Source organism: Lycium barbarum, chromosome 6 (genome assembly GCF_019175385.1).
Source record: "Lycium barbarum isolate Lr01 chromosome 6, ASM1917538v2, whole genome shotgun sequence".
Classification (NCBI taxonomy): domain Eukaryota; kingdom Viridiplantae; phylum Streptophyta; class Magnoliopsida; order Solanales; family Solanaceae; genus Lycium; species Lycium barbarum.
The window spans coordinates 100,680,361-100,752,449 of NC_083342.1; the positions used below are offsets into that span (position 1 = coordinate 100,680,361).

The 72,089-nt window shown below is 35.9% G+C and overlaps 1 protein-coding gene, 1 long non-coding RNA gene and 1 pseudogene across 5 annotated transcripts; 1 reads left to right on the forward strand and 2 right to left on the reverse strand.

Moving 5' to 3' along the window:
• Nucleotides 1-2,669: 2,669 nt before the first annotated feature.
• On the reverse strand, nt 2,670-10,730 carry LOC132599865 (nucleoside hydrolase 3-like; annotated as a pseudogene).
• A 5,949-nt stretch (nt 10,731-16,679) lies between these two features.
• Nucleotides 16,680-30,963, reverse strand: LOC132645046 (LEC14B homolog). Of its 4 annotated transcripts, none has more exons than XM_060361790.1 (10): nt 30,805-30,960; nt 29,744-30,116; nt 29,518-29,637; nt 29,043-29,120; nt 27,600-27,782; nt 26,691-26,768; nt 26,119-26,294; nt 25,637-25,795; nt 25,073-25,133; nt 23,987-24,504 (listed from the first exon to the last, which is right to left on the reverse strand). In XM_060361790.1, exons 1-10 carry the CDS (start codon nt 30,942-30,944, stop codon nt 24,316-24,318), a joined length of 1,557 nt encoding a protein of 518 aa, XP_060217773.1. In that variant the 5' UTR covers nt 30,945-30,960; the 3' UTR covers nt 23,987-24,315. The 4 variants fall into 4 exon arrangements, with proteins under 4 accessions (XP_060217777.1, XP_060217775.1, XP_060217773.1 ...); XM_060361791.1 differs by having other exon boundaries at nt 29,744-30,165; nt 30,805-30,942; XM_060361794.1 differs by lacking the exons at nt 23,987-24,504; nt 25,073-25,133; nt 25,637-25,795 and adding exons at nt 16,680-16,856; nt 17,372-17,530 and having other exon boundaries at nt 30,805-30,963.
• Nucleotides 30,964-44,811: 13,848 nt separating this feature from the next.
• On the forward strand, nt 44,812-46,673 carry LOC132599867 (uncharacterized). Its single transcript, XR_009567050.1, has 3 exons — nt 44,812-45,043; nt 45,554-45,601; nt 46,347-46,673. It is a non-coding gene; the product is annotated as an uncharacterized LOC132599867 (long non-coding RNA).
• The last annotated feature ends 25,416 nt before the right edge of the window (nt 46,674-72,089 follow it).

Below are 72,089 nucleotides of genomic sequence, written 5' to 3' on the forward strand. Positions count from 1 at the left end.
GGCAATTAGGTCTTTCTTTACTACTTTTAGCCCTTTGTATAAATAGTAGAATATTAGGTTTTATGACTAGTTTTTGACATATTATGAATTGTGCCTCTTGTGAGAGCTTTGGAAACCCTTTGTTGAATTTCAACATTTGTCCTAGAGTTTGCAAGTAAAGTTACTACCTTCTTGTGGCTTCTAATAGATTAGGCGCTCTTGATTCCCAATTAAGTAGTGTTTTGGTTAGTTTCTCCATTACATTTTTTAATTATTTGAATTTAGTTGTCTCTATCTTTCTTTAATTTCTACCTTTCCATTTTTATCTTGTTCTTATTTTCTTGTTTCACATCAATAACAAAAAGTTATCTTTCAACATATACATCTTTCCAAAAAAAGTCACAATTTTTATGAAAGAACACAACATATATTGGAAGACTTATATCCTAACCATCAAATTGGTAGTTTCATCAACTAATCATCACCAAAATTATCAAGTTGTAAATTCACTACCAAATCAAGGATATATTTTGTGGGAGTTGAAGAAATAATTTTATATCTTAAACTTCTTCAAATATTATTGGCTATCAATCATAAGCCAAGCACCCCCATACTTTAAGCATTTTAAGTGTCATTTCCAAATAATACTAAATACGTGAAATCTTATTATGAAAGTCACAAACTCTCAAATGACATCTTTACACGAGAGAACATAACATTTCAAGTAATACCCTTTCACGAATGAACATAATATTTCTGAAACGGCATATGACCAATCATTAGATTAGTAATTCAATTAACTAGTTGTCACCAAAACCGAACCAATTATGAATTCATTCATTGTCATGTCAATATGCACAAAGGATTTGTGGGAGTTGAAGAACTACACAACTTAAATTAATTTATATCTCAAGTTTCTTCAAAATTGCAACATACACTAAGTCCAATATTAACTTGTATTTTATATGCTAAACACCCCACACTTTTAATAGCTCAAATGTCTTTTTTAAAACTCATATGGACCATCTAAGATCAACATGTCATTTTGTTCTAACATATATATATTTCGATAAAAGTACTTTTCTTTTATAAAAGTTTTCAACATTCCATAATCCACAGAAATTTACTAATAAAATTATCACTTTCTTGAGATCTTCTCGAAATTGTTAGAACAACTTTCAAGTATAAATATGATCCATTCATTCTTCATATATTAATCAACAAACTTGAAATCGTACTCTATATTCATGCATGTAACATAATTATTCCAATTTATGAGGGTATTAATTTGGCATGGAATAACAAATTATAATGAGCATATTGAATATATTATTCTCAAACTTATCATGCATTTTAAGATCATCACAAAGTGAGCCATTTACCCTAACATTTATGAAACCAATTTCACAAAAAGGTTGAAATTCATAAATAATAAGTAGTTAAGTACACTTAGAAAAGTAGAATCCTATTTTTGTCACTTTATGTATTTCTACTTTGACTTTGTCCCTTTGGTCATCGATCTCTTAAATTTGTCCGTGACACATCTTCTTAGTTAGTAACAATCGAATTTGTGATCACACATCTGGAATCACTTACATGATTTGAATTCTTCTGCACATCAAATTTGCCAAAATCCAACGTCTTGAATAGGCACTTCAGTGAGTAATTTTTCTTTTCCATAAAATTCTTCCAAATGGTTGCTATAAAATCCATATTCACATATGCATCTGGACATCCAAACGCCACATATTTGTTTCGTATTCCTAATGTGGGATGTAATGAATACCTTCCTGATGAATTGTAAATGGTGGGTCCGTCATTTCCATTGACAGCATACTATAGCAAGCCGCCAACTTCAAGGGAATGCTCTGAATTCACGGGTTTAATTGCACAGTCTCTTCTTCGTAACACAAGATCTCTTTAAGATTGTTAGAAAAATAGTAACTATATCCAGCAGAGGAGTCCAACCCATGTTAGAGATAGTAATACTAAGAAGAAACTTAATAACAAAGATGCAACAACAAACTATGAAAGAAAGAGATTGAGTTTTGGATGTGAAACATCCATTTGTTCGACACGTGCTATGAAAAGCGTTGATTTCAGAGGTAATTTCTGTAGCAGCCCAGGTACAAATAGCAAAATAACTTCATATCTGCACGAAAAAGGAGCCAAAATGCCCCTATATTTGTGATTTTTCTTATTGCCCTTCGTCAACATATCAGCTCATAAAAGCCCCTAAAGTTATCTTTTGTCTCAAAAATATCCCTAAACAATTACAAAGGACCAAATATGCCCCTCACACTAACATGGAAGCCACTCCTAGGTATATTTGGACCTTTTTAATGATTTAGAGCCCGTTTGGATTGGCTTATAAGTTGGCTTATAAGCTGTTTTCAGCTTTTTTGAGTGTTTGGCTGGCCAGCTTAAAGTCATTTTATGCTTAAAATAAGCTCAAAAAAATAATTGGACTCATTTGACTTAGTTTATCTAAAGCAGCTTATAAGCTGAAAACAGCTTATAAGCCAAAAAAAATAAGTTGGACTACCCCAACTTATTTTTTTCAGCTTATAAGCTGCAAACAGCTTTAAGCTGTAAGCCAATCCAAACGGGCTTTTAGAGTTTATTTGGATCTTTTAAATGCTTTTTTGTGTTTGGTGGGGGGTGGGGGGGTGGGGTGGGGGGGGGGGGGGTTGTGTGCATTCTTCAAATTATTGCATTTGCTGCTAAATATTGGATAAATTACATGGTATAATCCAAATTCTTCTCTGCTCATTGAAGCTTCTAATTACAGCTGACTGCTTCTCATTTCCAAGTCGTTTTGCAAAAATATTGTAATAAACTGATGGATCCAGATTTTCCATTACTTTTACTGCTTTTCCCTGCTCTTTGTCAATAATAATTTCACCATCTTCAGATTCAACTCCAGTAGCACTGACTGTTAACTTCTTGACTTTAAAGGCAGGTTTTAGTGCTGAGATATCTCCAGCTATTACTGCTCCAAGGATCTCACCAATAAACACATCCTGGAATATTATGAATGCCATTAGTATCAAGAAGCTGAATATGTAAACTACACGGTGGTTGCAGACAATTATTACAGCGATATACCTCTGATATGAATATTCCCAAACAAGGAATATATAGCAAAAAACAGGTGGCAAGTAAACTACAATGAATAAAAAACGGCAGAGGATAAATTGAGATGAGAATTATACCACATGCTGGTATACAGGATGCATCTTTTGCAGGCGATATAACCTTGACATCAAGCGCCTCGTGAAGACTGCTTCAGGTGTCCTTTTCACGTGGAGTCTTTTTAGAATTTGAGGGAATGCACTGACTTTCCGCTGTATACCAAGTGGAATGAGAGTGATATTATGTTCAGAACTCAAAACTGTTTTTGCAGCCAAAGGGTCAAGAAACATATTCAGTTCAGCAAATTTGTTAGAAGGAACATTGATGACATTTCCCTTCTCTGACTTATCATGATTGACATGTCCCCCAACGATTAGTATTTCCTGCATCAAAATTCAGAAGATAATACCTTTCACATTAATGAAAATGTCTTGGTCTTGGTCACTACCCAGTGTAATCCCACAATAGTGGGGTCTGGGGAGGGTAAGATGTACGCAGCCTTATCCCTACCTGGGTTGGGAGGCTGTTTCCGATTGACCCTCGGCAACCCTCCTCCTTTATCCGGGCTTGGGACCGGCAATGTGAGCGAGCTCACACAGGCGGAGTTATTAATGAAAATGTCTATGATGGATATATCAAGTTCTCAACCATAAACAAAAACATAGTCATTGATATGACAAGGATTTACTTAGAGATCAACCACAACGGAAGAAAACAGCTGCCTAAGCTAACTTAATATGTTTATTTGTGAAATTTGAGGGAGTTGACTGACAAAGGAAGTTTACTTATGAGAAGACTAAAGCCTGGAGAAGGATCTGCAACTAAATTCTACTATCAGGTCAGGATGTATATATTACAATTGGTTCTAAACTGAAGAATATTGTCCTGCCTCTTTCCTCAAAGACCACAAGAATAGAGGAACCACTTGCCTGTATAGCCTTACTTGTATTCTTGCCTGCCAGAATGAGCTTTGCTACATTAGTCAATGGGCCATTCGTCAAAATAGTAATTTTCGATCCTGGATCGAGTGATTTCACCACTGACTCCAATACTTCCAATGCTAGAGACTGTCTGAGTTCCGGATGATCAGTATCTCGAGGAGCTCCAAATTTTGCAGAATTTTCTCCTGTGTATCTGGTATTATTATATGGCCGTTATATCAGGGAATTTTCAATGGTACACAATGCTATATCGGATGATAAACATGTGAAAGGTCTTATAGTGCCAATATTTGTCAAAAATCATGAATGCATGAAGGAATCTGTTCTTTCCCCTATCAGGGTAGAGAATATACCCTCTAGGACTTCGAGGTAAAGAACGAGCTAAACCATACAGAGTGTCTGAGTCTAGATATCCACCGCTACCTTGTGGGATGACCTTGCTGTATCTGCAGTTTCCAACGCCAGAGAAAGCACTATCAGACTGGTTCATTGCGAATCCATCTCCAAGGCCCACAGGGATGTCATCACGACCCATCATATGAAGCAAATCATACACAGAATCAATTGTTGCAGCATTAGCCCAGCCAGTTGGAGTCACTAATATAGCCTGAATGAAAGAAGCTATTTCACATTGAAAGGCATCACTTCCTAACTTAATCATGACAAAACTAAACCACACCTGACTCAACTGTGTTTCCGCAATAGGTTGCTCACAAAGTAACACAAAACATTTCTTATGAATGGCTAACAATTCATCAGTTTTATCCTAAAACTGAACAAAATGGCATGTAGTTTTGGATAAAAGTTACACACAAAGTGATATTTTCTGATTGAAGAAATTTATTGCAACTGATGTCTGATCAAGATAATTCTTAATATTTTTAGGTGAGGATCTCATTGGCAATAGAGGACTATGCATAAACAGATAGAACCGAACTTATGGAAGGCCAATTTACCTTGAGATTGATATCTTCTACAGGTAATTTGAGGAGATAAAAGAGAGCTAGAAAATCTCCAGCACTCATATCCATATCAAACACAAGATTCTTCCCGAAATGCTTTCCCCTAAGATCCGGTTTGTAAAATACTTCTCTGTAATAAGGAAATCGTGTTGTGAAATTGAATCTTCCAGACTGTTCTGCTTGGTTTAAGACCTGCAACCACGAGCAATATAGCATCGATTTCTGCGGTCTGCTGACTATGTTAAAACTGTAATGCGAAATGTCACAAGCAAACTTCAAATCGGTCTGATTCAGAAAGAGGCATGTACAACCAATTCAGACAGAGAAATTAGTTTTAAGGCTTAATACATAGGTAACCTCTTAAATTTGCCAGGATACTTCATTAGACACTCAAACTAAGATCTGTTCCAATTGAACACCTTAACTCCTAATAAAGTGTTCTAATTAGACACTTTCGGTTCAAATTTCGAAAAAAAAAGTTGCATGTGTTTTCATTCGTCTATTAGGTAGTTAAGTTAACCACATAAAATATGTTATCTCCTTTAATTATACGCATTCGCCTCAATAAGCCATAAATCCCCAGGCATTTTCCTTGAGGTTGATGCGTATAATTAAAGGAGATAACATGTTTTATGTGGTTAACTTAACAACCTAATAGACGAATGAAAACATACGCAAAAAAAATTCCAAATTTGAACCGAAAGTGCATTATTGGAACGCTTTACTAGGAGTTGTGGTGTTCAATTGGAACAGGGCTTAGTTTGGGTGTCTCAATGAAATATCGCGATAAGTTTAAGGGGATGGGTATGTATTAACCCTAGTTTTAAACTTACATCCAGAAAGCTGACAAAGAACTCCCTGTCTAACAAGCTGCTAGCATTTCGATTAGGTTTTGCTCTAACAGCAACAAGAACAGGAACTCCTCCTGGCTTGTCAACTTCTTTTGTATAACCATCCTGATAAATACCATCGATTTAGAACAAGTGTGAAGTACGGAAAGGTATAAGAAATGAATATTAATGCAAGAACATATAGAAAAAGAAGAACACCCTTATTTCATATCTCATACTAGTTGATAGAAAACATAAATTATCATGCTTATTTTGGTAACAGAAGAAAAATATTTCACATAATTTACAATGACATATTCCTATCTCTGAAGCGCAAGAAGGACCAACCTTTTCCCGCAGCTACAACATATTATCTGTTACTAAGATGAAAACAGGAAATCATATTTCAGATCGAAACAATCAATCACCTGGCACCTGCCTCTCCCGTTCTTGACTATGCAAAAAGGATCACGAAGTCTAGTCTGAACATGGCCGCTGTGAACTCCATTTCTTTCTAAGTTGAACCTTGGAGTTTTACTACCATCAAAAAATGGATTTGATCCATCAGATATACCATATGGCTTATTTGAAGTAACTACGGTAACATTGATATACTCCATTTCAGCAAATTCATTTTCTCCTTGGTGGTTATGTCGTTTACGCATGATTGAAGCAGCTATACCCAACATAAATGGGTCCCACATAAAGTAAGTCTGCGCATAGCACATTGTCCTTAGTAATCAAACTAGTGTTTTAAGTACGACAAAGAATTTTAAGTTCTGTAATCCTGGATCATTACCCTATTGAATTGGTCATCGAACCATGTATCACGAATCATTTTCATCGACTTGAAACAGTATTGTGCTTCGTAGGTGTGCTGATTCTTCTCAAAGGTCTCAAAAAAGTTTTTATTAACAAGAATGGTGTTTGTGGCATCCAATGGGACAATAGTAATTGGAATGCCCGAATGAATAACCTGCAAGATAATATAATGATGACAGCTTCTGATCAATAAGATTAGCAAGGAGTATGGCTACAAATATCAAAATAAAGGAGCACACAACTAAACGCATATGGATACATGTAATACCTGATATGCGGCAAAAGGATCCATAAATATGTTAAACTCTGCATAAGGATTGCTAGTGTAAGCTGTAAACAAGTTGCCACGGTCACCACATTGTTGAGGTTGGCAAGAGGAACTGACATTGTCTGGACAGCAGCCTTTAGGATTCTTTGACCTTATGCCACCCCCCATTATGTAAATGTGCTCAACATTTTTCTTTAAATGTGGATTACTTAAAAGAAATGAAGCAAAATTAGTATGTGATCCGAGAAGAAAAACTACTGTGGGGCCAGCTGAAACAGTTTTCAATCATTACTTGCTGAGCTGTTGGCTGTCGAAGAGGTGAATACATTCTCTTGCCCTGTTTACAAGTTCCATAAGAAAAAGATTGTTTAACCAGAAAGAAAATTAATAAAAAGGACAAAAGGTGTACAAGGAAAATAAGCAATGATGAGATTATGCTTCATCAAGTCAAGTTTATTTGTGAAGAACGGAACTAATCATGTGCTCAGCCATTATCAATATACAAGCAAGACTATAATTCTATCAAATCATCAAACAGCTCTGACGTTCTTTTTTTTTTCCTTTCCTGCTAAGCAATTAAATCCCATTTCTTTACCAACAGTTAATCCGAGCTAGCCGTGTTTGGGAATACTATACCCGGTATAGAATCCTCTATATCCATTTAGACCCGTCTCATTCTAATACTAATCAACCAGATCCCATTTCTTTACCAACAAAAAAAGTAGTAAACTAGTTCTATAGAACTCCTTAATAAATACCTTACCCCAAATTATCATGACACCAGACAGACACATATTGAGTGGGAAGTGATCCTTTTGCAATCAAAAAGTTTCTTCTCTAGCCCTTCCCCTAATCTCCAATGCACCTGCAGCAAGTGCTAAGTGTACTGTGGAAAGACTAGTCACAGGCACAACTTTGGTGTTTCAGTAAAGCAAGAAGAGGCCAAGGGTACTGAGGGAATGGAGGTGACTTAGTCATGAGGTAACCGAAATTTGGCGGTTCTTACTGAACTGAAGAAAGAAATCTTCTGGAAATGATAGAGATCTGTTTTTATAGGAAATGTAAAGGAAAGGGAAAGTAGACAGGAATATATGTGATGCATCATTTCTTGAATAGCCAGACAGGAAGAGAATGGAAACTCTAACCACAAAGAGTTGGAATCCAATTGCATATTGATAGGTCTAAAATGTTGCCAGTGTCCTAATTGTAGTGAAGACACATGCATAAGCGAATTGAACATATGTATCCCATGAACTAATTGGCGGGAGGAAGGAAACTGATTGTTTTACTATATCCTAGGTCAGCACTTTGATGGATATAATAAAGACAGATTTAGAAGTTATCCTCTATAAAAAGGATTTTATTTGCGTTCCAGCACGAATAGCTTGTCTATATCTACAGTGAGAAAAAATACCTGTGGAAGGAAGCTTTTCCGAAACCCATAATTTGAGTCAATGTCCAGACGTCCTCCACGACCCACAGGAATAGCTTGTCTATATCTACAATATCCAGCTGTACCATTTCCCTAAGGAAACAGTGAGATGTTAGAACTTAGAAGCACATTAATAAATAGAAAAAGAAAAAAGAAATTGGAGATGTATAACGAATAAGTTTGTTCTACATCATTATAAATTGTTTTTAACTCGCAGAATTGATTGAGAAGTCGAGAACACAAAAAACCGTTCTTCACCTGATCTATGATTGGCAGATATCCACCAACATTTGGCAGAATGGTACTATCAGGAAGTATTCCACCTTCACCTCCCATACCAACAGCAATATCATCGCGCCCCATCATGTAAAGAATGTCATACACTTGATTAATAGCATGCCCTGCATCACTCCATGCATTTGTGCTAATAGTTACTGCCTGCAGGGAAAAAAAATTCTCAACTTATTTTCTCTATGAGACCTTATCTTACAAAATAGTGATACATTTAGCCCAAACAGTCACAGAGGACTACTACCCACGAAGACTACTCCGAGTGCCTTAAGGCCCATAACATACTGTCATAAAATAAGTAAAGATACAAATCCAGAATCTTCGAACAATCTTTACATGTGTTTTATGAGTATCAGAAAGACAATGATAAATATCTTCAAAACGAATAGGATTACAACCTTAGCAGAGTAAATATTTCGGATCATGCCATGAAAGCCAAGATAAGTTACTCTCGTCACAAACTTACTGTTTCTGTGGTCCAATAAAATGATTACTTAACTTCTTAAAAATGACTAATATTGTTCAAAGAACAATTCTATTTAGAGAATGCGAACAATTTACTTCAGTCTCAACTAGAAGGAGCTCTTGATACATACACAACCTTTAACATGAGGTATCGTACAACAAACACCTTTTACACATACAGATTATGTAAAGTCAGAGGGATCAGCGTAGCTGATATCTCAATCTCAAGACAAAGAAACAAGAAAGAGAACCTCCAGCAAACATGAATTAATTTCCCAAATGGTCTCTCAACTTAATGAATTTATCTAGTAAAGTCACTTTTCTTGTTTTGTATCAAAAAAAGTCACTTACCTGTTCACTTTGTTTCTTCAAAAGTCATGCACGTTGATAAGGAGTATAAGAACCACCAAAAAAACCCCTCTTGTTATATAAAAAGACAATATTTTCCATTTTATACATCCGTCAAATATATTGTTCATAGGTTTTGTTTATACGTAAAGACTTCAGGCTCAACCACCCCCCTGCACCCCTTCCAGGTTCAAAGTAAAACCCTACCATTAAAAAAGAGTCATATTTTAAGATATAGTATTTACAGTGCAATAAGTTTTTAAATCATTCAATCTAATTTTGGTAGCCAAAAAAATCTCTTTGGGATTTAAATTAATATCAAAACTGTAAGTACTGTTCCTACCCATTACTCTAAACATTTGTCCAAATATTTGAGTTTTCGTTATTATTGAATGCAAAGTCAATATAGATTATAGAAGTTATTAGTACTTTATCATTGTATTTTTAAAAATGTTCAAAACTCTATACTAGTATACTTGCTAATAATTACGGAAACACAGTATCACTTAAATTACTTCAGAATAATAAGAACAAAAAATTGACATAAGAGTATACATCTTAATTTTGTTCGCTTAATATATATGTTCTAATCTATTTCTTTTCTAAGAAAAGAAATTTTCTTTTGGAATATAAATATTCAATCTGAAAGAACGAAATAATTCTCAAGTAATGGCATTTGAGGCATAATAGTGCTAGATATTAAATACAATTTGAGGGATGGTAAAACCGTCTCTCGCATAAAAAGTGACTTTTCAGTGATGCATGACTTTTGGAGAAAGAAATGAATAGTTGAATGACTATTTTAACACAAAATAAATACAAGTGACTTTGTTAGATAAATTCATTAAGTTGAATGATCTTTTGAGAAATCACTCCAATAAACAGACTACAAATCTTCTTCCTTTTTTTTTTTTTTTTTTTTTTTTTTTGTGGGGTGTGTGTGTTGGGGCCGGGGGGGGGGGGGGGGGGGGTTGACATACATTGTGAAATATAGAGTGAAGTGAGAATGAGAAAGCAAACCTGCAAGTTGATTTGGGATCTGTTAAGCTTCAAAAGGTACAACAAAGCAAAGATATCATCAGTGGCCATGTCTGTATCCAAAAGAATCCTACTTGGGCCATGACCCTTTACCCCATTCCACATGTTGGACCCAAATATTGAAATTATAATCATCATCAAAGCAACTCTACGTAACAATCCAAGAAACAGCATTGCTTCTTTCTCTTTCATAACTACAAAAGATTAAATCTTTTTGTGGGTTTGATGCAGAAAACTAAATTGATAAATGGGTAGCACTTCTCCACTTTCAAAACAAGTGTTTGTTAAGCTGACTCTAGAGTCAAGATTAATAATAAAAAATTACTCTAAATTTTATATTATGTATTTTAATATCTGAAAGATTCTTCTTACATTGTAACAATATTTTATTTTCAAGAGTATCTGTTGAAAATCATCTTCTCGAGTAAAAGAAAAACTGCAATAAAACATCAACATAAACGACAAGAAGAAAATTTCTCAGATTTACAACCCTTATCAAAAATTCTTTGGGAATTCTATGTGGAAACTAATTCGTTTTTTTCTTAATTTTTTTGTTTGTTTAACCCCTCCTCAAGAGCTCCCTTTTTTGCTACCTTAGTGGCTCAAACCCATAATTTAGGTTGGAGGTAGATGAGGCTTACTATCTAAGCAACCCCTCTTGTCAAATTAATTTGTTCAAGTCCTTTGAAGATAACTTTTTAGCTGTTTTTTCATAATTACTGAAAATCATTAGCCACTTTTCCACAACTTTCTTCTAACAAATTAAAAAAAAAAAAAACGACAAAATTGAACATTGTACTCTATGATCTGAAGTTACACAGGAAAGGAATATGGGGATGAGCAAAAAACAATATGAACAAGATCTAAAAATTTGTTAGAGCTTCTTTTTGAGTCATCTGCAACTTCAACTGTATGAACTCACTTGTATGATCTAATGAAAGATTCATATATCAATCAAATTGTCAAAATCAGAACTAGTTTTGAGAAGGAAATATAGATTGATTGAATGATTTAACCTCGTGTGCAGGAATATATTGCGAGTTTGCGACTAATTATGGTGAATAATAAAAGTTCATGCACAAAGAGTACTATATGACATACATTTGATTATTAGGTGAATGTAAATGTAATTTTTTACAGGAGTCTCTCACAAAATCTTTAACAACTCTTGTAATATTAACTCAGAAGAATCACAGTACAATACACCCTTTTCACATAATAGTACTAACAGTCTCCGTTGAGTATGCCCAACTAGGCAACCATTAAGATTTGAACTCGTGAAATTACAGTTCTGACCTATTGGCCATTGGACTATCCCGTTAGGGACAACGGAAGTATAGTGATGCAAATTTACACATGTACATGTGCGTAACATATCTATAGCAGAACATCTGCCAATGCAGAAAGGACATAGACATATTTGAGCTTTGCAAATTTCAATCAGTGTACTCCAAAAACATCTTTCTGCATGCAATTTAAGATCGCCTCCATCGTCTGGCCCGCGGCTTCACTGGCAATGGGCTTGTACCAGTACCAGGAAACTCCCAGTTAGCACTGATACCGTCCCATGCAGAGCTAACGAGCATAGGGTGGTAAGGGCGCCAGTTGCGATGGTAATCAAGTTTTGCAACCTGAGCTCCACTCACCTAGGCCTGTGCACAAATCGGTTGAATTCGAATTTCCGAACCGATTCGAAACAATTCGGATAATTCAATTTGGATAATACAATTCGATTTTGATTTTCAAATGCAATTATAAAATATTACGGTTTAACGGTTCGAATACGATTGACTTTAATTATCAACCGAACCGACTCGAACAAACCGAATTTATATGCCACTAGTGCTTAATATGACTAATACTCTAATAGTCTAACTATATATACGCTTAATAATTAATACTGAAGTAATATTTATTTAACTTCAGAAATGGTGCAAATGAATGTTTGCATGCACACTTTGCACCGGATATTCATGGCCTTCTTGTTGGCCTCAAGCTGACTTCCCTTTTGGTCTTTCATCTTTTCTGCGTTCTTCTCACGAGTCATCTTTGCCTTTTGGCCATTGCCTCCACCCCTAGTTTGTTTGTTCTTTGATCTTAGCCTGTACAAATTAGAGTTTTTTGTTTTTGTTTTTTTGAGGATGCAAATTATGCTTGTCTGCTTGCAAGTTGCAAGATGCTGGATTATTAATTTGGTACATGTAATGTGGTGTTGGCGGATTTGTATGCTTGCACAAGTTGTCAAGCTCTTGTTTTGTTATTTATATGCTATTATGCGTACAAGTTTATGAATTTTTCTTGGTTAATGTCTTGGTTATAAGGCTGCAAATTTAGAGTCTCATTATTTTTTGTTATGTTTACTCTAAAACTGAAATGAAATAGTCACTTGTTTAAATTTCGAATAAACCGAACAAATCGATTTGTGTAATCGAACCGAAATAATAAGAAACGAATCGAACTTAGAATGGATCAAGTTTGGTTGAGGATTTTAGAAAGTCGAAATTCAAAATTTCAACTCAATTATGGCCAAAACTGATTCGAACTGATTCGTGCACAGGCCTACACTCACCTACACATGGAATGAATGATGGTATCCAAGATTTTATTGAGTCCCTTGCTTCCAAAACAAAATTTAATGCTCCCAAAATACGATATGCACAAGCTAGCCCAGCCACCACACATTATCCAAAAAAAAGAAAATAGATCTATCACTGGAAGTGACTAGATATACGGCATAGTAGACATGCAATTCGTGGAAAGACTGATATTTTCTTCATGCTCAAAACTACCTAATCAAATGGGAAATTCCCTGAACCCTGACTAGCAAACTTTTTTCCTATCATTGGTCATCAAGTTAGAGAAAAGGGAGTTCAAGACCGTAGTTCCACCATTCTATCAGATTATCAAGCCATCAGTAATTGGCCTAAGAGATCCAATCACTCAAAGCTGCAGAAACCCCAAGCTACAAGCAGAATGTATTATCCAAGTCCTCAAAGCACTTAGCAGATTGAGACAAAAGATTCACTAGCTAATGAGCCTAATATATCAGCTTATAATCTATGAAGCAACAAAGTAGGATGTTGAAAAGAAAATGAGCAAAATCAAATAAGGGGATAAAACTCCAAGCATACCACATTTCTACCCTTTAGAAGAGCTAGTTTATGGGCACTTTTTCGTCGTCCGTTTGTGGGCCAAAAAAAAAATGTGGGTCCACATATTTTAAACAACTATTAATATTTAAAAACAACTACTAATATTTTAAAAAAAAATTGTGGCCCACATATTTTAAACAACTACTAATATTTAAAAAAAAAAATTGTGGGCCCCATATTAAACACCAACCAGTAATAAATAAAAAAAAAAGTGGATCTCATATTAACAAAATCAAGCAATATTAAAAAAAAGTGAATCCCATATTAAAAAAACAAACAATGTTAAAAAAAAGTGCTTAGAAAATCAAACAATTAAATCAATAATGATGGATTCATTGCCACATGCGTATCAACCCATTAGAGGGAGCAAATGAAATTATTATACAGCAACATACTTAAAATACAAAAATGCTTAGAAAATCAAACAATTAAATCAATAATGATGGATTTATTGCCACATGCGTATCAACCCATTAGTGGGAGTAAATGAAATTATTGTACAACAACATACTTAAAATACTTATATATATATATATATATATATATATCTGTTTTCCAATTTTTGAAAAAACAATTGTGGGCCCATATAGCCTAATGGATTCATTGCCACATGCGTATCAACCCATTAGAGGGAGCAAATGGAATTATTGTACAACAACATACTTAAAATACAAAAGTGCTTAGAATATCAAACAATTAAATCAATAATGATGGATTTATTGCCACATGCGTATCAATACCATCAGTGAGAGCAAATGAAATTATTGTACAACAACATACTTAAAATACTTTAAAAAAAAGTGTGGTCCCCATATTAAACACCAACCAATATTAAAAAAAACACCAACCAATTAAGCATTTAAAAAAAAAGTGTGGTCCCCATATTAAACACCAACCAATATTAAAAAAAAAAAAAACACCAACCAATATTTTTTTTTTAAAAAAAGAAGTAAATAAAGTGGAACCCACCATCTCCAAACTCACGGGAAAAAAAAAGGTGGACTCCATATTAACAAAATCAAGCAATATAAAAAAAAAGTGAATCCCATATTAAAAAAACAAACAATGTTAAAAAAAAGAGTGCAGACTTTGTATTCGTAGCAAACACTAATATAATAAAGTTTTAGATACGGAGCACAAACTACAATGTTATATTAATCGTGTTTTGAACATAGTATCCCATATTGCCAAAATCAAACAATATATATATAAAAAAAGTGAATCCCATATTAAAAAAACAAACAATGTCAAAAAAAAAGTGCAGACTTTGTATTCATAGCAAACACTAATATAATAAAGTTTTAGATACGGAGCACAAACTATAATGTTATATTAATCGTGTTTTGAACATAGTATATATATATATATATATATATATATATATATATGCATAAAAATAGTGCAAACTAATAATGTCCAAAAGGGTGGGCCCCATACTAAACAACACCAAGCAATATAAAAAAAATTATATAAAGCATGGGTTAAGACCCATGCTTCGCCGTCCGTTGTCCCTTAAAAAAAAAGGGGCGGGGGGGTGGGTCCCATACTAAATAACACCGAGCAATAAAAAAAGAAAGAAAAAAAAATGGAACTCACCATCTCCAAACTCATGGGAAAAAAAAAAGTGGACCCCATATTATCAAAATCAAGCAATATCAAAAAAAAAAAAAAAAATGAACCCCATATTAAAAAAAATATAATGTTAAAAAAAAGTGCAGACTTTATATTCGTAGCAAACACTAATATAATAAAGTTTTAGATACGGAGCACAAACTACAATGTTATAGTAACCGTGTTTTGAACATAGTATATGTATATATATTATATGCATAAAAATAGTACAAACTAATAATGTCCAAAAAAAAAAAAGTGCACCCCATACTAAACGACATCAAGCAATATAAAAAAAAAAGTGGATCCCACCATCTCCAAACTCACGGTAAAAAAAAGTGGACCCCATATTAACAAAATCAAGTAATATAAAAAAAAAAAAAAAGTGAACCCCATATTAAAAAAAAAATAATGTAAAAAAAAAAGTGCAGACTTTGTATTCGTAGTAAACACTAATATAATAAATTTTTAGATACGGAGTACAAACTACAATGTTATATTAATCGTGTTTTGAACATAACATATATATATATATATATATATATATATATATATATATAGTGCAAATTAATAATGTCCAAAAAAAAAAGTGCACCCCCTATTAAAAAATCAAACAATATTCATCTAATTTCCAATGTATCTCATTAAGTCAATAATGATGAATTCATTACCACGTGCGTGTCAATCCATGAAATTGCTTTTCTTCAAAAGGTTAAGTAGTCAAACCATACAATTTTTTTTTTATATTAGCATGAGATCTAATCTAGATATTAAACTGTTGTATTTGCTATTCCGTCATGTCATTTATTTATTATGTTTACTAAAATAAATATACTTAAAATATTTATATTTTAAAATAATATAGAATTTAATTACTTTTTTATTTTTATTCTTACTCTAATAAATGTGAAAATAAATTAATGTCGTAAAAAAAATATATATCAAATGCAGATCAAATAATGAATAAGATAAATTAGTCAAATTATAATTCTAATCGACGTTTTCTTAAAAAAACATGCAAAAGACAACATGACAAGTAAAATGAGCTAAACCGAGAATATTTATTAAAAATTAAAAAATAGTATTTCTTCGTTTGAATAAAAAATCAATTTCTACTTTGTTTCGTTTTAAACATGTAAAATTAATTTAATAATTTGAATTAGAATTGTCCAAATCAAAATTTGATAAAAAATAATAAGTATTTTACACCTTTAAATTAATCGAATTAAAATTGAAAGTATCAACTGATGCTTAAATATTGCTATTGTTTTATCTCAAAGAGAAGAAAATAGTTTCCTTTTAAACAAGTCTTCTCTTTTAAAAAATATTAATAAATTTGCCGATTTTGTGTTCATAGCAAACATTAATATAATAAAATTTTAGATACGGAGCACAAACTACAATGTTATATTAATCGTGTTTTGAACATAATATATATATATATATATATATTATCACTATTCAAAAACAACTACATACACATAAATGCACTATAATCTAAAGTGTTGGACCCGTGCTGCGGCCGTCTAGTCATAGATATAAACAGAAGAATCGCTTGATCCAGTGTAGATGAACTTTTGCCCTGTGCTGCAAATTAAAACTGTCGCAGATTAGACGACTGTCCTACAGAATACAGATAGCATCAAATAGCAGAATCAGCCATAAAAAAGAAACACTATTATAACACGACTCGCAGGTTTAATAATTCATGAATCATGATAAAGCTAGTCATACTTAAAACTGAAGTAGTTCCTCATATCAACTGTTGATTATACCAAAAAAATATTAGCTATTTGTCTTAGGTCAAGATGTCTCATGAAAAAACCATGAAGTTGAGAAAATCAACACAAGCAACAAAAGTGATTCCAATTACAGGACTACTAGACATCAATTGAACACCTCAAAAACTTGAGCATTCAAAATCTGGAAAATCTTGAGCCGCTGCAGAGAAACAATTATGATATGCAGCGGCACTTAAAAGTCCAAAGCTGACAAATTATACTTATAGAGGCAAGAAAGTTGGCTACAATTCTTATCGGGAACATGTTTTAGCAAAGAGAAACTTGACAGGTATTAAGAACACCATGAACCACCAACCTATGTGCAGGAGAGAAATAACAGCGTATAAGAGTGCGCAAGACTGAGTGGCCTTTATAAGTAGACAATGACAAGTCATGTGGGTGTCTCTTGTTTCTAACATGCTCCGGGTAGTCCATCCATCTGTAGTCCCAGTCATAACTTCTAGGCCTTGGGGAGCTACATAAAAGAAAGTAGCATTATTAGCAGTGCCAATGAGATCTTATAGAACAATTCCAGTGACAATCATTATAGAACAATTCCAAACAAGTTAAACCAATAAACCCACGCTCTGCACAACACTCTCAAATATTTCTATGTGATGAAGGGGAAAGCAAATTAATCATGGAAGGTATTCCCCCATGACTTAGGACCTGAGGTGTTTTTAGTAACGGAAAAGGGCCAAATATACCCCTGTCCTATTGGAAAATGGCCAAATATACCCTTCGTTATACTTTGGGTCCAAATATACCCCTATTGTTAAACTATTGGTTCAAATATACCCCTCCACCGTTAAAGTTGTCCAATGTGGACTTCTAATCCTACGTGTCACTAACATTTGATGATGTGGATTCCACGTAGCATGCCACATCATCACCACTAACCTTTTTTACGTGTCCAGACTGTAAATGTGCGGAGCGACTAATTCCAAGGAATTGGCATCAATGGTCTCCAAACAGTCACATAGCACTAGGGGCGGAGGCACGTGTTGGAAATAAACCTACCACAGAAATAATATTCAGGGTAATAAATGCGAAATAATAACGTAGCACCGAGATACGGTTAATCAACAAGAATAAAATGAGCGATAATAACACCAAGATTTTTACGTGTAAACCCAAAAGGAAAAAAACCATGGGCTGAGAAGAGCAACTGATATCAATATAATGAGGAATTTTACACTGGTGATCCCGAGTAAAATACTCCAAAGACCACTACATGACGCCAAGCGGTGTCACCCGACACAACTTGGCCGGAAATATTTTTTATTTATATATACATAAATAATTTGGCAAACAAATGTCACGCCCCAACCTTGGGGGTGTGGCCGGCACCCGAAGGGCCGAGCGAACCAACTGTGCTATCTAAACTCTGTAACGTGAATCATAGGCCGACGAGGCCGCTGAATAACAATAGTAAGAAGTATATCATAACAACCTGCAAGCAGAAAAGGCCCAGCAACACATATATGCATAACTAGGGCCGACAAGGCCACAACCAAAAAAGACAACTAGTCAGAAGGCCGGCAAGGCCAAACACAATACCTGTACACTGACTGATAGTCTGTAAGCCTCTAAGAGCACTAATATGCATCAACTGGTCGGGACAGTGGCCCCGACGTACCCATAGCCATACTCTCTCTATATATATGCATGCATCCTATTTAATGACTCTGACCAACAACTCCGGAGAATGGAGTGCGAACATCCCTGCTGAACTTTGGTATCCTATTAAGAAATGTACAACAATCTGTCTACCGTACCTGTGGGCATGATCACAGCGCACAAAATGCGTCAGTACGAAAGATGTACTGAGTATGTGAGGCAGTAAGCATAAACATAACATAAGCATAAAAGATACAGATAACTTGGGAAAAGATGTAGATACAACCTGAAACTCTGAACGAGGCCACTGAGGGCGACCATAATTATGACATAAATGTAAATGCATGCCTGTAAAATCATTCCTCACTGTGGAGGCATATATCATATCATATAACAATAATAAATCCCTCTGTGGGGTGAGCTCATCATCATAACATCATCTCTGCCCAACTGATCAGTGGCAATGCACAGCTACGTGCCTACCCGGCCGCCTACAACACGGCTCGGTAAAGAAAGAAATACATCTAGGTGCACATATAAGTGCCTACCCGGCCGACTATAGCGCGGCTCGGTAATGAAAATAAATACATATATATAAGTGCAATGAAAGACTGACCTCAGAAGAAATATCATGGAAAAAGTCGGAGTGACCTATCGTCGTTATCCTCCGACTATCATTATTGTCGCTACGTTTATCATTATTTGATCATTAGGCCAAAGAAGTAAAAGTACAAGGAAACATCTTGTTATGAATTATTCACGAAGCCAAAGTTAGCCAAACCTTTATGAAATATGATCGACACAACTTTTATCGGAAAGAGTGTGCCAACGAGAGGTTCGTCACCTTGGAGCGATAGAAAAGAAGATAAGGATTAACTCAATTAAAGGAAGTACAATCAACTCAACTTTGATGTGAAGAGTACCATAACTAATATCATTCTTCATTCAATAAACAAGAGGTATACGAAATGTGAAAGGTACTTCAATACAAGCTATTCATGAGAAAGGGTAAGCTTAACCATTTGGGGACATAATCAACACAAGTTGAACGGAAAGTCTTTTAATCGATGGCTAAAAGGAGATGTAGACCATAATTTGGTACAAGTCATAGATGAAGTATGTGTCAGCTCAATTATCATGGAACGTGATCGATCCAAGTTAACGGAACAAATTTTTCAATGAAAGGTCATTTGAAATCTAGTCATGCCACAAAGAGAATAGAAAGCCCTACATACCTCGTCGATGAAGTTATATATGTTTCCCGAGTCCTTGAGCGCCTTATGAACGATTTCCTACATAATACGGACTATTCAAGATCAAAACCAAGGTCATAGCTTATAGAAATCTTCATTTAGACATTAAATCGAGCAACTCATGGGCGTGAATTTATAGGCCTTTTTGTAGCGTAATTTCCTCGTAAAACGCTACCAAATTCTGCTTTTCTACTCCTCCTCGTCAATACGATCCAATCCATATCAACACATCTCCAAACAACACGTTAAAACCACATAAAACAGCCCAACTATCAAGCCAAGTCCATAAGAGTTCACAAGAATTGTCAAAGCTTATTCTATGGGGTTTTCACCAAATTTCTAGGTTTAATTACTTGTAGAAGTTCAAAGAGATCAAAAGAAAGTTAAAATATACCTTAGATGATCAAAATCACTCCAAACTCCAAGTTACTTCAAGGTGAAGTTCTTATCCGAGAAGCAAATTAGCGAAGAAATCACAATGTCATAATTGCCATGGTTTTCTCCATGTTGAAGTTGTTTGATTTGCTTTTAAGAGTGTTTGTGATTGATGGGAGAAGGTTTAAGAATATTGCTTAGGGTTTGCTGGTCCTTTTATGGTGAAGAAAATGAAGGAAATTTCGTCCAAGGTATGTATATATATAGGGGCATGATAAAGACACCGACTATGTTCACTGTTCACGCAGCAGTTTGCGTTCTCGGACGAAAACGCGAATATCTCTCTACTCCGATGTCGTATTGACGAACGGTAAAATGCGCTAGAAACTAGACTCGTAGACCTTCGATTTGGTAGGTGTATCACCCCGTAAATCCAAGTATATTGAGAGAAAATCTCCGAGACATCTGACCCAAATTTCAGTGAAATTTACAAACTTAACTTGCGACGCCCTTTGTCGACTTTCGTATTACTACTCGTTTGACTTCCAAACTTAACAAGAGACCATTATACAATTCAAATACTTTATATTATTATTTTCTTAGCATGTGAAGAGCTCATAATCTCACCCAAAAGTACAAGTTATCATATTCCCAACTTGCCGACTTTTGACGAAACTCACGCTTCTTTGATTCGTTCACCCTCCAAATCTTCCGCCACTTACTAATATTATTTATAGACTCTTGTAACCATTTATATTAATAAGTTCAATCCCTTTTATCCTCAACATAATTTCTTTTTGAACTTACGTCGACTAACTCGTGATGCGACTTTAACGTGCGAAATTCCGGGGTATAACAACCAAAACATATACTGGTTATGTAAAATAAAATGACACTGCTTGATAAAATTGCTTCTGTCCGCTCGCTGGTTTAGGCCTTTAGTTTTACTTTAAAAAAAAATTAGCATTGTTTAGAAAATTTACTGAAGTCGGGTCTTGATCATTTGACGCCTACCCAAAAATAAAGTTTCTAAACCAAGTAAATCAACATCGGTCAAATTCATATTGGTGCCAAAAATAAGTTATTGCCTTGATGAGCTTATGAGTGGTTGTTTTATGACTTGTATAAAAAAAATATTTAATAATATTTTCAATGAGTATATTATAGATACGTTTCAAAAATAGAAGTTCATCAAGGAGAGTTGTAATTTTATACTTGAATTGTGTTTTCTAAACTATGATGTCATTATAGTGATTTATAAGTTATTATCTTTGCTGAGCTTCTAAGTAGTTATTTTGTGACTTGTAAAAAAAAATATTTTGTAATATTTGTAATGAGTTTATTATGGATACGTTTCAAAAAATAGAAGCTCATCGAGGAGAGTTGTAGTTTAACACCTTAATTGTATTTTTCTAAATTATGTTGTCGTTATAGTGACTTATTCATTTGTTCATTTCAGAAGTGGCTCAAGGGGGGAACTAGTGAAGCCTTCGCTTTAGGCACCTAAAAATTTAAGGCTCCAATTTTTTTTAATGAAGTGTCAATTTCATGATTTGAGCTTCGCTTAAACAATATTGTAGTTTGTAGAAATATAAAAAAGTAAATAATAAAAAGAAAAACTGTCTACTTTTATTGTAAAAATATTTTAGAATTTTGCATTAGACTACTCATATCTTCATATTAGTAAATAAATTTTATACAACAATATCCTACAAATTGTATTGCTAACGCATGGTTAAAATCTTATTAACTTGAATTAATACTTACTAATATTAATGATAGCAATAATATTATTAAGTGAAATTAAAGACTTCATGTTGTTAAGGATATATACTATAAACAAAAGTATGAAAAAACGTATAGGCCTATTATTAAAAGTAATTTTTTTTATAATTAAAATTTTTTAAATATCGACATTGCTTTCAAAAAAATTTGCGCACTGCATAGCACTAATCTTTTCATACTTGTAGTTATAATATGGAGATTTTGGACGCCCCAAAAATCTTTTAGTCCCAAGAATTTCAAATTGGGACATCCACTTAAAATGTTTTCCATCACATTGTCATTTAAAAATACTTTTTCCATGGAAACGGATATCATATTTTGCCAATTAACCCTGGCAGAAAGGTTTACTTGGCAGGCCGATAAGACCATCTTCTTGAGTGAAGAGTTAAACCCGCATGGTGGGAAGTCATACCTTGATTGATTATGATTGTGATGGCATAAGACTAGTTTAAATGATTCGACCTTAGCATATTGAGTAGCAAATCAGACCCAACAGTCCACGTCATTCCAAAAATTGCCCGAGTAAGTACTGAAAATGATACCCAAAGTCTTGATCTTCTCGCATTTTCTCCAGTGCGGGAGTTCTCCATTGATACTGTCCAAGGAATCCCTCATTTCAATTTTTCGAAATGGAATGTGGGGTGAGCTAAAAAGAAGTGAGATGGGAACTGATTTCCAAACATTTTTCCATTCCCTTGAAAGTACACTGGTCCTAACCATCTCCTTCTTAGGAAGCAAAGAAAGAATATGATACGTAATAGCAATGGGTAAATCGCTCAGTCTGTCAATCTCCATTGGAAGCAAAATATTTCTCTGTTCTTTCTTGATTATATGGTAAAGAAGAGAGTTGATATTTTGTGTTTCTTGATTGTCGTTGGGAGGGAGAAGAGAGTTTATATTTTGCGTTTCTTGATTGTTCCTTGGGAGTGAGCGGGAGATAAGAAATACAGTAGGTATTGTGACCTTGGTCAATTGATGTTAAATGAACAACTTAAAATTGATCTGTTTAAATGTTTTCTTTTGCCTTTTTTTCTTATTTATTTATTTATTATTCCCGCGTGATTCTTCTTTTCCTTTTCCCCTCGTCATTCAATCATTTTGTTCATATATTTTTCTTCTTAGTTTAGAAAAATCATTAAAACTATTGTAGAATCGTCCTTTTTAGAAAGCAGTAACTAAATTGATAAATGGGTAGCACTTCAAAGCAAGTTTTTGTTAAGCTTACTCTAGAGTCAAGATTAAATAATAAAAAAATTACTCTAAATTTTAGATTATTCATTCTAATATTTAAAAGATTCTTATCGTTTATTATGAAACAACAATATTTTATTTTCAAGAATATATGTTGAAAATCATTTTCTCGAGAAGAAAAAACTGCCAGAAAACAACATAGACAACAAGAAGAAAAAAATTCACAGGTACAACCATTATCAAAATTCTTTGTGAGTTATATGTGGGAACTATTTTGTTGGCAAGTCCTTCGAAGATATGTTTTTAGCTGTTTTTGCTACTTTTTTCACAATTTTCTTCTAACAAATTACAAAAAATGCGAGAAAAATTGAACATTATCCCTTCTTATACTCTATGATCTGAAGGATACAGGAAAGGAATATGGGGAGGAGGAAAAAACAATAACAAAAAGAGCTACAAAATTGTTATTTAAGTCATCTACAACGTCAACTGTATGAACTCACACGTGTGATCTTAAGAAGGGTTCGTATGTCAATCCGAACTAGTTTTGCGAAGAAATTATAGTTTGATTGAATATTTAACGCCGTGCGCAGGAATATATTGTTACAAATTACTGTTGAATACGTTATAAAAGTTCATGCAAAAAAAAGTACATGACATACATTTTAATAATTGGGGGAATGTAAATGTAATTTTTCACAGGAATATTTCACAAAATCTTCAATAACACTCGTAATATCAACTCACTAGAATCACAGCACAATAATCTCTTTTCACATAATAGTAACAGTCTGTATTGAGAATGCCCAACTATGGAACTGTTAGGATTCGAACTCGTGACATTACAGTTCTGACCTATTGGCCATTGGACTATCCCGTTAGGGACAACGGGAATGCAAATTTATACATGTACATGTGTGTAACGTGTCGATAGAAGAACATTTCCCAATGCAGAAAGAACATGGACAGACTTAAGCATTGCACATTCCAATCAGTGTACTCCAAAAACATCTTTCTGCATGCAGCTAGAGGCAATTTAAGATCGCCTCCATCGTCTGGCCCGTGGCTTCACTGGCAATGGGCTTGTACCAGTACCAGGAAACTCCCAGTTAGCAATGATACCGTCCCATGCAGAGCTAACGAGCATAGGGTGGTAAGGGTGCCAGTTGCAATCTCTCACCGGTTCCTGATGGTAATCAAGTCTTGCAACCTGAGCTCCACTCACCTACACATGGAATGAATGATGGTATCCAAGATCTTATCAAGTCCCTTGCTTCCAAAACAAAATTTAATGCTCCCAAAATACGATATGCACAAGCTGGCCCAGCCACCACACATTATCCAAAAAAAGAGAAAAGAAAGCATATCTAGCACTGGCAGTGACTATATGAAAGGCATAGTAGACATGCAATTCGTGGAAAGACTGATATTTTCTTCATGCGCAAAACTACCTAATCAAATGCGAAATTTCCTGAACCTTGACTAGCAAACTTGTTTCCTATCATTGATCATCAAGTTAGAGAAAAGGGAGTTCAAGACCGTAGTTCCGCCATTCTATCAGATTATCAAGCCATCAGTAATTGGCCTAAGAGATCCAATCACTAAAAGCTGCAGAAACCCCAAGCTACAAGCAGAATGTATTATCCAAGTCCTCAAAGCACTTAGCAGACTGAGACAAAAGATTCACTAGCTAATGAGCCTAATATATCAGCTTATAATCTATGAAGCAATAAAGTAGGATGTTGAAAAGAAAATGAGCAAAATCAAATAAGGGGATAAAACTCCAAGCATACCACATCATAGATATAAACAGAAGAATCGCTTGATCCAGTGTAGATGAACTTTTGCCCTGTGCTGCAAATTAAAACTTTCACAGATTAGACGACTGTCCTACAGATAGTATCAAATACCAGAATCAACCATAAAAAAGAAACACTATTAAAACACGACTCGCAGGGTTAATAATTCATGAATCGTGATAAAGCTAGTCATACTTAAAAGTGAAGTAGTTCCTCATATCAACTGTCGATTATACCAAGAAAATATTGGCTATTCGTCTTAGGTCAAGATGTCTCACGAAAAAACCATGAAGTTGAGAAAATCAACACAAGCAACAAAAGTGATTCCAATTACATGACTACTACACATCAATTGAACACCTCAAAAACTTAAGCATTCAAAATCTGGAAAATCTTGAGCCGCTGCAGAGAAACAATTATGACATGCAGAGGCACTTAAAATTCCAAAGCTGACAAAGTATACTTATAGAAGCAAGAAAGTTGGCTACAATTCTTATCGGAAACATGTTTTAGCAAAGAGAAACTTGACAGGTATTAAGAATACCATGAACCACCAACCTATGAGCAGGAGAGAAATAACAGCGTATAAGAGTGCGCAAGACTGAGTGGCCTTTATAAGTAGACAATGACAGGTCATGTGGGTGTCTCTTGTTTCTAACATGCTCCGGGTAGTCCATCCATCTGTAGTCCCAGTCATAACTTCTAGGCCTTGGCGAGCTACACAAAAGAAAGTAACATTATTAGCAGTGCCAATGAGATCTTATAGAACAATTCCAGTGACAATCATTATAGAACAATTCCAGACAAGTTAAACCAATAAACCCACGCTCTGCACCACACTCTCAAATATTTCTATGTGATGAAGGGGAAAACAAATTAGTCATGGAAGGTATTCCCCCATGACTCAAATGCACTGATTAGTCATGCACTGAAGCACTATTGGGTAGGGAAGAAGCCACTTCAGGTACTAATTATGCCCATGGGGAGGGGAAGAGGAAGATGTGGTGAGGACAACGAAAAAAGGATCAAGTGAGACATACTAATTAATGTTGGACGACATTTTCCTTATATCCCAGAGTTTGATAGCCTGATCTTTCCCATTTGAGATAAGATACCGGCCATCTCCACGAGTGTCAATATATGTAATTCCTTCTAGATGTCCAATGAGAATCCCGGCTGCTTGTCCTCTAGTACCAAAGCAACGCCTGTCCCAAACCTGAATATGATCAAGAACCCTTTCTCAATGAAACAGATATACTTGCAAATTATAAGCAAAGAGACACCATCAATATTTTGGCAGTCCATGAGAATCCTAATGAATCCTCCAACGCTAGTTAAAACAAGCATATTTTAACAACTTCTTACCAGAATCATTAAGGGGTACGAAGCTGCTATTAATGATATCACAAAACACCATAAGTAAACAGAACTATAAAAGACAAAAGGTTCCATATGAACCATATATCTAAATATTAGCAGAGAACAGCATCATGAAATATACTTCACTAAACAGCCATTTTGCCAGCCTGGGGTTGGTTAAATAAGGGAAGTAGTAGTCCGGAAAATGGTCATAAGAAATACATAAGTCCACCAAAAAGTGGATAAAGCCTACCTTACACAAGCTATCATCGCTTCCAGAATATATGAGGTGTCCAGTTTCATCAGCAAAGCATACAGCATTAACATCAGACTGCAATGAAAAACGCCAACCGAGTTACAATATGCTAGCACATCTCTGTAGGAGGGAAAATCTAAGAACCTAAAAAGAGTAGATACAGACGTCTATTATAACACATGATACATATTGTATTAAGCATAAACACCCACTTCATGAAGTTCTCAACACCAGATGGCCAAGTTTAGTGGATATTTTGGTCAAACTTGTGAATTAAAGTTCTTGAGAAGATTAAGAACTTAAAAATAATTGAGAAATGTAGCACAGAAAGGTAAAATGTTGTGCCACCAAAATAAGTCTATTCTGATATTCTAGGAACTTCCTTGTTAAAGAAGCATTTACTCTGTGCGTGTGCTGAGCACATCGATCAACACTAAATCACGAGTCAGAAGTTCCATGATCATGCTAAATTACTAGTATCCTCTTTCAGGAAAGTGGTTGGGTGAAACTGCCCAGGTCGGCAAGAAAACAGAAAGAAAAGTGATTATTACTAAGCGGAAATGCAACAAAAAAGGAAATAGTCATAAAAATGTATACATTGGTTGAATCTAAGAACCAGTTCTCACTTAAGTGCAATTAGCTTTTGTAGGCTCAACTCTTTCCGTCACCAAAAGAAGAGGGAGAAATGCTAAACTAGATATAACACACATACTTGGGAAGCAAAGCCAGACTCAAGAAAGTATTGAATTAAAATCACCTGATGACGGTAGCATTAATTCAAGATACCTAATTCAGGACATACCCATTTTTTATAGATTTCAGGAGAAGATAAACTTGCCAAATACATCATATGAAGATGATACCAAAATGGTCGATCAACCATATCTGCTATTACTAGAAGAATACCTTATGAGCTGGAATTTGAAGACTTAGCCTTCTTGCTTCAAGATCATAAACATATATTGAATCGTCGCTGCTGCCAGCAACAAGTTCCCGCCCATCAGTAGAAAATTTCACAGAGAATATTCCAAATGTATAGTCGTCATAATCATCGGTAAGGGAAGAAAATTCCAAGCCTTCATGAACTTCCTGCAGAAAAAGAAGAAATGTACCAGCATAATTAACATACATACACCAAAGCTCACGAACTATTTGCTCAAAACTAATGCTTTCATGGTAATGACTTGAACCAGTCAAGATGGGTGCCCTCCTTAAATTGAGCTTTCAGACAAACGCAGGCAAAGCTCATCTACCAAATTACTAAACCCTTTTGTAAAGCAGCTACCCCTCTATAGGAGATCAAAGAAGGACTACCCAGGTCATACTTTTGTACAACAGCTTCCTATTAGAAGATCTAAAGAGGGGTCAGCTACCAACTAGAGCTTGAAAACTAATTTGCTTTTGATCACAGAATTGGAGAACTAGTAAAATTGTTTTTAAGGCGCTAGTCGAAAATTAACAAGAAATTGATCTGAAGTATTTCTGAACTGCAAGGTATTAGATACTCATCATGCGGTTGATGATCACTTTCAGCATAAAGCCTCTTTTAGAAATAGTGACAAGAATCGAAGTGCCAGATGAGGTATGGATATCCACGACACCATAACAAAACTAAGAACCTTTTGTTGTTTATCCTCCACCCCATCATTGATTTGCATTAGTGCATATAAAAAGTGAAAAAGAGAAGGGGTGATGTAAGAGGGTTCAAAAGTATGTATAACTGAAGTATGAGGTTGTAGAAATTAGTATTCTTGGTGTACTTTTCACTTTTTGGTCATGCAAATGCAAAAGAAAGCTTAAAATTAAGACTATCACACCTAAGAACACCTCTATTGTACTAGATGAAGCTTTTGATACGGCTATCAAAAACCTAAATGACACTGGAGGTCATTGATGGTAGAAGTCCGCTTCTCTTAAATAAGACCTAGAATTGCATGCGCAATGAAAATTATAGTGGTACTACTAATGCCCTAAAATAAGGCACAACATAACACCTCTTGCTGAACCAACTACTATAACAAGATGTACAACATACATTAAATTGTGATCATCACCCTAATTACCCTAAAAAGAAAGGGGAAGCAAATGATCTCTCCACAGTTCGTGTAGGAAAGATCAGAAATTATACACCAACACTTCAGATTCGTCATTTGAAAACCACAATACTGGTAAACTTATTTCCTCTGTATTTGAATACAATCATTTATTATCAAGAAAATCACAGGAGCACCCATTAATGACTTTTACTATGTTAAAACGTGATAGAATAGTGCGGCAAAGATGCAGGATATGTTGTCATATTATAGTCTTCTATATTTTACATGTTTCGACATAATGAGTAAAACATACCGTAACATTTGCAACAGACTGTTTCATACCAGATCCAACATCAACAATATGGACAATGGGTGAAATACTGGAATAAACCTGTAATCAACACGTAAAAACCAACTCAGAATTGTGACACAAGAAGTGACAGCGCAAAACCATGGTAGACTAGAAGGTTCTGTTAACCAAATTCAACAAGTTATAGCTGCATCACATATTAAGAGCTCACAATATGTCATACTGAAAATATCATTCGTGATGTAACAAAAAAAAAAACAAAGCTTATCCTCAACGTCACAGAATCTGTTGAAGCAAAAAGAAACGAAGAGGCCAGATTCATTGACTTAGGCAAGAAAACCACATTTACAGAGTCAAGAAATACTACAGTATCTTTTTAGCTGATTCCTGGAAGCATAAGAACCAACCAGATCCCAGTTATAACCACATGGACAAGGACTAATTATCCACAAAGTTGGGTTAGTCATCATGAACTTACAAGGAAACGCTGGTCAGGAGAAAGCGATGTATCAGTGATTGTCCATCTTAAACTTTTTGCTCGAATATCCTTCTGGATTTTCCATCCTTGATCAACATTATATATCCTAATATGACTTTCCTGTTTCCAAGAAGAACATATGATCATAACATTACAATGGACACAGAACATTGTTAAAATCTCACTATATCTCCAGAAATGGAAAATTCAGCTACATCGATCAAACCTGAAATCCCGCAACAAAAAGAGAACCATCGGCTGAAAACTGTGAAACGTAAGCACAGCTCCTCATTTGGTCAACTACAGAAGGACCCTTCGTTGGAAGATACCGGCTCAGGAGATGACAACAGTCAGATGATGAAAATCTTCCTCTGCCTGTATAATTCCCTTCCCTAGCAGCCAACATTTTAATAGGTGAAACTGGTCCTTTTGCCTTGCGAGGAAGCAGCTGTGTCATTCCGTCATGGGGTTGTGACCTAATCTTTGTGAGCTGGGAAATTTCATGATCAAGAGAACTTGTTCCCCCATCACCTCTTTGATCAATATGTTGTATCCCATCTCTCCTTGAACTTTCACAAGCATCCAAGAACCTCCTAGACCTGCTCATGGTCCACTTTTGTCACTTCCCACAGAAAAACTTCTTTTTTCCTGGTCAGGTCATTAAAGTCATGAAATTCTTCATTTTTGATCTTTTATAAAGAATACCAATACATGATTTTCATTTATTCTTTCTAGGATCGACTGTTAAAGGATCAACTGATATCAATCTAATCCAATAAGAAAGCTTGCTACTTCGAAGTTGTACATAAGCAAAGTATTGAAAATCGTATTTACTCAAAGCGCACAGAGTACCTAACCGTGCTACACCAAACTGAAAAATAAATTTTAAGTAACAGACCTTAAATGGGCAACTCAGACCAAAGAGACAAACCCTGAAAACATGTGAAGGAAATAACACTTGAGATACTGTACCAATTTCAAAAGACTAAGCCTAAGTTTATTCCAGCAAACATCAATGAAGTATCAATATTCAAATTACATGTCCTAGAGTAACTTCATAACAAGGAAATGGGGTTGGAATTGACACAAAATGATGATAGATCATAGATGAAGGCACCCACAAAAGCACCAGCTATCAAAATGAAGTGAGTAAGCTGAACAAAACTTTTTAGCTCCAAATTCCAAAAAGATTGAAACTTTATAATAAAACATACAGAAAGAATTTCTTAGGATCAAATTACACAACTCAAATAGGAAACGAAAAAAAAAAAATCAAGACTTTGATACCTTAGAATTGAGAAGAATCCAAGAAGTTCCTCAAGAATTAACTGAAAGTAAATTTGGATTTTGTTGGAGAGTATAGAAGAAATGTTTGAGAGAGAGTGGTGACGGTTTGTTAGAGCCTTGAGTGTTGCTGCCAAAGTCATTTTGTCCTTAAAAAATAATTGGAGGTATTTGACTTAGCTTATCTAAAGTAGCCTATAAACGAAAACAGCTTATAAGATATACACAGCGTATAAATCCATCCAAATATGCTATTATAGGATATACGTGGAAGTAGGAGGTCTACTCCTGGAAGTTGGAAAAGCCGCAACTCCTATTGGACCTGAGGTGTTTTTACTAATTGGATACTCTTCTATTTCAATTTACTAGTTTTCATGAGGAAACTCAAGATACAAAAATAATAACTTTAAATAAAGAAGTATAATTTTTATGGCACGTTAAATATGTCTGGTTAATAAGGCTTCATAATTATTAAAATTTTTAATTGCAATTGGATAATTTTAAATTAAGAAATTATTTATGATGAAGGAATTGTGGCTGAAGAATTTAAACAATACCAAAAGATCGCAAGTAATTCGATATTTTATAAAATAATATGATTTAAAATTTAACATTGGCATTTTTATGAATTTGTGAGCATGTAATTTCTTAGTTTTAGATAGAAATAAATCTATTTTGATATTTATTAAGTTTTAATTTCACTCATAATTTCATGTGTCGGGAGCTATTGGAAAACTCATTTTTTCATCCGATACAACAACAAATTTAAATGGCTTCAAGTTTATACGACAATATTTATAACCTTGGTTTAGGGACTTTACAAAACTTTACCTAGTAATGATATTATAAGGATATTAATTAATAATAATTAAAGTACATTAATAAAGTATCACTTCCAACTCATTTTACTTTTATGCTTATTTTACGTCGCATAAGAAAATACCTTCTCCATTCCATTTTATTTACTATTTTGGCTTTTTCATGTGCATTAAAAAAAATACAAAGTACTATTTATTGAGTTATGCTATTTATTAGATTCTTTTTTAGAATTGAGCAATATTACCTCCTTAACCAAAGGTTTCGGGTTCGAGCCTTGAGTATAGAGAAATACTTGATAGGGAACGCTTCAATCAGTATTGAGCCTTACCTAGCGTGAATCCTAATATGTTTGGACTCTAATGTGATACCGTACCAGGTTGAAAATCATTAAATAAAAACATTTATAAAGGCAAATTTCTTCATTGAACTTCTATCAATACTCAGACACAGTTCGTCATGATCTTGAGTCTTAGATTACCTTTAGTTAAACCATAATAATGGTTGTAATAGTAATTAGACTTTTTAGCAAGCGATTACCAAAAGAACAAATTAAAAATAAACAATCTTACCAAAATTGAATTAGAACCTAGAAGAATAGAAAAACTTTACGTCCGTAAATGTCAAAATTGACAACTTAAGATAAGATATGATAGTGGGACCCATATATTTTACTTTTCCAAACCAGCAAAATCCTTGGCAAAGCTCAGCTACAACACGTGTCCAACTTCAAAGCATCCAAAAGCAAAATTACCAAGTTGACCCTACGAGGGCTACAACACTTTGTGGTTCTCGTTTATATATACTAGTTGCGCTCATGCTAAGCCCGGGCCCAAACTCAAAATATAAATATAGTACGTAATTTTTATCAAATAAGTATAATTTGTGTCACATATGTTTACTACATAATTAATTTAATGTAATTGCAGGTTAAAAATATCTTTTCCATAAATTTTCATAATTATTAAAGTTTCTTCGTCATATAATTGGATAATTGTTAACAAAAAAAAAATTATGAGAAAGCAAGTTTGGTATGAAAATTAGCAAATATCAAAGGGTCGTACGTAATTTATTTTATGCTTAAAAGGATTACTTCTTAAGAATTAATTTAATTCTTCATATATACTTTATGCTTAAAAGGATTAGCTCCTAGTTAATCAAACATGATTATAAAGCTAATTCAATTTTGACTGATAATGCTACCTTCATCTTCAATATTATAAAACACCATTCAATAAATTTTACTTTTCGTATTGTAAGCATATGTGATATCACTAAAGAAGCAAAATTTTGGAAGTTAAAATTAATAGAGAGGAAATGTTGGTGAGGAATATATTATGTGAGATATGTTTAAATGTAAAGTAAGACCTAATAAATGCTTCAGCTGAAAAAAAAATTGGCGCCAAAGTTAACTAAATTATACCAATTTAAGAACAAATAATTTACAGGGTACTTCCCCAATTCATAGTATATGATGTTTTTAGTTTGGCCACAACCTTTGAAAAATCACTTGCCCCTAGACTTAAATATCTTTAATTAAATGCTATCAATTTAATATTTCTTACTTATGTAACAATTCACTTATCAGAAATAAGGGTAATTTTAAAAAAACAACAATAATACCTGCTTAGTTATATAAATAATTATTTATTTTAAACTAAGTATAAAAATTAAAATCACCATATAATATGGATTAGAAGAATAATCTAATAGCACCAAGAAGAGAATTTTAAAAAAATTACACAACACACCAATTATAAAAGCCCATATGGAAAGTGGCCTCTAGTAATGAATGAGACAAAAATGAAAATATACAAGGACAATTCACAACACCCACATGTAAGATTTCTATAGGGTGCTTTGGGAATGTGAGGACTACAAAAAACTCCTATTGACACTTATATATAGTAGTAATATACTAGATGGCTTATGTCCGTGCTGCGCACGGGCCCAACACTTTGAATTATAATGTATTTATGTATATGTAATTGTGTTTGGATAGTGATATATATATATATATATATATATATATATATATATATATATATATATATATATATATATATATATATATATATATATAAACAGTACAAACTTATGTATGTTTATTATCAATATTTATATTAAATTGACTAATTTACTTTATTCATTATTTGATCTCCAATTGATATTAATCTCTTTTCACATTTATTAGAGTAAATAAAAATGAAAAAATAATTAAATTCTATCTTATTTTAAAATATAAATATTTTAAGTATATTTATTTTAGTAAACATAACAAATAAATGACATGACGGAATAACAAATACAGCAATTAAATATCTAGATTAGATCTCAAGTTAATATATAAAAAAAAAAAAAAAGGAAATTGTATGTATTTGCCTACTTAAACTTTTGAAGAAAAGCAATAATAATAAATCCATTATTATTGACTTGATGGGGATACTTTGGGAATCACATGAATATTGTTTGAATTTTTAATATATGGGGTGCACATTTTTTTTTCGACATTGCTTGTTTTTTTAATATGGGGTCCATTTTTTTTTTCATGAATTTGGAGAGGGTGGCGTCCACTTTTTTTTTCATGAGTTTGGAGAGGGCAGGATCCTTTTTTTTTTTTTTTCTTTTTTTTAATATTTCTTGGCGTTTTTAGTATGGGGTCCACCTTTTTTTTAAGAGTGACTAACGACGAAGCATGGGTAAACCGATGCTTCTATATAGTAGAAAAATAGAAATACAATAAAGTATTTCTATCTACTTTAGAAGAGTTGGAAATATAAAGTATAAAATGTGATTTTTTTGCCCTTAAATAAAAAAGTGGGTGGGACCAAAAAGGATTTTTTTCCCCTTAAATTAAAAAGTGGGACCAAAGAACGGACGACAATCTTGCTTGTAAACCGACTCTTCTATAAGTAATATACATATATATATATATATATATATATATATATATTATGTTCAAAACACGATTAATATAACATTTTAGTTTGTTCTCCGTATCCAAAACTTTATTGTATTAGTGTTTGCTACGAATACAAAGTTGGCAAAAATTTATTAATACTTTTAAAAGAGAAGACTTATTTAAAAGAAAATAATAACAATATTTAAGCATCAGTTGATACTTTGAATTTTAATTCGATTAATTTAAAGGTGTAAGGTATTCTATCGTTAATGTATGTAGATTGGGCCTAAACAATACCTATTATTTTTTTTATCAAATTTTGATTTGGATAATTCTAATTCAAATTATTATATTAATTTTACATGTTTAAAATGAAACAAAGTAGAAATTTGAAATGAAGAACTACTATTTTTTAATTTTTGGTTTAACTCATTTTACTTGTCATGTTGTCTTTTGCACGATTTTTTAAGGCAATGTCAATTAGAATTATAATTTCACTAATTTACCTTATTAATTATTTGATCTCCATTTAATATTAATTTTTCTTTTATGATATTAATCTCTTTTCACATTTATTAGAGTAAGGAAAAAATGAAATAGTAATTAAATTCTATCTTATTTTAATATATAAGTATTTTAAGTATGTTGTTGTACAATAATTTCATTTGTTCTCACTAATGAGTTGATACGCATGTGACAATAAATCAATCATTATTGATTTAATGAGATACTTTGAAAATTACATGAATATTGTTTGATTTTTTAATATGGGATGCACTTTTTTTTTTATATATTGTTTGTTTTTTTACTATGAGATTCACTTTTTTTTTATATTGCTTGATTTTGTTAATATGGGGTCCACCTTTTTTTTCCCGTGAGTTTGGAGATGGTGGGTTCCACTTTTTTTTTTTTTGAATTAGTAGGTGTTTAGTATGGGGCCCACACTTTTTTTTTAAATGATGGACGGACGACGAAGCATGGGTGCAAACCCATGCTATAGTTTAATAATTGTAAAGTAATATTTGTCTACTTTCCTTCTTTTAATCTGTTTAAAAAAGAATATATTTTTTCTAGTTTGGTAATTCTTTAATTTCACATTCCCTTAACATGTTTTAGAGCACAAGATAAAGATCATTTTGATAACTTATAACTTATAAGTACATATTTTTATGTTAAGACTACAAATTCCAAAAATATTTTTTTACTTATTTAAATATTCGTGTCAAGTCAAATTAAGACAAATAAATTGAAATGGAAGGAGTATGTAGTAAGCCATGTTTTGGCTATCATATAGAGTATTCTTTCCCTTTTTTTTTTTTAATTTTTTTATTTCACATCCGATATATGATTTTCGCTTGGCTATCATCTGGAGCACTCTTTCCCTTTTTTTTTTTTTTTTTTTTTTTTAATTTTTTAATTTTTTATTTCATATTCCATGTCTGATTTTCGCTTTAAGGTCCTAATTAATTCGAATTCAGGTGCTGCATAAGGCCCACTTCTTAAAGAAGACTAGACTGGCCTATGCCCGTGCTGCGCACGGGCCCAACACTTTAGATTATAGTGCATTTATGTGTATGTAATTGTTTTTGAATAGTGACAATATATATATATATATATATAAAGTATATATTTTGTTCAAAACACGATTAATATAACATTGTAGTTTGTGTTCCGTATCTATAATTTTATTATATTAATGTTTGCTATGAACACAAAATAGGCAAATTTATTAATATTTCTTAAAAGAGAAGACTTGTTTAAAAGGAAACTATTTTCTTCTCTCTCTCTCTCTCTCTCTCTCTCTATATATATATATATATATATAAAGTATATATTATGTTCAAAACACGATTAATATAACATTGTAATTTGTGTTCCGTATCTATAATTTTATTATATTAATGTTTGCTATGAACACAAAATAGGCAAATTTATTAATATTTTTTAAAAGAGAAGACTTGTTTAAAAGGAAGCTATTTTCTTTTCTTTGAGATAAAACAATAGCAATACTTAAGTATCAGTTGATACTTTCAATTTTAATTCGATTAATTTAAAGGTGTAAAATACTTATTATTTTTTATCAAATTTTGATTTGGACAATTCTAATTCAAATTATTAAATTAATTTACATGTTTAAAACGAAACAAAGTAGAAATTGATTTTTTATTTAAACGAAGAAATACTATTTTTTAATTTTTAGTAAATATTCTCGGTTTAGCTCATTTTACTTGTCATGTTGTCTTTTGCATGGTTTTTTAAGAAAACGTCGATTAGAATTATAATTTGACTAATTTACCTTATTCATTATTTGATCTGCATTTGATATTTTTTTTACGACATTAATTTCTTTTCACATTTATTAGAGTAAGAATAAAAATAAAAAAGTTATTAAATTCTATCTTATTTTAAAATATAAATATTCTAAGTATATTTATTTTAGTAAACATAACAAATAAATGACATGGCGGAATAGCAAATACAACAGTTTAATATCTAGATTAGATCTCAGGCTAATTGTATGGTTTGACTACTTGACCTTTTGAAGAAAAGCAATTTCATGGATTGACACGCACGTGGTAATGAATTCATCATTATTGACTTAAGCGATACATTGGAAATTACATGAATATTGTTTGATTTTTTAATAGGGGGTGCACTTTTTTTTTTGGACATTATTAATTTGCACTATTTTTATGCACACACACACACACACACACACACACACACACACACACACATATATATATATATATATATATATATATATATATATATATATATATATATACTATGGTCAAAACACGATTAATATAATATTGTAATTTGTACTCCGTATCTAAAACTTTATTATATTAGTGTTTACTACGAATACAAAGTCTGCACTTTTTTTTTTGACATATTTTTTTTTAATATGGGGTTCACTTTTTTTTTTATATTACTTGATTTTATTAATATAGGGTCCACTTTTTTTTACCGTGAGTTTGGAGATGGTGGGATCCACTTTATTTTTTTATTTTTTATATTGCTTGATGTCGTTTAGTATGGGGTCCACCCTTTATGGGGTGCACTTTTTTTTTTTTTTGGACATTATTAGTTTGTACTATTTTTATGCATATAATATATATACATATACTATGTTCAAAACACGATTAATATAACATTATAGTTTGTGCTCCGTATCTAAAACTTTATTATATTAGTGTTTGCTACGAATATAAAGTCTGCACTTTTTGTTTTTAGCATTATATTTTTTTTAATATGGGGTTCACTTTTGTTTTTTTGATATTGCTTGATTTTGATAATATGGGGTCCACTTTTTTTTTCCCATGAGTTTGGAGATGATGAGTTTCATTTTTTTTCTTCTTTTTTTTTTATTTCTCGGTGTTATTTAGTATGGGGCCCACCCCCCCTTTTCTTTTTAAGGGACAACGGACGACGAAGCATGGGTCTTGTTATACCCCATTTTAACCGGGTTGAAGCGGAGTACAACATATTGGTGATTCCTATTTGTTTTATTTTAAGGAGTCGCCACCTAATTGATTTTAAGGTGAATTAGGGCACCTAATTATTAACTAATGTAAAGCTAACTAAACCTCCGTTAATAATCTGCTTAATCAGTGTGATTCTAGGTAAGGGTTCTATATTATCCTAAAGGGAAGGGGTTAGGCATCCTTTAGAATCCGTTTACTACGGTTATCCGGTCAATCTTAGGTTAATTAATTGAGGTTTAAAATTTAAGAAAATAGCTTTTGAGAAAAAAAAAGATAACTTATAGCTAACAAAGTTTAAAATATTATTATATGAATGATGCACTCTATATGGTGAAAATAAGTACTTAATGTTCAGAGCGGTAATCCTAAATGATAGAATCTACCCCTTTCTAATCCTACATGAATCATAGGTTCTCCACCTAATTTTAAGCCACACACAATCCAAAACGCAGACAAATTAGCAATCATAAAAATGAAAAAAAAAAAAAAGAATAAAATGTTACAGGCGGCCTCTAACGAGTTTCGCCTGCCCGATATGATCTAAGAATTGCGGAACGAGATGACTCTATGGATGGGTGTGCCGAGTCTCATCTTGAGACTCTGTTTTGATAAAGTCCCGAATTAAGACTCCGTTTGCTCCGATGTGTACATGTAAAAGAAAGGGGAAAAGAGATAAAGATTAGTATTCAACTGTGACAAAAGCTATTATTGTTCTAAGAAAAAGTAACAGATTAATTAGTTCATTCTTTACTTTAACCCAAGTATAGAAAACAACAAAAAGAAGCTAAAAAACATGAGCGACATTATTTTCGTTAAAACGGAAAGGAAACGGGTGAATAAAAGGGGTCAACATGGAAAAAGGAATGCTGAAAATACATACTTGGCACGCACATAACTAAAAGAGAAATTGCACATCAGACCATTAAATCACACTAAATTCCATCAAAGAAATAACTACAGTAAAGGCCTGAAGCATACTAACCATATTCAGACCAACTACTAACAATGACCATATACTAACTAGATACAAATGAAGCAAATAGCATCCAAAGCAAACAAGCAGAGATTAAATAGAACTAGACAGAAAAGGGGAAGAAGGTGTTTCCTAAAACTAAACTAAACTATCATACCTAAACATGCTTAAACACATAAATAGGCTAACACTGAAACATATCTAACTAAACATGAATCGAACTTAGCATATAAACATGAGAACACATCTTAACTGCTAAAACTGAAATCAGCTAAATAAAGAAGAGTTGCTCACATACTTAAATAGAACAAACCAAATCATTCTACTTAAAAATGCTTAAAACACCCAAACAGACTCGTCTATCGAACTAAAATAACTTAACTAAACTAACATACTCGAATCACGGAATAGTAAACCAAAAATACCACAGGGCAACCAAAGAATGAAAAACAAATAAATAAAGGGGATGGAGAATTACCTGCTTCGGGTGCAGCGAAGTGAGGCTTTGAGTCTCCGATCTACCTCGAAAGACTGCCAAATCAGAGCTTGCGAGGCACGGGTTCACAGCAACAACAGAGCAAACGAAAAGCAGGGAAATTGTCTTAGTATTTTTTGACTCGATATGCAGAAATAGAGCTGATGTACTAACATTGCTTAGGGGATTTTTGCCACTCGGAAAAACCTGTGGTTTTGTAAGGGATTTTTGCGATTCCAAGGCTTTCCCAAAAACTTCTCGGGGATTTAGGCTGTTGAAGAAACTTAATATTTTTTAGAAAATGACGACTGCAAACTCGTTTTTAGGGGATTTCTGGGATTCAAGCTCTGTCCCAAATGACTCAACTCGCCCAATATTTATAGGGTTTTGCTCTTTTTTCTTGAAGAAAAGCGAGAGGGAGGAGCGGGAGAGAAAGAGAAGCGGGAAAGGGAAGAGAGAGAGGAACGGGGGACAGAGGGAAGTGGGGGACAGAGGGAAGTGGGAGAGACAGGCGTGGGGGACAAACGACGGTGGTGGGGATGAGATGACGATGAAAGAGGGAGAGAAGAGAGCTGCGGGGAAGAGAAGGAGAGAAGAGAGAGGAGAAAGAGGAGCGGGTGGGGTGAGCGGCGCTGATGAGAACGAAAGGAACCCTAGTTCCTTTTGTTCAAATAGAATTGGGTCGGGTCAAATGATTTAATGGACTGGGTTGATTTTTCTTTTAGGCTGGGTATTAAAATGAATGGACTGGTAATTATTTTAAGTGATACTGAGGTAGTCCGAAAAATAATGTTGTCGATTGGGCTTTGATTTGGGCGAGATGAATTAAAAATATGGGCTGAGTGAAAGAAATAGTTTGACTTCTAAATTTAAATAAAAGACTCATTTTAATTAACTATATACTAAGTGTGCTAAAATATAAAATATGTAATTATTAGTGCTCAGGTAATAAAATCATATGACATTGTAATAGCCGTGCAATAATATTTTGAAAACAAATAAACGCTATCATTTAATTGTGCGAAATAAATGCGATGCGTATGCATAAGGTGGTAAAAATGCTGAAATGAAAATCATGATAATACTGGTAATAATAATAATAATAACAAATAATAATAATAATAATAATAATCATAATAATAATAATAATAGTAATAATAATAATAATGGTAGCAGTGACGGTAGTAAAAGATAATGACATGATAATGAAATGCCGGTATTAATAAAAGCTAATAATTATAGTAAAAAAATGCAAATAATTATTTTTTAAAGTTGCCAAAATATTGGAAGCGAAAGATAGGTATTTCGGAGGAAAGGTGGGACAAAATTGGGTGTCAACAACTTATCCCTCTTTGCCCGGTAATGATGAAAGAATTTTCAGGCAAAGACGTTGACTTAGTGGCCGAACTCCGGTCTCCGAGTTGCCTACATATCTCGGGCTGCATGAGAATCAGGTCGTGTGTAATTCTGAGATAGACTACGACACCTTATGAATAATGAATCCCGATTGATGCGAATCTTTGCAAAATATTGTCCCAGTGTCGAATTATAATGACACTGGGTATCATGATAGAACTCAAGAATTCTGAAAGTTGAGTGTGATATTTGGAGTTGGAGCCGAGTGTTCGAGGTAGATCTTTGACCCTTGTCGGGAAGTCTGCTTATCCTTCCCAACGTATTTGCCCCAGTTCGCTGCCGAAGAAATAGTTCCACGTTGCGTTAAAGCTCCTGCGAAACTTAAACTAGATAAGGCAGTCAGTGAAAAGTAAATATTGAAAGTAAAGTGATGCTGCAATGATTAAAATGATAGCCTTGCTGAGGCTGGTGCAAATGAGGCTCTAGGCCGATGATTCATGAGAATGATGCCTATTTGGCGATGATAATGAGGCTTTAAACCGGATGGGCTATTTAAGCCGAATGATTTATGATAAATGAGGCTTTCTGAGCCGGCATGATGCGTTTGCAGGGCATTTGAAAATAATAAAAGCAATGCATGTGCGGCGCGTTTGCGAGCAATGATGCAGTGCCTTTGCAGGGCATTTGAAAGTAATAGTGCAATGCATGTGCGGTGCGTTTGCGAGCCATGATACAGTGCCTTTGCAGGGCATTTGAAAGGAATAGTGCAACGCATGTGCGGTGCGTTTGCGAGCAATGATGCAGTGTGTTTGCAGGACCTTTGCAAGTAATAATGCAATGTATGTGCAGTGCGTTTGAAAGCATTTATGCAGTGCGTTTGCAGGGCATTTAAAAGTAATAACGCAATACATGTATAGTGCGTTTAAAAGCATTTAAGCAGGGCATTTGAAAGCAACAGTGTATGTGTGAGATTCGTACAAAATATTTGAGATAAAAGTTGTGCAGATGAGAGATTAGTGCAAAATATTTGAGATAAAAGTTGTGCAAGTGCGAGATCGGTACAAAATATTTGACATAAAAGTGGTGCTGGTGTGCGATTAGTGCGAAAGTTATTTAAGGTAAAAGTAGTGCAAATGCAAGTGCAACATCAGTGCGTTTCTGTAAAACTTAATATGTCCAATTTTAAGGCGGACATGTCTCAAATAAATTAGTCAAGTCCTATTATAAGGCTGACAAACCTAATAACATCGCGTCCCATTTAAAGGGGGGGGGGGGGGGGGGCAAATCCAAATAAATAATGAAGTCCTATTATAAGGTGGAAAAACCTAAATAAATAATGAAATCATATTATAAGGTGAACAAACCTAAATGAATGATGAAGTCCTATTGTAAGGTGGACGAACCTAAATGAATAATGAAGTCCTATTATAAGATGGACAAACCTAAATGAATGATGAAGTCCTGTTGTAAGTTGGACGAACCTAAATGAATAATGAAGTTCTATTATAAGGTGGAAAAACCTAAATGAATGATGAAAGGCGGACAAGCCTAATATGTTCAATTAAAGGCGAACAAGCCTAAAGATGTTCAATTAAAGGTGAACAAGCCTAAAATGTTCAATTAAAGGCGAACAAACCTAAAACGTCCTATTAAAGGCGGACGGCCTAAATGCGGTGCTTTTGCGAACAATGATGCTGTGTCTTTGCAGGGCATTTGAAAGTAATGATGTAATGCAGGTGCGGTTGCTTTTGCAGTGCGGGGCATTTGAAAACAGTAGTGCAGTGCGGGGTATTTAAAGCAATAGTTGTTATACCCCATTTAAACGGGTTAGATTAGAGTACAACATATTGGATATTCCTATTTTGGTATTTTTTAAGGAGTTGCCACCTAATTAGTTTAACGGTGAATTAGGACACCTAATTTATTAACTAAGGTAAAGTTAAACAAAACCTCCGTTAATGGTCTGCTCAATTTTCAATTCTAGGTAAGGGTTCTAATTATCCTAAAGGGAAGGTGTTAGACATCCTCTAGAATCCGTTAACTACGGTTTACCAGCCAAATTCAGGTTAATTAATTAAGGTTAAAAAATGGCTTACAAATATTGCTAAAGTTTTAAAGGAAAAATAATGTTGGTCAAAATAAGATTTACGAAAAATATAATAAAAGAAGACTTTAAAAGCTATTTTAAAACAAGATTTATAAAGTTGTTAAAGAAAGGGTATAATAGTGCTATTTAAAATAATACTTATAAATATTGCTAAGGCTAAAAAAAACGCAATTTAGAATAAAGCTTGTACCAAATATCATATTCTTACATAAAAGGAAACTTCAAATGCCATTTAAAATAAAACTTATAAATATTACTAAAGAAACTAAAAAAATGTTATTTAAAATAAGATTTGCATAAAATATATAGGTAGAAGAAAGTGAATTTATACAGCGTTTTAATAAATATTTGAGATAATTCAAGTGGCGAGGTATTAATTGGTTTTGCATTTTAGGAATATGAACAAAAAATACAAAAATAAATAATGTGAGTTTTCTTTATTTTTTATTAACTATATTTTAAAATATTGTAATTGACTTAAAACTTGAAGAATTATTTATAAAATATATTTGAGTTTATATTTGCGTATTAATGCTTTTTTTATTTATTTTTTTTATTTTCTAAGATAGTAAGAATAAATTATGATTCCTTTAACTCAAAATATGTGTTCATACTATTTTAAAAAAATCAATTATAATAAAAAAAATATTATAGATGCTATAAATATTTTTATCATAAATAGAAGAAAATGTAACTTGCGGAATTAACTGTTAATTTCCTTAGAGCAACTACCCATCATTCTAAAACCTATCATACTAATTCCCTATAATTCAACTAAGCTAAGAAAAACAAACAAAGTAAAGGATTAGTCAAATAATACAAATTAACTGCACAAGATATAAAATAGAGGCATAAAATAAATTAAATGGGCTCAGCCCATTTTGGACTGCTGCTGCATTCTGTTTGCTATTGGGCTTTTGGCCCAGTAAATTTCATTTGTGGCTGCTGCTGTTGGGCTCGGCCCAGGAACCCTTTTTTATTTTTTTTGCTACGGATTGGTTGACACGGAATGACTCGATAATATTACGTTAGGCTTTCAGCCCAACATCGAATGCGGAAGAGGAACGAGTCCCTCGGACTCGTATGCGAGGTTCATGCAAAGAAATGAAAGAAAGATTAGCATACAATCTGTTACATCCCGTATTCCCAGGCATTGGAAAGTGTGCGAGTTAAATGATATTAGTAAAGGGCACGAGGTTATCCCCCAAGCTTATAAGTGGTTAAAGTGATGGCACACACATGTATCGTAAGGATTTGAAGTTAAACCAATCGAAGGAAATAAGTTTTGTCGAGTTCAACATTTATTTGAGTAAAATACGATCCAAGCTGTAATATCCCGTATTCTGGGACTAGAATATTTAATCGTCCAACATGAGAAAATTTACATGAGCCCAGAGAATTTGATCATATTCAATGATGAAAAATCGAGCTCGGTGTACAAAGACGTTTGAGGTCCCGAAATAATTTAGGACTTTAAAAGTGTGACCACGGTGATTGAGAATAATATTTTGTGTGCACCAAAAAAGGCTATGGACTAGTGCTATGTCACATAATCATGGCAATGAGTATATAAAGTGTATTAAAAATAATTGTTATTAAAGTGAATTGAGATGAAGAAATTAATTATATGATTAGTTGGTATGTATTGTGGAATATTATATTTAAAACCTCTACTCTACATGTTTACCACTTCCACCGTCAAAGTAGTTCTTTAAAGCATTAAATAAGACTACTTCACATATACATAGCATTAGATTTGTATGTTAGTGCCTAGTTGCCTAACTTTAGATATACTAAAGTTTTTTTTTGCCGACATAAAATTTTCGGACCTCAATTCTCGTATACATTTGTATGATAACTTAGATTGCCTCTTGGAGAATTCTTTCTTGAAGAAGGAAGGTATATGCAGCACCTATTTTGTAGAAGCAACAACGTTATTTCTTTCCATAGCAGTAGCAACGTTTTCCTTCCAATTTCAACAAAGAGCAACAAGTGTTCTTCTCTTATTTCAAAGATTAAGTATAGCTATTTTTCTTCATCGATTTCATGGTTATGACATTGGTTTTATCCGGATCTTAGCAAGTTGGAAATATACCTTGTGGTGAATTATCCTAAGATTGAGGTAAGATTTAATTTTTTTTTTTTGTATACACATTTTGAAGGCAATTTTAACATGTATAAGTTTGTGGATATATAATGAAAATAAAAGTTGTGGATGTTGATGTTGAAAGATGAATTGAGCCGTGTAGGGGCTGTTCTAAATAGGCATGGAAAACTTATTTTAAGTTGCGTTATAGTTGTGATTATCATGGATTATATGGCGAAGGGATGGGAAAGTTAAAATTGAAGTTGTGTTGATATGAACATGTTATTGTTCTTGTTGAATTGAAGGAATTGGAAATATAATTGTACCCATATATTGTTGGTATTTCTGTGTCAACAGGAGAGCAATTGGAAATTTGGGATAGGCGAACATATAGGGAAAGTGCTGCCGAATTTTCGCTAAAATTTTAGATGATAGGAAACCTAAACGAGAATATATAAGCTGAAATATAGGTTCTATAAGGATTGGGCTATAGATTGTGAACTAGAAAATATGGTACTAACGATGACGTTACTTTTATATAAATAGGCGAAAAGAGCGACGAGGCAAAAAGGATTCACGAATAGTCGCCGACAGGTATGTAAAGTTAACCCTTCTTTCTTTTGGCATGATCTTTATGAAACAAACAGACGACGTATATGTATGATTTCAAAAACGCTCCTATTCTTAGAGCCACTAGGATGGCTAATGTTCTTGACTCCCAGAAGCTATTTCATTATATCTTGATACGTGTATATGATTCCAAAAGTTCTATTTTGATATAATCCATAGTGATATTCGAAAGGTACTTGATATGACTATTGCCTTGATTTTCAAATGATAGCTCGTTTTGATTATTCTATCGAGTCTCAGATGTGTTTTAACTTGCATATAGTTTCTCACTACTCTGCTCGTGCATGCCTCAATATATCTTTCACTGAGTCCCGGGTCAGGACACGTTTTCGTGCACAGTTTCACTGCATTGTTCACCGATTCCCTCACTAGAGGGCCGGGACACGTTATATATATGTATATGATGATATGATGATGTGATGATATGATGATATGATGATATGTTATGGCGGCCAGGAGGGCATATGATGACTTTATTCACCGAGTCCCTCACTAGAGGGTCGGGACACGTTATATATATGATATATGATATTGATATGCATGACGTTCATTTCACAAGGCAAGTGTATTGATGTTTTAAAAAGCCATACTTGTTTCTGGTAATCTTTGTTTCAGTATGATCCTCTTTACTGAATTTCATAATTTACATACTCAGTACATATTCCGTACTGACCCCCTTTCTTCGGGGGGCTGCGTTTCATGCCCGCAGGTACAGATAGTCGGTTTGGTGACCCTTCAGCATAGGACTTCTACTCAGCTATCTTGGAGAGCTCCGTTGTTCCGGAGTTTAGACTTTCAGTACAGATCTTGTGAGATATATGTATATGTTATCCAGGGGTATGGCGGGGCCCTGTCCCGTCATATGTTACTGTTGATACTCTTAGAGGTCTGTAGACATATATGTGGGTTGTGTACAGGTTTGATCAGCTGTGTCTTTGTTTATGGGTTCTGTTCAGCTGTGTCTATACGATGTGCTGTGGTATGATATTCGTCTATAGTGGCAGCCTTGTCGGCTTGCATGTGATATTGATATGTGATGGCAGCCTTGTTGGCTTGCGAATTATTTCATGATATGATCAGTTGTGACTCCTCAGGAGACAGTGTATCTGAATATACATATATGATGACGCTATGAACCTTCAGAGTTCTTTGTAAAGTTCCGTATTGTTCGTAGTTTCAGTTTGACTATATCAGATAAGTATGTATACAGGTGTCCAGGTTGGGCACCAGTCACGGCCTACGGGGTTGGGTCGTGACACAATCAACAATGTTAAATATATGCAATGTAAACTTAAACAAACAAATCAGCGACTTGTATACGTGCTATGTGTATTTGAGTATTACTTTAATATCATACTACTTTTGCAATGTGGAAATGACTGATGGTATAGGTACTATCAGATATCATAAAACACAAATTATGGCATTAGCAGGGAGACGTGAGTATATATTTATCAGCAGACATGACAACATATTCAAAGGCTAGTCCTGGACCATTTTTATCATAAAAGCCAACCTCAACAATCATTACCAGTATTTTTAAAGAGGAGAAATATCACATATCACAGACTTGTAGATACTCATATTAGCATATTATCCCTTATTAAGTCGAGACATATTCCATACTAAGTTCGAATCAGTTGAAAGCAAACAGAAAATGTTCATTAAAAGATCACGGCAGAGGCACTTCAACTCAATACGCTACAGTTTTTGGTCAAATATAAATGAAACCATGCCCAAAACTATATTTGATAGTTCTATGCCGCTTAAGTTCAATCCTAACAAATGGAGGATCTAGGCGATGAACTCAAACCCTATTCGAACACTGCCTGTACTAATACCATTAAGGAATCGTCAAATGATGGACAGTCTAAGAAAATCAGAGGTCAACTAGACCCTCAAACAAACCGAAAATAAAGTATAGGTTGACAATAGCATTGAATACTATAGTTCGAGAGTTAAATTCCTACATATTTATCTAAACCCCAACTGAATCTGAGTGTACAACCATATTGGACTGCTACTAATCACCAAAGGACCATGCTAAACGAGTTGAGTAAATATGCAGCCTATGAACCAATCTGAGCATATTAATCATTTTTTTTCTCATGGAACAGAACTGAAACCAAAGATGAAAGGACAGGAAATCTGAACTGGACATCAGGGAACAAAGAAGAATCATACTCATATCACATTTTACTACTTTGGTTCAGATTTTATTAGCCTTGCATTTAAACTTTCCAAGTTCCATTTTAACAGCTAAACACACATAGCTTTCCTTTTTATGCTTACTAAGGCTATGCAAACACTTAAACTTTCAAAACTCCTATTTTGTTAAGAGCAATGACATCCCCTCAGACAAACAGGTCAATACCCAACCATGAACAATTTTAAACATGAATATACAGAATATACAAGAAAATCTCATCAACATGTTCATCAGTTTCAAGCTAAACATCCTCAACTAGATTTTTGCCCATTTGAATCCAGAATAAGCAAGCAGCATACAAAGTATTCTCATCATGAGCATGGGAACCATATACATCAGATTATTTCACATAAGTCAAGCAAAAGGTATCATGCTATGTCCCTTCAATTTACACAATGTCCTTAAGGGTACAAAACAGGCTCAAGTTTGTCATGGATATGATCACAGAGCATGCTGCTAACAGTATTATCAGTATAGGACCCTAGGCAGCCATCGAAACTTCACAAATCACCAAACAGGTTTACCTATGCCATAAGATACATCTTTTGGAAGTCCTTTAACCCATCTGCATACATCCTAGGACTCAGAGTACAGTATCAACTAACTAAAATAAGCCTAAGGGCATGCTTGACTAAACAGGTTAGATTAATAACGAAGTTATGCTTAACTAGAAGGGATTAAGCCATGATAGCACACAAGATATATTTAACTAACAACAGAACTGATTGTGACATATAGAAACCAATAAGCCTAGCTATAACTTAACATACTAAGCAGGTTCAACTATTAAACAAACTAAGATGGAAAACATCATTTAATTAAATGAACTAACACATAAACACAAACAGTTAACTACACTAACACATAACAAACCAAGAGAAAAAAAAAGAGGAAAAAATGCAGAAAAATAAAGAGAGAAAGGGGAATTATGCTGACCTTCTTCGGGTGCAGCGAAGTGAGGCTCGAGCTTCCGATATACCTCGAAACCCTTTGAATTCTCCGAGTTCGTGTCCGCTCGGATCAGAACAAATACTCAAGGCAGAAAACAGAACAGATTTAGTGTTTTGAGACCTTATCAATAAAATTAAAAGCTAGTATTTTATAAGAGGAATTTGAGCGATTAAGGACTTGTATTTTCTAGGGATTTGATGGCTGCTCAAGCTTGTCCTGCAACGACTCCCGATAGGATTATTTATAGGGGGAAATCAGGGTTTGCTAGGGTTTTAAAAATTGGGAGGGATTTGGAAACAAGAAATTCAAATCCAGTCAAATTTCTGCTCAATCTGAACGTTGGAGAGTCCCCTTTTTCTGTCATCAATCAGGAAACTGAGGAAGAAGGGAAAAAACCCATTAAAAACGGGTACTTGCAAGACGAAAAGCAGCTGATAAGACAACAAAACTTACCTCACAAATCGATGAAAACCATTAAAAAGTTTTCAGATCGAAGCAGGGGAGAGAGGAAACCAACAAAAGCCTCAACTAGTCAACGGTTGAAAACACTGACGAGGGAGTACAGAGCATTAATATCTTTTCCTCAAATGGCCACGCATGACCTGTAGAAACAAAAGACGCTCTGCGATTTGCTATATGTGCTGAACGGGAAATAACGGGTCTGTTGGAGTTCGCAAATAGACGAGTTTTACACGGGAAAAGGGAGGTCAAAACTGTCCATCGTTAAAGGTATGGTGGATTTGGGCCGGAAATAGGAGGAAGGGGAAAGAGAGAGGGAGAGAGAGATAGAGGGAGAGAGAGAGAGAGAGAGAGAGAGAGAGAGAGAGAGACGGGGCGAGGTGCGGCGCAGTGAGGGTGAAGGAACCCTAGGGGCTCTTTTGCTTACTGACCCGGGTCGGGTCACTGGGCTGGACCGGGTCAGTTCAAAAATGGACTGGGTCAGATTAAAAGGAGTAATGGGCTGAAAGATGTGGGCTGGGTATTAAAATGGGCCTGATGAATAAAAATGTAGGCTGACTAGTGAATTAGAATGTGGGTTGGTTTCACGAATTAGGCTTTAGCCCAGATAGTCTTAGGATTTAATTATGGACTGAATTAATACGGACTAAAATATTACCTAATATAAAATATGTAATTATTAGCGCTCAGATAATAAAGTTATATGACATCGTAATGGTCGTGCGAAATATTTTAAAAATCAACAGTAAATAAATTCATTATTTAATTGTGCGCGAATAAAATGCCACGCCTGCGCATAAGATGGTAAAAATGCTGACATGATAAAAATGCGGATTATCATAATACCGGTAAGGATAATAGTGATAATGGTAATACAAATAATGACCGCTAGTGATTGTAATAGAACAATGAAACGCCGGTAAAATCTAATAAAAGTTAATAATTATAGTAAAATATAAATAATTATTTCATAAGTTGCTGAAAATACGAGAAGCGTAAATAGATATTTTGGGGAAAGACGGGACAAAATCGGGTGTCAACAACTTGTCCCTCTTTGCCTGGTAATGATGAAAGAATTTTCGGGCAAAGACGTTGACTCAGTAGCCTATTTTGTCGCGGCTAAAGGGATTTTGGAGAACGAAGGGTAAAGAAAATTTGAGGATTATGGCCGAACACCGGTCTCCAAGTTGCCTACATATCTCGGGTTGCACGAGAATCAGGCCGTGTGTAGTTCTGGAATAAACCACGACGCCTATGAATAACGAATCCAATTGACACGAATCTTTGCAAAATTGTCCCAATGTCGAATTATGATGACACTGGGTATTATGACAGAACTCGAGAATTCTGAAAATCGAATGCGCTGGAATACAAGCGGGATATTTGGAGTTGGAGACGAGTGTTCGAGGTAGATCTTTGACCCTCGTCGGGAAGTCTGATTATCCTTCCCAACAAATTGCCCCAGTTCGCTGCCGAAGAAATAGTTTCACGTTGCGCTAAGCTCCTGCAAAACTTAAGCTAGGTAAAATAGTCAGTAAAAATAAATACCGAAAGTAAAGCGACGTAAAATAAATCCGCGAAAAAGCTGCAATGATTAAAGTGTTAGCCTTGCTGAGGCTGATGCAAATGAGGTTTTAGGCCAATGATTCATGAGAATGATGCCTTTCGGCGATGATTAATGAGGTCGTAAACCAGATATGAAATGGGCTATTTAAGCCGAATGATTTATGAGAAATGAGGCTTTCCAAGCCGGCATAATGAGGTTTTCTCCCGAAACCCAATGATTGATGAAAAATGAGGTTTAAAACCAACATGATTCCTGGAGCAAAGCGCTTGTGCGGTGAATTTAAAGCATTTGTCCGGTGCATGTGCGTTTGTAAGCATTTGTGCGACGCGGATGAAAGCATCTATGCGATGCGTGGACGGTGCAAAGCATTTTGAAAGAAGTTATACAATGTACGTGCGGTGCATTTGAGAGCATTGATGCAGTGTATGTGCGATGCGTTTGAAAGCAGTAGTGCCTGTGCAGTGCGGAGCATTTGAAAGTGATAATGCAATGCATGCGCGGTGCGTTTGCGAGCATTGATGTAGTGCATCTGCGGTGCATTTGAAAGCAGTAATGCATGTGCAGTGCGGGGCATTTGAAATCAATAGTGCATGCGCAGTGTATTTGAAAGCATTTATGCGAGGTATTTGAAAGCAATAGTGCATGCGCAGTGGATTTGAAAGCATTTATGCGAGGCATTTGAAAGCAACAGGAAATATTTGTGCATCGATACGTTTGGGAAATCATTTGCAAGACTCAAACATTAGTTTGTTGCAAATCTCGAAAATTATTGATACTCGAGAGGCATAATTGGTATAAGGAAACTCAAACCGTTCGACGTGCATCCTTGCAAGGCTACAAACATTATATATTTTGGCTTCCGCAACTTGGAAACCTGCGTCCAAAGGAAATTTGTAAGTTTTGGGGGGGAGGTTGATTCGCGTTGACTTTGAAGATCTGGCTCTTGGTGCTTCATGCTTCCAACTTCATCTGGACTTGTAACCTCCGCCTATTTCTAAGTCTTGGCCAACTAATAAAATTATTTAATTGATAAAAATCATATTATTTCAAAAGAAAATATGCATAGTGAAATACGTATATAGTGATAAACAAATTCTGCCGAACTTAGAGTTGTGACACATTGTGAAACAAAACGAGCGTCCTTTCTCCAAAGTCTTCCTTTTGCCTGCTGACTCTGTTGGCCGTATACTTTCCATGTCTCTCGACACCGCTTGCGATGACGCACTTAAAATAATTGTCCCAGTTTCTAGCACAGGAGGACACTTCTTTGCGATGACGCCCTTTAAAATTTGTCCCAGTTTCAGGCATAGAGGAATGTTGAAGTTTTACAAATGATGAGACCGAGCCTGACATAGGCTGCCTACGTATCCCAACAAGGGAATCAGGTCAGGCGTAGTTCAAACTTACAAAGCAAAATAAGATGGAAAATTTCTAATAACGTGACCGAGGCCTGTGTAGGCCGCCTACGTATCCTACCGCGGGAATCAGGTCAAGCGTAGTTCAAAGTTACAAAGCAAATGGAATTTTGGAAATCTAAACCTGATATAGGTTTCTTGCGTATCCCGCCGAGGGAACGTAGCTTCATTACATGGAATGGCATTACAAAACATTACATACAAGATAAATGAAAGCTCTTAGACGTAGTATCTCTTGACGGCATCTGCGTTGATAGCTTTCGGCCAAATTTCGCCATCCATTTCAGCTAGAATTAACGCTCCTCCAGTCAGTACTCGATGAACCATGTAAGGTCCTTGCCAGTTAGGTGCAAACTTTCCTTTAGCTTCATCTTGGCATGGGAATATGCGCGTCAATACCAACTGCCCCGGTTTGAACTGTCTCGGCCTCACCTTCTTATTGAAAGCTTTGGCCATTCTGCTCTGATAAAGTTGCCCGTGACAAACTGCATTCATCCTCTTTTCATCGATGAGCATTAATTGTTCATATCGGTTCTGTATCCACTTAGCATCACTCAACTCAGCTTCTTGAATAATTCTCAAAGACGGTATTTCTACCTCCGCAGGTAACACCGCCTCTGTCCCGTAGACCAAAAGATAAGGCGTTGCCCCGGTTGAAGTCCTTACGGTGGTGCCATAACCGAGAAGGGCCAATGGCAATTTTTCGTGCCAATGCCTATAATTATCAATCATCTTCCTTAATATTCTCTTGATGTTTTTGTTGGCTGCTTCAACTGCTCCATTCATCTGAGGTCGATAAGGGGTGGAATTGCGGTGAGTAATCTTAAATGTTTCGCAAATCTCCCGCATCAGGTCACTGTTAAGATTAGCTCTATTATCTGTTATAATTGACTCCGGAACCCCGAATCGACAAATGATATTGTTACGAACCAAATCTGCCACAACTTTCTTTGTCACTGACTTGTGCGAAGATGCTTCTACTCACTTTGTGAAATAGTCGATGGCTACCAAAATGAACCTGTGCCCATTTGATGCGGCTGGCTCGATAGGGCCAATGACATCCATGCCCCAAGCTGCGAAGGGCCATGGAGAACTCGTCACGTTTCATTCATTTGGCGGGACTCGGATCAAATCGCCATGAATCTGACATCGATGATACTTTTGCACAAAACGGATGCAATCTGATTCCATAGTCATCCAGAAATATCCTACTCGAAGAATTTTCTTAGCCAAAGTAAAACCGTTCATGTGAGGCCCATATGTACCGCCATGCACTTCTTCAATCAATCTGATCGCTTCTTTGGCATCAACACACCTTAGCAACCCCAAATCTGGGGTCCTCCTATAAAGGATTTCTCCACTTAGGAAAAAATGGTTTGCTAACCTTCGAAGTGTTTTCTTCTGAACACTGGTTATGCCTTCTGGATAGCCTCCTGCCCCGAGATATTTCTTAATATCATAATACCAAGGTTCTCCATCAGGCTCTTCATCTACATAGAAACAGTGAGCCTGCTGATCGTGCACATCCACCTTGATAGGATCTATGTAATTCTTGTCCGGGTGCCGAATCATGGAGGACAAGGTTGCCAAAGCGTCAACGAACTCATTTTGAGTCCTGGGAACATGTTTGAATTCCACCTTCATAAATCTTTTACACAAATCTTGCACGCAATGCAGGTATGGAAGTATCTTCACATTCTTAGTGGTCCACTCGCCTCGCACTTGATGAACCAGTAAGTCAGAATCACCTATAACCAAAAGTTCTTGTATGTTCATATCAACGGCCATTCTGAGTCCAAGAATACAAGCTTCATATTCTGCCATATTGTTGGTGCACGGGAACCTGAGCTTTGCTGAAATTGGATAATGTTGGCCTGACTCTGAAATTAAGACTGCTCCAACGCCGACTCCCTTGGAGTTTGATGCCCCATCGAAGAACATTCTCCACCCTGGATACTCTTCTGCAATATCTTCCCGGACAAACATCACTTCCTCATCAGGGAAATAAGTTTTAAGGGGCATGTATTCCTCATCCACGGGATTTTCAGCAAGATGATCGGCTATCGCCTACCCTTTGACAGCCTTTTGAGTAACATATATAATATCAAACTCGCTTAGCAAAATCTGCCATTTGGCTAGCTTCCCGGTAGGCATAGGCTTTTGGATGATATACTTGAGGGGATCCATCCTCGAAATGAGATAAGTAGTATATGCAGACAGATAATGTCTCAACTTTTGTGCAACCCAAGTCAAGGCACAACAGGTGCGCTCCAATAAAGTATATCGCGCCTCGTAAGGCGTGAACTTCTTGCTCAAATAGTATATTGCTTGTTCTTTCCTTCCCGTTTCATCATGTTGTCCCAACACGCATCCAAACGCATTTGCCGACACGGACAAATACAATAACAAAGGTCTTCTAGCTTCTGGAGGCACCAAAACAGGCGGATTAGATAAATACTCTTTGATTCTATCGAAAGATTTTTGGCAATCTTCTGTCCATTTGGTAGCAGCATCTTTCCTCAACAGCTTGATTATTGGCTCACATATCACCGTCGATTGTGCTATGAACCGGCTAATGTAATTGAGGCGACCGAGGAAACTCATCACGTCCTTTCGACTCTTTGGGGCAGGCAATTCCTGAATGGCCTTTATCTTCGAAGGGTCCAACTCTATACCCCTCTTGCTCACGATAAAACCCAACAACTTCCCTGCAAGAACACCAAATGCACATTTTGCGGGGTTTAACTTCAGATTGTATCGCCTCAACCTGTCGAAGAACTTCTTCAAATCCGTCAGGTGGTCTGAACTCTTTCGTGACTTGATGATGATATCATCCACATAGACTTCAATCTCCTTGTGGATCATGTCATGAAAAATAGTAGTCATGGCCCTCATGTGGGTAGCACCTGCGTTCTTGAGCCCAAAAGGCATCACCCGATAATAGTATACTCCCCAAGGTGTGATGAATGCTGTTTTCTCAGCATCTTCTTCATCCATCAGAATATGGTGATATCCAGCGTAGCAATCAACGAACGACTGCAACTCATGCTTTGCACAATTATCAATAAGCATGTGAATATTCGGGAGGGGAAAGTCATCTTTCGGACTACCCCTATTGAGATCTCGATAATCCACGCACACTCTGACTTTGCCATCCTTCTTTGGTACGGGCACGACATTGGCTAGCCAAGTGGGGTACATTGTGGCTCGAATGATCTTTGCATCAAATTGCTTGGAGATCTCTTCCTTGATTTTTAAACTCAAATCCGATTTAAAGTTTCTCTTCTTTTGTTTTACCGGAGGACAAGATGGATCGATATGCAACTTATGCGAAACAATATCAGTACTTAAACCTGGCATATCATCGTAAGACCAAGCGAACACATCTATGTATTCTTTCAAAAGGTTGATCAATTCTTCCCTTTGTGACAGAGTCAAATGGACGCTGATTCTTATTTCCGTCACGATTTTTGCATTTTCCAAATTTATAGTTTCTGTTTCATCCAAATTTGGTTTTGGCTTATTCTCAAAATATTCAAAATCCTTAGTTAACTCTTCGGGTTGCATATCCTCTTCATATTCTTCAGAGTCTTGCTCGGCATTTACTATGGGCTCGCTTGTTTCATTATGTGTCACATTCACAGTATCGACAGGTTTATTAATTTGATTGCTAAAAAATAAAAGAAAAAATTAATTAAATAAAGACGGAATAATAGATAAAAGCATAGCTTGAATTTTTGCATTTTAAGCTTTCAAAAGTTTGGAGGCAAAATAACAAAAGCATAAACACGATTCAGGCCTCAGTTTTGAATCGTGTTATTTCATCAGATATTTAATACAAATTGTCTACCAAGACTCTCGGAGAACCGGGGGCGGGGTACAAGTCCAATTGTTCAAAGTATATCCAGGCTCAGCATCCCAGATAGTTGGGTCTTCGGAGCGCTCGTCCGAAACCATGTTGCATTCAGCTTCCTCCTCGGCAATGAATAAATTCTTAAAACTTTCCACAAAGCTGTCTTCAGATTCTTCTTCTAATGCTTGGGTGGCAGATGCTTTGAGAAATGACTGATTCAGGAGAGGAACAGGCTTTGGCAAGGGAACGTCACTTCTTCTTTTGAGACTAGCAGCGTAATCTCTTCAGGAGTGGGCTCGTATCCAAGCTCGAATGTATCCTTCTGCCCGGGTAACTGAATTGGCTCCACGATGCCATCCAAGTTTAAACCAAGGCCTCGACCAGGTTGGAAACCATTCTTCAACATCTCCCATGCCACTATCATAAGCACCTGTGGCAATTTTACCCTTCCTGCTTGGGCTGCACACATAGTTTCCTTGACATGGAAGACAGACCCATCCAACCTTTCTACATTTTCAATAGCAGGGACTGAGCTTTCAGGATAGATTGAGTTGTTGCCTTCTCCGTGGATCACAACTTCTTGATGGTTCCAAACAAACTTCAAACTTTGATGCAAGGTAGAGGGAACCGCACCAGCCATGTGGATCCATGGCCTTCCTATCAGCAGATTGTAGCTAGCAGATATATCCATTACTTGGAATTCCACCATGAACTCCACAGGTCCGATTTCGAAGGCTAAGTCAATCTCTCCCACGACACCTCTCTAGGCTCCATCAAAGCCTTTGACTCTCACCTGGCTGTCGCGAAGCTTCCCAATATCAATGCCTAAGGCTCGGAGAGTGGTGACGGGACATATATTCACAGCTGAACCCCCATCAACCAACACTTTAGAACTAAACTTGTCTCTGCATTTGACTGTGATGTTCAGTGCCTTGTTGTGCCCCAAACCTTCAGGTGGCAATTCGTCATTATAAAAAGAAACTCTTTGGGCTTCAAGGATTTCTCCAACCATGGCTGAAAATTTCTCGCTGGAAGTCTCACGCGGAACATAGGCTTCATTCAAGATCTTTGCTAAAGCGTTCCTATGAGCTTCAGAACTCATCAACAATGCCAATAAAGAAATCTGGGCTGGTGTTTTCTTTAGTTGTTCGACAACAGAATATTCTTTGGTTGGCATTTTCTGCCAAAATTCTTCAACCTCAGCCTCAGTCACAACTTTCTTTTGACCATTTTCTTTGCTCGGTGCTCCTCGTGCTACCTCCTCGGGGGCATAACAACGCCCAGATCTAGTCATTCCGGCCGCAACAGTTTCCACAACCAATCTTCCCTTTGCTTTGTCCTTTCCATCGAACTGATAATTCCAGGGAACTGCTTTTGTGTTGCAAGGCGGCGTTTGAGCAACTAAGGTCGTGATGGTAGGCCTTGGGGTGAGCATTTCTACTTCAAATGGGGCCCTCATTTGGACCGTGATCACTGGAGCAACAAAGGCTGATGATTCAACCTTCTCCTCCTTCTTAACCGGCACGATAGTCCCTTCCAAATTGCAATCTTCATCAATGGTAATCATGTGCACATCTGCATCGCCATGATTGGGCAGCGGATTGTTGTTTATATTTGGGGGAGCTCCTTTGAGCTGGATGACCCCTTCTTTGATCAATGCTTCAATTTTGTCCTTTAGAGTAAGGCAATTCTCAGTATCGTGTCCAGCAACTCCTGAGTGATACGCACAACGTTTAGTCTCGTCATACCATCTAGGAAGGGGATTAGGGACTCTTCCCTGAATTGGCTGGAGTATCCCTGCGGCTCTCAATCTTTCATACAACTGGGCTAAGGGTTCGGCTAACGGTGTGTAGGTTTTGGTTGGCTTTCTTTCGAAGTTTAGGCGAGGTCCAGGTGCATTTTGTGGGCGGTTTGGTGTTTGGTGTTGGGGTTGAGATGAGTATGTTGGCTGGTATTGTGATAGGTTTTGATGGGCGGGTGCTCGAGGTGGGTGATATGCTGGTTGGGTATGGTAAACAGGAAGGGGAGTGGGTGGAATTTGGTAATAAGGCTGAAGGGGTTGGGTGTATTGGCTGTAGTATGAAGGCTGAGATGAAGGGTATTGGTAGATTAACATTTAGTTTGGTCTTCGTTCTTGGATGGTCATAACCGCGGACACTCCGTCCCTCTTCCTCTTAGCTGCATCTGATTGAATTGTTTTACTTGTTGCTTGCAAAGCCGCAAGATTTGTGACTCTTCCTGTTTTAATACCTTCCTCTATGAAGTCTCCCATTCTGATGACTTCAGAGAACCTTTGTCCGATGACACTTAACAGTCTTTCATAGTATGTGGCATCTTTTAAAGACTGTATAAAAAGTGTAGTCATCTCACTCTCCACCATTGGGGGCTGGACTTTTGCGGCCTCTGCTCTCCAGCACATGGCATATTCTCGGAAAGTTTCTGTCGACTTTCTTTCCAGCTTCATCAAGTAAAATCTATCTGGGACAGTCTCAGTGTTAAACCTAAATCTGTCCATGAATTCTTGGGCCATTTCTCCCCAACTGTGCCATTTCTGCGGGTCTTGGCATGTATACCAATCGAGCGCTTCTCCCGTCAAACTTCTTATGAACAACTTCATCCTGATAGCTTGATCTTTCCCCACTCCGACAATCTTATCGCAGTATGACCTCAAGTGAGCCCGAGGATTTCCCTTCCCATCAAACATGTCAAATTTTGGGATTTTATATCCGGCGGGCAGCTCGATATCAGGATGGATACACAGATCTTCATACTCAAGTCCTTCACATCCTTTGTTGGTTTGGATATTTCTAACTGCTTCTCTCAGACTGCGCAGCTCTTTTGCTACATTCTCGTCCGCTCTTGCCCTGGCTTCCCTTTCTATCTCTTCATAAGGGTCAACCTCTGGATGCTGCACAGCCTGCAACTGGGTAGTGAAAGGTTGAGCTTCTGCTACATATACTGGTGGCACATACTGCGTATTATGATTGATGGTGTGTGCTAATGGTATGTGTTGAGTTGCTTGGTAGTTTTGGGTAAGTGGGGTAGTTTGGTTAACTGCAGGTTGAGGCATGTAGGGAGTGGTGAAAGGTGGCGGATTGGTTTGTTGGAGGTTAATTTGCTGGGGGTTGGCTTGTTGCGGGTCATTTGGTTGCGGGATTGTTTGTTGTATGTTTGTTTGTTGCGGGGCGGTTTGTGGCGGTATGGTTTGTGGCGGGTGGATTGGTGGTGGAAAGGCTTGTTGCGGATTTGATTGTTGTGAGATGGTTTGTTGCTGGCTAGTTTGTTGTGAATCGGTAGTATTTGGATGGCCTGTGTAAAGCGGAGGGTTTGCGGGAGAGGGTTGAGGAGCGGGCGAGTCTACTGGTGAAAAGGATGGTGAATTGTCGCATTTGTTCTTTGTTCGTGGTGAGGAGTATTGAGGGTGATGGATAGATTGGTAAGAATTCACAGTCGCTCGATTTCAGTTTGCATATTGGCTATTTGCTGCCAGTCTGTTCGGATGCCCCTGAATCATTCATATCGCTGGATGCTCGTGTTTTTGATCTTGTAAAGTACGGGTGGTCTGCCAGCTTGCAGTTAACACGAATCAACCGTTGGGGAAAATAATCAGAATAAAAAGAAAAATCTTCAAAAATGAACAAAATTGCGTTAGTATAGTGCGAATGATTGCTGCTTAAAATAATGCGAACATTGAGCAAACAACGTTGAAAGAAATACATATTGCATAGTAAACCAAAACACATATTGCATGGCAAACAAAAAGGGAGATATAGCAAACACAGCGCGTCCTATTATGCAAGGGACCTCTTTTGTGCCAGAGGTAGGCCTAACGCGGATTTGAAGGATAAAATATGCAATTATATGTCATCCCGATGTGCTATTAATTGAAGGCCCCAAAACATACCGTGTTTAAAATTTAAAATCTCGATGCAAAAGAAATTATTACAATTACTACTTCACTCTCCTAAGCTAATTAAAATGAGGAAGGCCCTTCGTTGCTCTTGAGCCTCTTGGTTTCCTGGATCGATTGATCGATCTTTTGGCGATTCTGGGCTAGGTATGCCATAGCTAGAACTCCTCCCGTTTTGATGCCTTCTTTGATGCAAATGTCTCCTTGCTCAGCTAGAAGTGTATCCAATTCTTGCATGCTTTGCTCGTAACTAAATGCCTGCTGCTTCCATTTCTCTGCCTCCCTTTCCTTTTCTTCAAGTTGTGCATGGTGCTCGGCTTCAGAGACAAGACTTTTCTTGCGCAATTGCCGAAGTAAGATGTATGCTTCTGCCTCCCCATCCTTAATTCGTCCTCTCAGACTAATGCCAGGTTCGATTGATCCTTCCAAATTAGCGGTCAGCCACTCCAAATAGTTATCCTCACACCCAACTTGGTATCTATTTGGCTCAATCGAATCTGCTTTCATGGCTTCCTTTGATTTCCACATGCTTAGAACTTCTTTTGCGAAAGGAATTTTTCCTTCTTTGTAGTCGGCTCGATAATGGTCCATGTCTGCCACTAAAGGTATGTTTTGCTTTCTTCCAGATTGCCTCAAAACTCTTAATGGGGCGTAAGGTTGCAAGCCTCGAAGTCCCATCAAAACTAAAAATGGCACGATCTTTGTACGAAATACCAAACCCTCGGATGGAAACCAACTGAACATCCATTGAATTGAATCATCGTTCAAACGGTTGAGAAGTCCTACCCACCCTTCTACACAATTTGGCTTTTCAAATGATCTACTCGTCAAGATAGCGCCTGGAACATGTCTCAGAATGTGATTTTCACCTGTCGGCTTTCGGAATGCTAGACCCCTGTCGACCTTTTGAAGATGTTCTATCAACCAAATCTGTAAAAGCAAGTTGCATCCCTCAAAATGTTTGTACCCATGCTTGCAACGTCCTAACACTCGATAGATATCTGCCACGACCATAGGGACCACAGTGTAGTATTTCCCGTCAATGCCACCAAATAGAGCTTCAGTCACAGTAATGAGACGGGTGTGAATATCTCTTGTTGTTCCTTTAGGGAATACCATAGTTCCCAAAAAACATACTGCGAAAGCGAAGCATCGTTTTTGTTTCCAAGAGTCATATGAGAAAAATTCGTCTTGATGATTGGTGAAACTTTGTTGATAACCAAATCTATGATACAAGTACTCAAATGGTATCATAGACCCTTGTAAACATTCTACGCCTTTATCCTTTCTGAACCCGAAGATGTCAACAAATTCTTTTGGTAAAGGCTCCATTGGAATAATCATGTCGCAATTTTGCCATTTTTTCTTCTTACGTAATAAGGCAGCATTTTCTACATAGCCTCCTATTTCTTCTAACAATGGAGTCATCCCAATGTTGCCAAATCTAAACACGGCCCTTTTCTCATCCCAAAACACAGTTGCCGCCTCGATGATGTCTCTACAGGGTCGGATATCCATCAAAGACGGTAAGTGTCCCAACGCTTCACGTACCACACGCTGTTCGTAATCCCTCAAATCAATCCACCATGCTTTCAATTGAGGAGGAACACTCAAAACCATGCTAAACCTCGGGTAAATATTGTGTTGACTCATGGCTACCTGCGTTCACAAATGGTTAGTTCTACCTAAATAGCACATAGTCCACATAACACACATGTTTATCCTTCAAATCAAATGCACATAACGTGATAATCGTCGATCGGGGTCATAGACCCACTCGGACATTTGGACGAGGTTGACTAATGGACTTAATACACCTTGGGTATTAAGCCTCCTAGGTTCGTGCATGCTCTTAAAGAGGGTTTTGGTTTAGCTTTATCTTAAGCCGACAAAGAGTTGGTTTCCTATGACGCAAGGCTCCCCCAAGCGGACAACTTGGGAGTGGAAAGTCCGTGGCTGTCGACTGCACCGCCGATCGACTAAATCCACAAGATCAATCCGACTAAAAAGGGTGTTTTAGTAGTGCACGGCCGCGAACCGCGAAACCGCTTTAAGTGTGTGAATTGTGTGAATTTTCCAGGAGTGGAAGAAATATGAACAGAATGCCAATTTAATAAAAGAGAACATATATATTACATGGCAAAGGCAAATAAGGCAATAAAACAATAATAAAGACATTTAAAGGCATATAGGGCAAAAAATAAAGAAAACACACAATCAAAACACCCAACAAAATATTAATTAACCTAAGTCGTTATGGTTAAGAACCTAGTTTCCCCAGCAGAGTCGCCAAGCTGTTATACCCCATTTAAACGGGTTAGATTAGAGTACAACATATTGGAGATTCCTATTTTGGTATTTTTTAAGGAGTCGCCACCTAATTAGTTTAACGGTGAATTAGGACACCTAATTTATTAACTAAGGTAAAGTTAAACTAAACCTCCGTTAAATGTCTGCTCAATTTTCAATTCTAGGTAAGGGTTCTAATTATCCTAAAGGGAAGGTGTTAGGCATCCTCTAGAATCCGTTAACTACGGTTTACCAGCCAAATTCAGGTTAATTAATTAAGGTTAAAAAATGGCTTACAAATATTGCTAAAGTTTTAAAGGAAAAATAATGTTGGTCAAAATAAGATTTACGAAAAATATAATAAAAGAAGACTTTAAAAGCTATTTTAAAACAAGATTTATAAAGTTGTTAAAGAAAGAGTATAATAGTGCTATTTAAAATAATACTTATAAATATTGCTAAGGCTAAAAAAACGCAATTTAGAATAAAGCTTGTACCAAATATCATATTCTTGCATAAAAGGAAACTTCAAATGCCATTTAAAATAAAACTTATAAATATTACTAAAGCAACTAAAAAAATGTTATTTAAAATAAGATTTGCATAAAATATATAGGTAGAAGAAAGTGAATTTATACAGCGTTTTAATAAATATTTGAGATAATTCAAGTGGCGAGGTATTAATTGGTTTTGCATTTTAGGAATATGAACAAAAAATACAAAAATAAATAATGTGAGTTTTCTTTATTTTTTATTAACTATATTTTAAAATATTGTAATTGACTTAAAACTTGAAGAATTATTTATAAAATATATTTGAGTTTATATTTGCGTATTAATTTTTTTATTATTATTATTTTTATTTTCTGAGATAGTAAGAATAAATTATGATTCCTTTAACTCAAAATATGTGTTCATACTATTTTAAAAAAATCAATTATAATAAAAAAAATATTATAGATGCTATAAATATTTTTATCATAAATAGAAGAAAATGTAACTTGCGGAATTAACTGTTAATTTCCTTAGAGCAACTACCCATCATTCTAAAACCTATCATACTAATTCCCTATAATTCAACTAAGCTAAGAAAAACAAACAAAGTAAAGGATTAGTCAAATAATACAAATTAACTGCACAAGATATAAAATAGGGGCATAAAATAAATTAAATGGGCTCAGCCCATTTTGGACTGCTGCTGCATTCTGTTTGCTATTGGGCTTTTGGCCCAGTAAATTTCATATGTGGCAGCTGCTGTTGGGCGCGGCCCAGGAACCCCTTTTTATTTTTTTTTGCTACGGATTGGTTGACACGGAATGACTCGATAATATTACGTTGGGCTTTCAGCCCAACATCGAATGCGGAAGAGGAACGAGTCCCTCGGACTCGTATGCGAGGTTCATGCAAAGAAATGAAAGAAAGATTAGCATACAATCAACAATGTTAAACATATGCAATGTAAACTTAAACAAACAAATCAGCGACTTGTATACGTGCTATGTGTATTTGAGTATTACTTTAATATCATACTACTTTTGCAATGTGGAAATGACTGATGGTATAGGTACTATCAGATATCATAAAACACAAAATATGGCATTAGCAGGGAGACGTGAGTATATATTTATCAGCAGACATGACAACATATTCAAAGGCTAGTCCTGGACCATTTTTATCATAAAAGCCAACCTCAACAATCATTACCAGTATTTTAAAAGAGGAGAAATATCACATATCACAGACTTGTAGATACTCATATTAGCATATTAGCCCTTATTAAGTCGAGACATATTCCATACTAAGTTCGAATCAGTTGAAAGCAAACATAAAATGTTCATTAAAAGATCACGGCAGAGGCACTTCAACTCAATACGCTACAGTTTTTGGTCAAATATAAATGAAACTATGCCCAAAACTATACTGGATAGTTCTATGCCGCTTAAGTTCAATCCTAACAAATGGAGGATCTAGGCGATGAACTCAAACCCTATTCGAACACTGCCTGGACTAATACCATTAAGGAATCGTTAAATGATGGACAGTCTAAGAAAATCAGAGGTCAACTAGACCCTCAAACAAACCGAAAATAAAGTATAGGTTGACAATAGCATTGAACACTATACTTCGAGAGTTAAATTCCTACATATTTATCTAAACCCCAACTGAATCTGAGTGTACAACCATATTGGACTGCTATTAATCACCAAAGGACCATGCTAAACGAGTTGAGTAAATATGCAACCTATGAACCAATCTGAGCATATTAATCATTTTTTTTCTCATGGAACAGAACTGAAACCAAAGATGAAAGGACAGGAAATCTGAATTGGACATCAGGGAACAAAGAAGAATCATACTCATATCACATTTTACTACTTTGGTTCAGATTTTATTAGCCTTGCATTTAAACTTTCCAAGTTCCATTTTAACAGCTAAACACACATAGCTTTCCCTTTTATGCTTACTAAGGCTATGCAAACACTTAAACTTTCAAAACTCCTATTTTGTTAAGAGCAATGACATCCCCTCAGACAAACAGGTCAATACCCAACCATGAACAATTTTAAACATGAATATACAGAATATACAAGAAAATCTCATCAACATGTTCATCAGTTTCAAGCTAAACTTCCTCAACTAGATTTTTGCCCATTTGAATCCAGAATAAGCAAGCAGCATACAAAGTATTCTCATCATGAGCATGGGAACCATATACATCATATTATTTCACATAAGTCAAGCAAAAGGTATCATGCTATGTCCCTTCAATTTACACAATGTCCTTAAGGGTACAAAACAGGCTCAAGTTTGTCATGGATATGATCACAGGGCATGCTGCTAACAGTATTATCAGTATAGGACCCTAGGCAGCCATCGAAACTTCACAAATCACCAAACAGATTTACCTATGTCATAAGATACATCTTTTGGAAGTCCTTTAACCCCTCTGCATACATCCTAGGACTCAGAGTACAGTATCAACTAACTAAAATAAGCCTAAGGGCATGCTTGACTAAACAGGTTAGATTAATAACGAAGTTATGCTTAACTAGAATGGATTAAGCCATGATAGCACACAAGATATATTTAACTAACAACAGAACTGATTGTGACATATAGGAACCAATAAGCCTAGCTATAACTTAACATACTAAGCAGGTTCAACTATTAAACAAACTAAGACGGAAAACATCATTTAATTAAATGAACTAACACATAAACACAAACAGTAAACTAAACTAACACATAACAAACCAAGAGACAAAAAAAGGAAAAAATGCAGAAAAATAAAGAGAGAAAGGGGAATTATGCTGACCTTCTTCGGGTGCAGCGAAGTGAGGCTCGAGCTTCCGATATACCTCGAAACCCATCGAATTCTCTGAGTTCGTGTCCGCTCGGATCAGAACAAATACTCAAGGCAGAAAACAGAACAGATTTAGTGTTTTGAGACCTTATCAATAAAATTAAAAGCTAGTATTTTATAAGAGGAATTTGAGCGATTAAGGATTTGTATTTTCTAGGGATTTGATGGCTGCTCAAGCTTGTCCTTCAACGACTCCCGATAGGATTATTTATAGGGGGAAATCTAGGGTTTTAAAAATTGGGAGGGATTTGGAAACAAGAAATTCAAATCCAGTCAAATTTCTGCTCAATCTGAACGTTGGAGAGTCCCCTTTTTCTGTCATCAATCAGGAAACTGAGGAAGAAGGGACAAAACCCATTAAAAACGAGTACTTGCAAGACGAAAAACAGCTGATAAGAGAACAAAACTTACCTCACAAATCGACGAAAACCATTAAAATTTTTTCAGATCGAAGCAGGGGAAAGAGGAAACCAACAAAAGCCTCAACTAGTCAACGGTTGAAAACACTGACGAGAGAGTACAGAGCATTAATATCTTTTCCTCAAATGGCCACGCATGGCCTGTAGAAACAAAAGACGCTCTGCGATTTGCTATATGTGCTGAACGGGAAATGACGGGTCTGTTGGAGTTCGCAAATAGACGAGTTTTACACGGGAAAGGGGAGGTCAAAACTTTCCATCGTTAAAGGTATGGTGGATTTTGGCCGGAAATGGGAGGAAGGGGAAAGAGAGAGGGAGAGAGAGATAGAAGGAGAGAGAGAGAGAGAGAGAGAGAGAGAGAGAGAGAGACAGGGCGAGGTGCGGCGCAGTGAGGGTGAAGGAACCCTAGGGGCTCTTTTGCTTACTGACCCGGGTCGGGTCACTGGGCTGGACCGGGTCAGTTCAAAAATGGACTGGGTCAGATTAAAAGGAGTAATGGGCTGAAAGATGTGGGTTGGGTATTAAAATGGGCCTGATGAATAAAAATGTAGGCTGACTAGTGAATTAGAATGTGGGTTGGTTTCACGAATTAGGCTTTAGCCCAAATAGTCTTAGGATTTAATTATGGACTGAATTAATACGGACTAAAATATTACCTAATATAAAATATGTAATTATTAGCGCTCAGATAATAAAGTTATATGACATCGTAATGGTCGTGCGAAATATTTTAAAAATCAACAGTAAATAAAGTCATTATTTAATTGTGCGCGAATAAAATGCCACTCCTGCGCATAAGATGGTAAAAATGCTGACATGATAAAAATGCGGATTATCATAATAATAATAATAATAATAATAATAATAATAATAATAATAAGGATAATAGTGATAATGGTAATACAAATAATGACCGCTAGTGATTGTAATAGAACAATGAAACGCCGGTAAAATCTAATAAAAGTTAATAATTATAGTAAAATATAAATAATTATTTCATAAGTTGCTGAAAATACGAGAAGCGTAAATAGATATTTTGGGGAAAGACGGGACAAAATCGGGTGTCAACAATAGTGCATGCGCAGTGTATTTGAAAGCATTTATGCAAGGTATTTGAAAGCAATAGGAAATGTTTGTGCATCGACACATTTGAAAAACCATTTGCAAGACTCAAGCGGTAATTTGTTGCGAATCTCGCAAATTATTGATACTCGAGAGGCATAATTGTTATAAGAAAGATCAAACCGTTCGACGTGCAATCCTTGCAAGGCTGCGAACATTATATATTTTGGCTTCCGCAACTTGGAAACCTCATGCTTCCAACTTTGTCTGGACTTGTAACCTCCGCCTATTTATAAGTCTTGGCCAACTAGTAAAATTAACTAATTAAGAAAAATCATATTTTCGAAAGTGAATATGCATAGTGAAATACGTATATGGTGATAAACAATTTCAGCCGAACTTGGAACTGTGACATATTGTGAAACAAAACGAGCGTCCTTTCTCCAAAGTCTTCCTTTTGCCTGATGACTCTGTTGGCCATATACTCTTTCATGTTTCTCGATATCGCCCTTAAAATTTTGTCCCAGCTTCTGGCATAGGAGGACATTGCTTTGCGATGATGCCCCTTAAAATTTGTCCCAGTTTCTGGCATAGGAGGATATTGCTTTGCGATGATGCCCTTAAAATTTGTCCCAGTTTCTGTAGTCTTAACATGACTGGCTAAAATGGTTAGTGCTCAACTATAAAACACGATGCAAGCTCCTTTTTGACAATGAGAGGATTCCTTCAGACAATGAAGATGGTGTCTTTGGCTATGATGTCTTAGGGTCATGAGAAATAAGATCCTTAGGCCATGAAATGGTGTCTTTAGGCCATGAAGATGATGCCCTTAGACGATGACGCCTTTGGATGATGATACATAAAGTAAATTCCTTAGGCCATGAAATGTTATCTTTAGGCTATGGAAATGATGCCTTTAGACTGTGATGCCTTTGGATGACGATGCATAAAAGTAAAGTCCTTTGGCCATGAAAAGGGTGTCTTTGACGCCCTCAGAGAGTGTATCTATTTTGAGGAGGCAGTGCTCAGCCTTAATGCAGAAACATCGAGAGGGCGGTGCTCAGCCCATGCAACAGACAGAAGGCAGTGCCAAGCCTTATGCAGAAACGTCAAGAGGGCGGTGCTCAACCCATGCAACATATCGAAGGCGGTGCTCAGCCTTTGCGGAAACATCCAGAGGGCGGTGCTCAGCCCATGCAACATATAGAAGGCGGTGCTCAGCCTTTGCAGAAACGTCAAGAGGATGGTGCTCAACCCATGCAACAGATAGAAGGTGATGCTCAGCCTCATGCAGAACATCAAGAGGGCGGTGCTCATCCCACGCAACAGATAGAAGGCAGTGCTCATCCTTATGCAGAACATCAAGAGGGCGGTGCTCAGCCCATGCAACATATAAAGGCGGTGCTCAGCCTTATACTGAAATATCAAGAGGGCGGTGCTCAACCCATGCAACAGATAGAAGGCCGTGCTCAGCCTCATGTGGAAACATCAAGAGGGCGGTGCTCAGCCCATGCAATATATAAAGGCGGACGAGCCTAAAATGTCCTATTAAAGGCGGACGAGCCTAAAACGTCCTATTAAAGGTGGACTAGCCTAAATGCGGTGCTTGATTTATGTTTACTAAAATTGGCGCGGAGCGAAGAACTTGATTCGATGATTGATTTGTAGTAGCGAGCATTCATATGCGGTGAGACGAGCTTGACGCAGTGCGTAACTTGTAGCAACAAATACTCATGATGCAGTGCCAATGATTTGGGGATCTTCTACCCTGCCAAAATTTACATCTAAAAAGTTCCTGCACTCAAAGAAATTTGTGAGTTTCAAATTTAATCAGTATTAAGTTGGCTTTGCCCTTTTCTTTATCTAAATCTTGCAATTGCCGACTTGATACTGTGCGATATCTTTCAAGAATTGCTAAAATATGCCCCTGCGTTACTCAAAGAAAATTTGTTAGTGTAAAATAAAATGGTTGCCTTGCATTGAACACTGAAGCTTTGGCATTTAATCTTCATTTCTCGTAGTGATGGCATTGCAACAATCTGGTGACGCTAATACATTGCTCGGGATTTCGATTCATGCTTTTGTCGAATAATGATAGGCCATTTGCAAAGCTGCCCCAGTGTTGTTTTATGGGAAAAACGAAATTTTTCACTATATTAAGACCGTGTCCAAGAATGGACTGCCTACTTATCCCGAAAGAATCAGGTCAAAAGTAGTTCATACAAAGCTTTAGCAAAATTACGAGACAGAAAGCTGATCATACGGCGGATGGGTGGAGGATGCTAGTGACGGTAGATCCTTTTAACCATCCTACTTAGTTCCATGCTTCCTTTTCAAATGTCTCGGTGCCAATCGTGATGGATCACCGGTAACAATAATTGCATTTGCAACTGGAGGGCCATCATTGTCGCACAATTTATTTTGTTGCACGCTTATCTTATCCTTTTCAATCATGTTCTGGATCTTATGCTTAAGTGCTGGGCAATCTTCCGTGTCATAACCTGGAATATTAGAGTGGTAAGCACAACTCTTGGACCAATCAAAATCTGGTGGTAGGATTTTAGGGATCCATCCTTTCTTTGGCTTCAGGAGTCCCTTGGCTTTCATTCTCTCAAATATGTTGGTTAATGACTCTTCAAGAGGAGTAAAAGTTCGAAATTTTACGTGCTCTGACTGTCGTAAGCTAGACTGTGCTAGATTGGGTTGATATTGAAAGCCTCGTTGATGAAAAGATATATGATCACGTGAAACTTGATAGCTCTGTCGTGATTGCGGCTGATATGTAGACCTGATAGCTGAGTCGTTTCCTCTCTTTTTGCCTCGCAAGTTGTTGAATGTCTCAGCTTGAAAAGTTGCTTGTACTGATGCAGTGTCAACAATTCTTTCTGCTCGAACGCCTGCTTCTACTTGCTTTACCACTTGAATTAGATCAGAAAAGTCATGTAACCGCGCACATAACAACTTTTCATAATATATGCCCTTTTGCGTTTGGATGAAAGTTGAAATCAACTCATTCTCGGGCAATGGAGGGCGTATTTTTGAAGCTTCCAATCTCCATCGGATGGCATATTCCTGAAAAGACTCATGTGGCATTCTTTCTATCTCACGCATATCATAAAGATTTGGACTAACCCCGATGTTAAACTTGAATTGTTCTACAAAGTCGCGGGCCATGTCCTCCCATGTGTACCATTTGCGAAAGTCTTGTTCTGTGTACCAATCTAATGCTAACCCTGATAAGCTCTGAATGAACAATTTCATTCGTATGGCTTCATTTTGTCCAATTCCCGTTAATCTACCATAATAGTCCTTCAAGTGCGTAAAAGGATTTCCTCTGCCATTGAAGGTGTTGAATTTTAGCACTTTGAATCCTGGCAGCAACTCAACATTTGGAAGCATGCACAAGCTTTCATATCTTAAACTTTGGACATTTTTTGCCCGCATCTCTTCTTCGACAATTCTCCTTAAATTGTGAAGCTCTCTATCCGAGTCATCCCAATTGATTGCATTCATTTCATTTCTCAATCTCTTGTATGGGCATACCGCTAGCTGATTTTGCTGGTTTTCTGTGAAGGGTGCTGCAAGTGCAGGCTTTTGGACATTAGGCATCAACGTGACCTGCAAAGCTTTTGGTTTAATAGAGTATCTTGGCGGTATATATGTATGAGCTGGGTGAGGAGAAATAGTGAAGGAAATGTTTTGGGTTGAGCCGGAAGCTGAACTTGTGTTAGGAAGAAGGCTGAAGGTATTTCCTAAATTGACCAACACGCTTCTTTGTACCACATTCTTCTCGCTATCCTCATTTTGCGCTTGCACCAATCCCACACCGATGTTGAATGATTCAAATCTTTTTTCCATTGTCCTTAACGCATATTCTCAGCCAACACAATGTTCAATGCTAGGCAACCTCTAAAGAACTAAAAAAGTAGAAAATAAATTCAAGTAATTCTCTTAGCATCACGTAATCGCAAATAAATTCAAGAGCGAGCATATTACAAGTAAATTCAAGTAAATCACTTAGCAAGTAAGCAATCAAACGACTTACAAAGTTTATAAGACAAACATTAATAACACGTCCTAATAATGCAGGGACCTCTTTATGCCAGAGGTAGGCCTAACGCCAAATATTCGAGATTATGATAGAGTGATCCAAGTCATTTAATTGAGACACTTGAGTTCGGAAATAAAAGGGCCAAGTTTCATTGAAATAACAAAAGCGAGTACATTGATGAGATAATAAACAAAAATACATAAAAGATGACATAATGTAAAACAATCCTAAGACTTAGCCTAGATCCTTTGCACTTGATCACGCTGGCGGCGGAAATGAAAATGATGCTCCGTTGCATTATATTCGCCATTTGAGCCCCCCACCTCGGGAGTGACAACCATGGCCTAATTTGTGCTTTGTTGCTTTAATTCTGGCCTTCCAGCTGAACTGGCACCAATTTTGTGATGCTACTCCGATATCTGATATGGTGTAAAATATTAATTTTCAAAACATCTTAATGGACAACATTTTACAGCATAACAGACGTCCCCTCATGTGAATTTAAGGTAGATTTTCTGTGATGACACTATACTGGCCCATGAACTCCTATTGTCCTTAACTTGAAAGCACACTTTGTTATTGGAATTTCGTTAGTTGAATCATCAGCTAACACCTTGTATTCTCCTTGTTGGAAGTTGCTAACACGAGACGTCTAATAGTCTCCGCCAAACGCAATAAACACCTTAACCCAGGCGAAACTTAATTAAATTATAATCCTAATAGAAAATTTCCATACGTAGACCAAATGAAGAACAGATCGTGAAATCAACTCTTATATAAATTTGTCCCTCTCCTGCTACTACACATACAAATATCAAAGAAAACTAGATGGTTCAAGGCATCATTTGATCCCCCAGTTAGCACCAAAGCGACTTTAGCCTTAAGGAAACCAGTTGACATCCT

Bases quoted from the DNA above. Each gene is read 5' to 3' on its own strand.
- LOC132645046 (XM_060361790.1), bottom strand. From the start codon at position 30,944: ATGACTTTGGCAGCAACACTCAAGGCTCTAACAAACCGTCACCACTCT. The intron at 29,121-29,517 runs GTAAGTTCATGA...TGTTGATTACAG, and splicing joins CTCCTGACCAGCGTTTCCTT to GTTTATTCCAGTATTTCACC. The intron at 24,505-25,072 runs GTATGCTTGGAG...TTCCATGTGTAG, and splicing joins CTGTTTATATCTATGATGTG to GTGAGTGGAGCTCAGGTTGC.